The sequence below is a fragment of the Mastigoproctus giganteus genome, chromosome 8, assembly GCF_048544385.1.
Source record: "Mastigoproctus giganteus isolate SK-2022 chromosome 8, ASM4854438v1, whole genome shotgun sequence".
Taxonomy (NCBI): domain Eukaryota; kingdom Metazoa; phylum Arthropoda; class Arachnida; order Uropygi; family Thelyphonidae; genus Mastigoproctus; species Mastigoproctus giganteus.
Window position 1 is genome coordinate 15,254,628 of NC_143582.1, and position 72,089 is coordinate 15,326,716.

The 72,089-nt window shown below is 36.7% G+C and overlaps 1 protein-coding gene across 3 annotated transcripts; it reads left to right on the top strand.

The window, feature by feature from the left end:
* Positions 1 to 9,276: 9,276 nt before the first annotated feature.
* LOC150081288 (uncharacterized) lies at positions 9,277 to 51,957 on the top strand. Of its 3 annotated transcripts, XM_090379605.1 has the most exons (4): positions 9,288 to 9,322; positions 9,455 to 9,514; positions 26,358 to 26,490; positions 50,257 to 51,957. In XM_090379605.1, exon 4 carries the CDS (start codon positions 50,339 to 50,341, stop codon positions 51,671 to 51,673), a length of 1,335 nt encoding a protein of 444 aa, XP_090235731.1. In that variant the 5' UTR covers positions 9,288 to 9,322; positions 9,455 to 9,514; positions 26,358 to 26,490; positions 50,257 to 50,338; the 3' UTR covers positions 51,674 to 51,957. The 3 variants fall into 3 exon arrangements, with proteins under 3 accessions (XP_090235730.1, XP_090235731.1, XP_090235732.1); XM_090379604.1 differs by lacking the exon at positions 26,358 to 26,490 and having other exon boundaries at positions 9,277 to 9,322; XM_090379606.1 differs by lacking the exon at positions 9,288 to 9,322 and having other exon boundaries at positions 26,368 to 26,490.
* Positions 51,958 to 72,089: the final 20,132 nt, after the last annotated feature.

A 72,089-nucleotide genomic window follows, 5' to 3' on the forward strand; every position in this document is an offset into this window, starting at 1 on the left:
TTTTCTTCTTATCACTTCATCCACTAAGCATCATCATTTGAGGTCAGCCCAATGTGAGAGTATTGGTTCGTACTTCCTTTACTGGCATACAGTGTACGCCATACACTAGTCCTCAGACTACAACCATTCTCCTTTTCTAGCATTTACAGTAGTACTGTATTTCTTCACAGCGTACATATGGTGCAGATGTGGGAAACCACAGGTGGCACCTGACCCTAATACTATGCACACTATGCACTACAACCATTCTTTAAAACAAAATATTGCCACCGTTAAACAGTAGTATTTATTGTGACTTTAAATATTAGCATCACCATTGATGCTTCAATCAGTAGTTTCGAACCAGTGGGAAAGTGGAAAATGAGGAATTTCAGACGGATCTTGAAGGATTTTAAGATTGCCTAATATTTTAATGATTAATATACGTTTTACAATCAAGACTTTTAAACTAAGTGAAAAGGTTCCATCGTTTTGTAGTTGTCCAACTAATGCTGTTCATTTTGCCGAGAGCTTGTGCCTCGTTGCTTCCAGGGGTATTCTTATCAAACGAGACTTGAGTTTTGCAAGCTACAGTGTTTGAATGACAGGTTTCCGAACAGTGAACTGATCGAAGTGCTTAGGACCTTGAAAGGTTAGTTGGTTCGATGGAAGTTTAATGGTGAATCGGTAACTGAGACCATAGGGCGCCAGGTTTGACACATTTGGGTGCATTAAATGCAGTGCAAATGAAATTTTATGCTTAGTCAGGTAACACACAAGGAGGCTTAAATTTAAATCGAGAGGGGATAATTGTAAACCAGTTGGCTGAAAATTTTCTTTTAATCAAAAATTGATCGACTCTTAGTAGAAACTCCCATCTAGTATTGTGGAAATTGGAAGTTTATTTTAATTTGGACGGGGGATTAAGTGCATCAGGCCATAATGCGCAGTGTATGTTATGTCTATGAATTGCATGTGTTCTGTAGTCGATTTTCTGTTTGCTGAAACACCCGAGTTTCAGGGGGAAAATGTTATTCTCTATTGAGACTGACTAACTCAGCCATGTTGTGAAAAAGCCCATGGAAATTCCTTAAGTCATTCACAGGATTTTAACTCAGGTCTTTTACAGGCGATGCGTAGAAAACGGTAATTTTACCAACTCTGCTACCCGCAAGGATCCCACTAATTCGACACCATATCATTTGCATATACCTGCATATAAACAGCCATGAAAATTACAAAAAGAGCAGTGATATTGAGCAGTCTTTCCTCGCTCAAAATTTAACTCTAAACTATTTTTCGATACTGCCTTCAATCCCCACTACAGATTTGCGATTGTGTTATATAAATTTAAGTTTATCCCTGTGGTAGGATTAATAAACATTGGGAACAAAATTAGAAGAAATAAAAAAAAAAAATTAAATAAAAAAAGGAGAGGTTTTTCCTCACAGTTATCAATACATTCGTGCATTTTGTCACAGTAAGAACTGAATTTGGGGAGAACAATGTCTACAGAAAGGAGAGACAGGATAGGAAGGGAGGAGGGGTTATGCTATTAGTTAAGAAACACATAAAATCCAAGGAAGTGAAGCCAGTCGACCGCTGTACAGTGCAGTGTCGAGTCAGTTTGGTGTGACATAAGCATTGGGAGATCAAAATTGAGAGTAGGAGTGTGCTATAGGCCTGATGACTCTGATGAGTATAATAAGAAACTGTACAGGGAAAGAGAGGGGGCCAGTAAATCAGAGAGTCTTATAATGGGGGATTTTAATTTCCCAGATATTGACTGGAATTTGGGGGCTGGTCACTCACACACTAGCAAGGCTTTTGTGGATTTATTGGATGATTGTTTTCTACATCAGCATGTTCGGGAGGCAACCAGAGAAAGTAATACTCTTGATTTGATTATCAGTAGTGATTCTTCATGCATTAAGAATCTGCAGATAAATTAACCACTAGGTGGCAGTGATCACAGTGTTCTGAAGTGGGATTTACTCCAAGAGGTAACTACCATTAGGGGTGAAGGGACGGGTTATTGCTTTCGTAAAGGCGACTACGGTGGATTGAGACAGTATTTAAATTCTATACAGTGGGATCAACTGATGATGTTACCAACAGCAAATTCAAAATGGGAAGCATTCAAAGAACTTATCTTGGAAGCTACTAGGCTTTACATACCAACTAAGAAATATTGTTCAAGGTTTAGGCCTAAATGGATGTCAGATAAACTAATGAGGCATAAGGCAGAGAAGAAAAATGCATGGGATACATACAAATTAACACGTGACACAGAAGCCTATGATAGATACAAGTTGATCTGTAACCAAGTTACGAAGGAGGTTAGGCAGGCGAAGGCAGATTACTAGAAATCCTTGGCAAAGGATGCGAAGAAAAACAGCAAAGAGTTCTTTACTTATGTAAACTCTAGAAGGAAGGGGATGAATCATATTGGTCACTTGATATCGATGGGTCAACTGTTGATGATCCTGCTCAGGTAGCTAACAAAGTAAATGAATATTTTGCATCGACATTCACACATGAGGAGTTATTCAGCAAGGGGAATGCCAGAGGTGTATTCAACACTGGCAGTAAGCTAGAGAATCTTGTAATAACTGAGAGTACAGTGGAGGAGAAATTGTTGAAGATAAACACAAGGAAGGCACCTGGGGTGGATGGAATCTATCCAGTTATATTAAAGGAGGCAGCAATGGAAGTAAGCAAACCCTTAGCCATAATTATGAGAGCTTCCTTGGACTCAGGGGAGGTACCCATGGACTGGAGATGTCCAAATGTGACCCCAATTCACAAAGGAGAATCAAAGGCTGACACAAGTAATTATAGACCTGTGAGTTTAACTTCTGTTCCCGGAAAATTAATGGAGGCACTGGTTAAAGAAGCACTGCAGGATCATCTAGACAAGACTTCAGTTATAGCTCAGACACAGCATGGTTTTGTTAAGGGGAAGTCTTGCCTGACCAATTTGATTGGATACTATGATGCAGTCACAGAAGAACTGGATGCAGGGAATAACTTTGATATTATATACTTGGATCTTAGAAAGGCTTTTGATACTGTTGCACATGGAAGACTGCTGCACAAATTGGAGCAGTGTGGCATTGGAGGCAAATTGCTGCTATGGATAAAGGGGTGGTTGAGGGGGAGAAGACAGAGAGTGGTAATCAATGGACACTGCTCATCGTGGACTAATGTTATTAGTGGAGTCCCTCAGGGTCAGTATTGGGTCCTTTATTGTTTTCTCTATTTATACATGATATTGATGATGGTATATCAAGCTTAATGTCCAAGTTAAATTCAAATTGAGGAAAGACAGATGTAGGATAGAGGTGCGGAAATTTGTCTTTAGCCAGCGCGTGGTTGGTTGGTGGAACAGACTTCCATCCCTTGTCGTGGAGGTTGATAGCCTAAATACGTTTAAGGCTCAGCTGGACAGGTCTTTTGAACGAACAGAGGGGTGAAGTGGAAGTGGGTTTTTTTTTTTTTTTTTGGCTGATGCTGCATAAGCTTGCTTTCTTGCATCAAATGCCTCTACTAATGCTAATGCTAATGCTAAGTTTGCAGACGATACGAAGGTTGGTAGGGTTGTCAAGGACACTACTGACACTATGCTGCTGCAACAGGATCTGGAAAGGTTCTGCACATGGGCTGAGAGGTGGCAAATGAAGTTTAGCATTGACAAATGCAAAGTACTACATATGGGAAACAGCAATCCCAGAGCAACGTATCAACTCTGTGGTACTACACTGACAGTGGTAGAGAATGAAAGGGACCTGGGGGTGGTTGTGCAGGCAGATATGAAGTTCTCTGAGCAGTGCAGACGGGCTGCAAGAATAGCTCATGGTGTATTGTCAGTGATATATAGGAATTTTTCTAGCAGGGATAAGGAGGTGATTATTCCCTTGTATAAGGCAATGGTCAGGCCACACCTGGAGTACTGTATACAGGCCTGGAGACCTCATTTCAAGAAGTATGTAGAGCTGCTGGAACGAGTACAGAGAAGGGCATAAGATTAGTGAATGGAACAAAGGGGTGCTCTTACGAAGAAAGGCTTAAGTTTTGCGAATTACAGTGTCTGGAGACTAGGCAGCAGCAAGGTGATCTGATAGAGGTGTACAAAGCCTTGAATGGTTTGAGCATGCTCAATGCTGATGGGATTCTTCCTCTTGCTCAGAATAATCACCTGAGAGGGCATAAATTCAAATTGAGGAAAGACAGATGTAGGATAGATGTGCGGAAATTTGCCTTTAGCCAGCGGGTGGTTTGTAGGTGGAACAGACTTCCATCCCTTGTCGTGGAAGTTGATAGCCTAAATAAGTTTAAGGCTCGGCTGGACAGGTATTTCGAACGAACAGAGGGGTGAAGTGGAAGTGGTTATTTTTTTATTTATTTATTTTACTTTAATTTTTTTGGCTGATGCTGCATAAGCTTGCTTTCTTGCATCAAATGCCTCTACTAATGCTAATGCTTTGTTGTGAAAGTTGACAGCCTAAATAAATTTAAGGCTGAGCTGGACAGGTATTTGGAACGAACGGAGGGGTGAAATGGGAGCGTTATTTTTTATTTATTTATTTATTTATTTTCGGATGATGCTGCATAAGCTTGCTTTCTTCCATCGTATGCCTCTACTAATGCTAATGGTAATTGTTGACAGAATCCCATGGGCTGTTTTAGCAGGTTGTTTGCACTGCTGAAAAAATTTCATGTCACCCTGTACCATTTCCCGTAAATCTTTTTCTTTCTCTGCTTCCTTGATTTGGCACCACTCTTGAGCGTGTACAGAGAAGTGCAACAAGATTGGTGAGGGGAATGAAGGGATCCTCTTACCAAGAAAGGCTAAAGTTCTGCAAATTGCAGTGGTTGGAGACTGGGCACCTGTGCGGTGATCTGATTGAGGTGTATAAGGCCTTCAATGGGTTGAGCACGCTGAATTCTGATGGGATCCTTCCACTTGTTTAGATTACGAACCTAAGGGGCATAAATTCAAATTAAGAAAAGACCGATGTAGAATAATAGATGTGCGTAAATTTGTTTTTAGCCAGCGAGTGGTTAATTGCTGGAACAAACTTCCATCTGTCGTTGTGGAAGTTGATAGCTTGAATAAATTTAAGGAGGAACTGGACAGGCATTTGAGGGAATGGTGTGATTTGTTTTTGGCTAATGCTGCATAAGCTCATACACTTGCTTTCTTGCATCACATGCCACTACTACTCAGATGGTATTATTCTGGGATTACTGCTACCAAGTACAGTACAGTAATTTAAATTCATCAGTGATAAATCTTTTCTGCGATTTTCAGCTCAACTTTCTCGTTTATGTAGAACATGCTGACATAGCAAATTCTAATTTTAACCAATGTGTTCACCTTTGTTTCAAAAGGAAACTTAGATATTAAGGTTGAACTACCTATATGAGTATCATTAATAAATAGTAAAAGAGTAAGAAGCCCAACTGGTATTCCATCTGTCGTCGTGGAAGTTGATAGGTGAAATAAATTTAAGGAGGAACTGGACAGGCATTTGGAGGGAATGGTGTGATTTTTTTTTTTTTTTTGGCTGATGCTGCATAAGCTCATGCACTTGCTTTCTTGCACCACATGCCACTGCTGCTACTACTACTACAATAATTTTCATTAATTAGAATTACTTAATTAATTTAATAAATCAAAAATAATTAAGTTAATGCTAATTAATTCAATTAGAATTAGAATAAATTTTGTATTCCCGCCTCTAAAAGTTCTTTACTTCTAAAATATATATTTCGTTTGTCAGCAACCTGTACAGGATCATGCGTGCAGTTTTGTCATTGATATCCAGAAGGCCAATGTGGTTCATCGGTTGCTTTCTATTATTAACACAAGCAAAGATTTCTTCTCTACTTTTCTTTGTGCTCTTGTCCAAAAAATTTTTCATTTTATGTTTGAATAAAGTCCCTTTGTACCGTTTTGTTTCCTTCATCATTTCTGCACCTCACGTGGTATCTTCGGCATGCTTTTTCCATATCCAGACCACTCCTATAAGAAGCTCTAGGTGAAAACCTGACTGGTCCTTAAATTTTGCACACCAGTGTATTATTAATACATTACCATTTGCCATATAGCACAAGGAAGCCACAGGGTTTTGCTTCACTAGCAAAAATAAAAGTAGATAAGAAAAAAATAATTATACGCTTACCTCATCGCATAGGTAACTATCCAATTGGCCTTTGAATTTCTTCAAAGTGGCAGCCTCAACTACTTGCGAAGGCAACTTGTTGTCGTAATCAACGATTCGGCGGCTAATAGAAAATTTCCTAAAGTATAGTTCAAATCTCTTCCCCTGTAATTTGATTTTAAGGCCCCTAGTTCTTTATTAGAGCGAAATTTCCTCCTTCATTCATTTTACTAACTCCTCTCGGAGCCTTATAATCTCAGTCAGATCTCCTCTAGTGTGCCTAGTTTTCCAAGCTCTGTATCCTACATAAGCGGAGTCTTTCCTGGTGCAATTGCCCTTTTTCCGATCTCACGACGTGAGTTTCCGGTCTTTGAATCCCTTTAAGAATCTCAATGTCATTTTTCAGATGGGTGTCCATACTTGGACACAGTATTCCAAATGCTATCTTACAATTTCTTCATACAGTGGGATTATGATCTCCCTATATCTACAGGATTTTGTTCAATAAATCATTGATAGAACATCGTGAGCTTTCCTGGCCGTCTGTTTATACCGCTCAGACAATTTCCTATTAATAGTGTAAGTGTATAAGTTATTTTGGGTTTGTTATTTCCAAAGGTGTAAGACCTTGCATTTTGCTGCACGAAAATGTAGCTGCCTCGTTTCTGACCAATTTCGAAGTCATCCGGAAGCGTCATTGCATGTCAATGATCATTTACGGCTATACCAATGTTTACGTTGGCTGAAAATGTTTACATCCCGCCTTTTAACCCTTCGTCGATGTTGTTTATGAAAATCGGTTCTCCCTTATGAACCTTAACAAACTCATGGTGGGTGGTCTTCAGAATGCTATTTCTATCTAAATGTTTCTGGATTGCACTATTGATCATTGCCTCTAAGATTTTCTGAACTGCTGAAGTCAGACTAATCGGTCTGCAGTTATCGACTTCACTCTTAGGACTGCCATTAAGTATTGGTGATGCTTCTCCAATCCATAGGATCTCTCTCTCTCCCGAGTGCAATGACGCTCTCATAATTGTATGTATTGAACTTTCATAGTTCAATACATACAATTATGAAAGCGTCATTGAATCTTAATGGTTCAATACGGTCTCCAGCTACCTGCTTCAAAATTCTTGGTACGGTATATGCCATCTACTCCAGAAGCTTTACTTGCCTTTAGGCTCGAAATTTTTTCTAATAAAAGGTAGTAGTAGTATATTAAGGGAGGCATGTGATGCAAGACAGCAAGCGCATGAGCTTAAGTAGCATCAGCCAAAAAAAAAAAAAAAAAAAAAAGAAAAAAAGCCAATTTCATACATCCATTTCCTCTAAAAGTTTGTCCAGTAGTCCCACCTTGAATTTATTTAAGCCCTCAACTTCCACAACAACAACAAGTGGAACTTTGTTCCAGCAAATAACCAGCCGTTGGCTAAAGCCAAATTTCCGCACATAATTTCTACAATTTTCTTTCCTCAATTTGAATCTATGCTCTCTCAGGTTCATAATCTGAGCAAGCGGAAAAATACCATCAGAATTCAGCATTCTCAACCTATTCAAGGCCTTATACACCTCAATCAGATCACCTCGCAGGTGCCTAGTCTCCAGCCGCTGAAATTTTCAGAACTTAAGCCTTTCTTGGTAAGAGGACCCCTTCGTTTCCCTCATTAATCTTGTTGCCCTTCTCTGTACACGCTAAAGCAACTCTACATCCTTCCTAAAATGAATCCTCCAGACTTGTACGCAGTACAAGTCTGGATGATTCTTCTTTCAAGGGTTAGCCTGACCATTGCCTTATACAAAGGGATAATCACATCCTTTTCCCTACTAGCAAAATTCCTGTATATCATTGACAATACCCCATTACCTGCTCTGGAAACCAGTCTACACTGCTCAGAAAACTTCATATCTGACTGCACAATTACTCCCAGGTCTTTTTCATTTTCTACAACCCTAAGTGTAGTACCACACAGTTGGTACTACACTTAGGTTTACATTACATTACATTACACAGTTTACATTACTCTGGGGTTACTTCTACCCATGTTCAGTACTTTGCATTTGTTAATGTTAAACTTGAGTTGCCATTTCTCTGCCCACTTGCCCAAATATTCTAGATCCTGTTGCAGTAGCAGCACACTGCCATTAACAACCCTGCCAACCTTTGTATCCACTGCAAACTTCGACAAGCCTTAAGTACTGCGTACAGGTCTGGAGTCCTCATTTTAGGAAGGATGTAGATTTGCTTGAGTGTGTACAGAGAAGGGCAACAAGATTGGTGAGTGGAATGAACGGATCCTCTTACCAAGAGAGGCTTAAGTTCTGCGAATTGCAGTGGCTGGAGACTAGGTGCCTGCGCGGTGATCTGATTGAGGTGTATAAGGCCTTGAATGGGTTGAGCACGCTGAATTCTGATGGGATCCTTCCACTTGTTCAGATTACGAACCTAAGGGGGCATAAATTCAAATTAAGAAAGGACGGGTGTAGAATAGATGTGTGGAAATTTGCCTTTAGCCAGCGGGTGGTTAATTACTGGCATGAACTTCCATCTGTCGTTGTGGAAGTTGATAAGTTCAATAAATTCAAGGAGGAATTGGACAGGCATTTGGATGGAATGGTGTGATTTTTTTTTTGGCTGATGCTGCGTAAGCCTATACATTTGCTTTCTTGCATCACATGCCACTACTACTACTACTACTACTACTACTACTATTAAGCCTGATATATCTTCATCAGTATCATTGATGAATATACCAAACAATAGTGTGCCCAACACCGATCCCTTGGGGACTCCATTAATAACATTAGTCCACGAAGAGCAGCGTCCATTGATCACCACTCTTTGTCTTCTCCCACTCAACCATCCCTTTATTCATTGTAGCATCTTAGCCTTAATACCACACTGCTCCAATTTGTACAGCAGTCTCCCATGCGCAACAAGTCATCTAAATAAGCTGATACTAAATAAACTCTTAATTTCAGCATGCATAAAATTGTTGATGCCGAATATTATAACTTTTTTTTGTTTTTGATTTGTTTATGTTTCAGTTATATCATTTTATAAATTAATTTAAATTTGTTTTATGCTTTATTAGATTGTGTGGCGCTGAGTGCATGTCAGCAATTACGTTTTATTTCATAAAGTCTGAATCTTTTGTTCGCACATAATCGAAATTGTGAGTTTCGTATCTGATTTTGATTATATGTATGCGTTTAGTATTAATTATCCTTAATATATCAGAAAAATTCATATGCATTTTCGGGTTAAATATTACAGGATATTATTACTTTTCTCGCCTATTTTACAGGATATCAATTCTTGGGCGGGCTGAATCAGCGTTTTGTGGAAGAGACCTTCATTATTGCAGGTATGGAATTTTGAAAGGGGAGAACAAAAAAAAAAAAAAAAAGAGTAATGTTCTTTTTTTTTAGTGTAAATTTTCGTTTTTATATTTATTTCTTTACAGATTGGTACATGTATATGTATCATAATGATTATAATCTCATTCACAGCTAATGGATTTGATTACTACGTCTTTTGTTATTGAAGGTTACTTAATTTCTTGTTAGTAAAAGTACTGGATCATTTTGACCAAATGAACACTGGAAGTTATCTGCGGGGTTTTTGAGTTATTTTTAAATGAAATATTTTAGGATAGTACAGGGTATAAAATTGAATTTCTAACAATTTTGAAGGTGTGGTCATCCGTATTAGTGTTTTTTTTTATTCATTTTTTTTATTATTATTTTTAAGATTAGCCGTGACAGTGAAGCTACGAATGTGAGTGGCTACTTCTAGCCTCCCATTTTTAACGTATTTTATTTATTATTATTATTTTTTGGTTGAAACCTTAACCGTTTGGAAACAAGGTAGCTCATAACTGTTCTGTTGTATATATTCGTAAGGTGCATAATTTCTTCTTGATTGGGGGAAAAAATTATAACACAAGTGATGGTTTAGGCAGTAATTATAACACTGCAGAGAAAGCGATTCGAAAATTGCTATTTTCGGATCGCTGACTGAACGAACTCAACAGTTTTGCAAATCATAGATGATTATTTGTGATTTGGGCAGATTAAACAAAAAGAAAAACCACTTGTATTATTTTAATTGGAGTGGGTGAGAGTAAAATGGCATTTTAAGAATTGTTTTTAACCAAGGATATGTTATCTTCGGATAAACAGAGAGAAGAAAATTGGGGGACATTACTTCCCTTATATCTTGCTGTTCACAAATTGAAAAGTGATATAGCAATATTATGAGGACTTTGAAGCAATAATGTAATGCCCATTGATATTACCTCTCATACAAAAGAATGTTTCTAAAATTGTTTTTATCTTTTATAACAATCAGAATAGTTTAATGAATACAAGCCACAGAACTGTTGATTGCACATGATGAACCAAGCTCAGTATTATTTTATTTATAAATAATTAATCTGGGGCTGGTTGTGGTCCAGTTGTTAGTGTGCGTGGTCACAAGTAAGGTTTCGGGTTTGAGCCCCGAATGCTGCCATGAAATGTGCAACTGCTCATTGTGAACTGTGGTGCTGAAAATCCAGTTGCCCTTAATATATAATTCAATATTTGTGGTCACAATGAAATATGTGAGCTCTTCTGGCTCAAGAATAAATGGATATTTAATTATTTAAATTAATTATAAGGTTCTTTCAAAATAACTGATTTTACCTCTGCTTTTTATTTGAGCATCTAGTCATTTAGTATCACTGGTTGATTCTTTCTGAAATATTGCATCTCACAAATATCATGGCATAGATTTTAAATGGAGGTACTTAAAACTAGAAATAGTTGATTGAAATTTTGTTTAAAAATTTTTTCAAGTGTAGATGGAAGTAATTTTCTTGGCCATTACTGTTCAATTACTCCCCCCATCCATTTGGCTTATCTTTACCAAACTGCAATTGTAATGTGGCTGCCCTTTCCCATATATCTACAACTTTCAATCAATTATACCTTTCCAATGCAGAGAAAATTATAATGAAACAATTTGTTGCTTCAAAGGCAGTTATTCTGTAGTCCTCATACCATGAGAATGAATTAAGTTTACCACCAGACACTTCTGATTTAGAGGTAAAGGGTTTTATGAATTGGGAAGAGAGACAATACAGATGTTAAATTTGCTATTCCATAGTAATACAGTGATATTTAATAAACATAAATAAGACAAAACAACGCTGAAGTGTTTTGCAATGATAACTTCAGATAACTGAATCACTAAAGATAACAGTTTGGTTTTCTTTAAAATAATCAGGGGAAGGCCTGTTAGGGACTATAGTCCACTCCTACATGATCAAAATAATGTGGATTTTTTTTTTTTAACTGCCATGTAATGTTTAAGCTTAATGATTCCCTGGAACACTGCTTTAGTTCTTTCCCCCCCCCCCCTAGAAAATCTTGGAATGCCCCTGTCAGGTATCATACCAGGAATCCTTTCACAACTAAAATAGACTGGGTTTGGTGGTGGTGGCCTTGTTCATTCTCATGCCAGTATGACTAAGTAGTTCAACACTTTAAAATGCTTACTTAGTACTCGTGTGATTGTCTCTGTTTTACAGAAATAAAGGAAAGGATCAAAAAGTAATAGGACTGAAAGTTATTTAAACAAGTATAATATTTACAAATCACGCATTTTATTTTTAAAGAATAACCTAGGCTATTAACACATTTTTTCCATTGCAAAGAAAGCCCCTTCGGTTTGAAGAATTGAAGAATTTTTTTGAAAATTCTTCAATTTAGCTGGCATAACTTCTGCCTCCCAAGAAAATTAGTTCTCTTTTAATGAATGGATTTTGTAACAGCTAATTGTTTGGGAAGGTAGTCAGAAATAAGTTTTCAACAATAAAGAGGAGCATTAGTGTAGAAATAATTAAGTGCCTAGAGATGCAGTAAGAAGGAATGGATCAGATCTGTGACCAAGGAAAAATTTGAAATTTTTTTAAGTGCATAATCTTATTACAAGTTATTTTGAAATTTACTTGTGTATGTCAGATCTCCCATTAAAAACTGGAAACAAAGGAATTGCATAATCTTTTCAATTTTAAAATATTGGATATGATAGTTTGGCAACTACCAATGTTATATTCCAACTTGAGAGGCTGTCTTAAATTCTTCTTTGATGCTAGGCCTGAATGGGCTGAACTTGTCTTACATTTTTAAAATGTGGGACAATTTTGTCATTTATTGTTATGCAAGGCATGCCACACTATCAAAAAGTTGCGAGTTCAACAGCTTTGCAATGATGTGAACATCAACAGTCATTTCTTCAGTCGTAAAAAATAAATACTGTATTTGCACATGCACAACTAATGATATCTACCATAAAGGAAACTTCTGCACAAAATAAATTGTTGTTTCTCTTATTTGATGATTAAATGAACAGATTTAGATCTGGGACTTTTGATTGTGTTTCATATTAGGACCTAACTCAGTTTTAGGAATATATTTCTTAGTGTTGGCAACATGATGCAAGGAAGCAAAGCTTATATAGCACAGCACTGGCCAAACTAAAAAAAAAAAAAAATAAAATAACAGAAGAAAGAAACACTTAATTTCTCCCTTCCTATAAGTTGTACCACTAAAAGAATGAACAGATGGTCACCATCAGATGGAATCTATTTTAGAAGCAAAGGGGTGATTAATTTGGCTTTTAGATTTAATTTTTAAAAAGGTGATAATACAAACGTATAACAAAATAATGTAAAGAATCTACTCCGATTACATTTTGATCTTGGTCTATAATATAAATCTACCTGAATTTGTTTTCTTTTTCTCTACTTCACTAATCTCTCCACTTAAATAGACTACTTATAGTGGTGACCTTGAGTTTGCCCTTGTGGTGGTAGGACTATACACAATAGATGAATGTTTGTTCCAGCAATTGATTACTCCTTGGCTGAGATAAATGTTAATTTCTGCTCATCTATTTTGCAACCATCCTTTTCCCATTTAAATTTATGCATTGTGTGTTTCATCTGAAAAAAGGTAAAGATGCTATTAGCATTTAGTTTCTTTTAACCCTTTTAAAGCCTTGTACACTTCAGTTGGGTCAGTATGCAACTTTTTATAGTGATTGCAATTGGCAGCATCCCAGTCTTAATAAGAATATCTGTTTTTTGTACCCCAACTAATCCTATTACTATTCTATGCACCCATTTCAATAGAGATGTTGTTTCTTAAATAAGTTTTCCAAACCTGTATGCAGTGTTCCAGGTGTGGCCTGTATGTTGCCTTATGCATCTTTGCCCCTGTTGGCAGAGTTCCTGAATGTCACTTGCAGAACCCCATGGACTGTTCTAGCATTTTGTGAATAAGATTTTGTCAGATATTTCACAGTTGACAAAGATGTGTGGCAGTTTTATTTGTCATTCTTGCATCAATTAAGAAATAGTTATTGTGGGCAGATCATTCTTTGGAGAATGTCAAGTAGTTTGTAGAATCCCAGTTTCACTGCAATCTAGTAAGTTTGAATAATTTGATAAGAATCTGTTACATTATTGAATATAATTGTAAAATTTCAATTAAAATAATTCACATTTAATATCATTTTCCTAATTTTAAAGTAATAAGTGTTGAGAATTTATAGCATAACTCATCATATACCCAGTGTTTCTGCACTGAATTGTTAATTTATTTTTTTATTATGTAATTTGAATTTTGTGGGTAGATGAACACAATGGTGTAATATATGCAATGCATGACAGTCTTAAAATTATTAAAATTTTTGAAAAGGTTATGAAAGGCATTTATTAATAAAGTAAAAGCTAACTTTTTGGTGCTGTTTTGCAACAAATGCATTGATAGCAGTGTATTTCTTTCAGAATTTGATTGTAAGTACATTATGTGGTGATTTTATTTGTTTTTTGTTTGTTTTCCTACTTTGCATATTATACAAACAGTGAGTTGTCTACAATCTGAGGTGGTTGCTATAATTATTGTGTTCATTATTTAAATTCTTTTGCTTCGATGGTTTATGGTTTTTATCACCCTCCTGGCCAGCCAGAGGAAGTGAAATAGAGGAGAGCTAGCCAGGTGGGTGGTACTACAAATGCTAAAAATAGCAACATATTGGCAAGGGCACATGATGCAAGAAAGCAAGCTTATATAGCATCAGCCAAAAAAAAAACCACACCCCCTTCTCATTTCACCCATCCACTCGCTCCAAATGTTTGTCTAGTTCTGCCTTGAATCTGTTTAAGCTATCATCTTCTACATCGACAGATGGAAGTTTGTTCCAGCAATCAACCGCCCGCTGGCTAAAGGCAAACTTCCGCACATCTATCCTACAACTGTCTTTGAATTTATGCCCTCTTAGGTGATTCTGAGCTAGAGGAAGAATCCCATCAGCATTGAGCATGCACAAACCATTCAAGATTTTATACACCGCAATGAGATCACCTCGCAGGTGCCTAGTCTCCAGACACTGTAATTTGCAAAACGTAAACCGTTTTGTAAGAGCAGTCCTTTGTTCCATTCACTAATCTTGTTGCCCTTCTCTGTACTCGTTCCAACAGCTCTACATCCTTCTTAAAATGAGGCCTCCAGACCTGTATACAGTACTCTAGGTGTGGCCTGACCATTGCCTTATACAAGGGGATAATCACCTCCTTATCCCTGCTAGAAAAATTCCTGTATAACAGCGGTGGCCAACAAGTCGATCACGATCTACCAGTTGATTGCAGCTTTAGTTTCGGTCGATCACGACAAATTTTAAATATATATAAAAATAGATTAGTCAAAATCTAAATACAGTATTATTGTTATGTGCCCCACTGCATACACTTATTACAAATAAGCGTATGCAGTGGGCTAGGCACGCTAGGTTTGTCTAGTGAAAATGCACGCAGTTGCGTTGTGGAGAGCATAGTGTGTGTCGAATTGTTATTTAGCTCACTTAATATTAATAACTGGACAGTACTTATACTTAATTTAATAACCTTTGGTTTAAAATTAATACAACAAAAAAGAGCAAAACGTATCATTTTCATCATGAGTGGGAACTAAATACTTCTTTTGTAATGATAAAAGAAAAATGTTGTTTGATTTGCAATGCTTCTGTGGCTATACCAAAAAGAAGGAAATTTAGAAATGCACTTCAATGCACTGATTAGTAGTATTTCTGCATAAAAATATCAATTTTTGGCAATGGCTAAGGATTTCAAAGAAGAAAAAAAAATCCGATCATTTGGAAAATATGCAAGATAATTTGCAAAAATATCCTGTTTTTTGAATTTAATACTGAGAAATATGTTTCTGAAATTGAGGAAGTTGTGGATGATTTTGAAACCATATTCAGTGATTTTAAAACAATTGAAGACATTGTTCGATATATTTCTTATCCATTTAATGTCGACTTAGATACAAAACAAATTGCAGGGGAAAAAAAAATCCTGTTTTTGTTCCACATAACTACATGAATCAGTGTTTTTCATATTTGAAACAAACAAAGACAAAGAATCGCTCTACTCTTATGGACTTGCATACAGAAGATTCTTTACGGTTAGCCTTATCAGCCGCCGATAAGGCAGCCGTAGCCGAGTGGTCAGCGCGGGGGTGCATAAGTACACATGCCTTGAGTACTTAGGTTCAAGCTCGTGGCTGCTAAATACGATGTTTTTCTTGTATTCTGTCTTGTGAACTCTTCTGACTATTTGGTTGTCTCAGAGCATAAACAGAAAATTTAATTTATCTTAGTATATCCCCGATTTTGAAAGATTGGCAAATGACATGAAGACACAAACTTCGCATAAATTAAAATTTTAAATAAGTATGAATTTAAAATAAGAATTCTAAATTGTATTTAATTTTAAAATTTATAAACAACATTTTTCAACATGTGTTGAATAACTTTTTTAACCATGTGCAATGAAATTCTTGAGATGGTAGATTGCAGCACATTTTGAAGAAAAAAAGTAGATCATATCACAAATTAAGTTGGCCGCCCCTGCTGTATATCATTGACAAGACACCATGAGCTACTCTTGCAGACTGCCTGCACAGCTCAGAAAACTTCATATCTGCCTGCACAATTACCCCCAGGTCCTTTGCACTCTCTACCACTGTCAATGTAGTACTGCAAAATTGATACGTTACCCTGGGGTTGCTTCCAATATGCAGTACTTTACATTTGTCAATGTTAAACTTCAGTTGTCATCTCTCAGCCCATCTGCTCAACTTTTCTAGAACCTGTTGCAGCAGCGTACTGTCATTAACAACCCTACTGACCTTCTTAATGTCTGCAAACTTGGACATTAAGTCTGATATACCATCATCAATATCATTAATGAATACAGAAAGCAACAGTGGACCCAACACTGAACCCTGGCGGACTCCACTGATAATATTAGTCCACGAAGAGCAGTGTCCATTGATTACCACTGTGTCTTCTTCCTCTCAACCATTCCTTTATCCATAGCAGTAATTTGCCTCCAGTGTCCTACTGCTCTAATTTATGCAGCAGTCTTCCATGCGCAACAGTATCAAAAGCCTTTCTAAGATCCAAGTATGTGATATCAAAATTGTTTGCATCCAGTTCCTTTGTGACTATATCATAGTATCCAATCAAATTGGTCAGGCAAGACTTCCTCTTAACAAACCCATCCTGTGTCCGAGCTATAACTGAAATCTTGTCTAGATGATCCTGCAGTGCTTCTTTAACCAGTGCCTCCATTAATTTCCCTTGAACAGAAGTTAAACTAACAGGTCTGTAATTACCTGTCTCCCCCTTTGATCCTCCTTTGTGGATTGAGGTCACATTTGCACATTTCCAGTCCAAGGAAGTGCTCATAATTATGGCAAAGGGTATGCTTACTTCCTTTGCTGCTTCCTTTAATATAACTGGATAGATTCCATCCACCCCAGGTGCCTTTCTTATGTTTATCTTCAACAATTTCTCCTCCACTTTACTCTCAGTTATTACAAGATTATCTAGCTTACTGCCAGAGTTTAATACACCTCTGACATTTCCCTCCCTGAATAATCTGATGTGTGGATGTAGATGCAAAATGTTCATTTGGTTTGTTAGCTGCCTGAGAGGATCATCAACAGTTGAACCATCAATATCAAGTGGACCAATCTGATTCATCCCCATTCACCTATATAATGGTGAATGATAAGCCAACTAATACAAAAAACATGTTAGGCTGAATCTTGACCTTGAAACATGTTCACTTCTACCCATGTGTGAGATAGTGCTTCCAGTGTGCTGGAATCCTCAATAATTCGTAAATAATGGTTGAAAAGTAGAAGTTTGGAATTCGTGGCTAAAAGCGAACACCTACTTTTGGGCTAAAATAACCTCAACAAAATCAAAGAACAAATAAAACTTGTGTGCAAAGTTTAAACAGAAACTTTCTGTAAATAGCCAAGAGTAGTTAGTTAATTTTATGTGCCTTTACTTCTGCAGTACTCATTAATGGCCTGATCATATGTGTTGTATTACACTATTTGGGTTCCTTTTTTGAACACTTAATGTGTAATGGCACATCACTTTTAGTGTCATTTGATGGTTATATGCATCAGAGGGAGTGAACATGTTAAGCTACTTCTGGCTGGCTGGTGGAGGAGTGGGTAAAAAATCAACCCTTAGCAAACTGAGTTGCTTGGCATCAAGTATGAAGTTTGCTCGTTTTGAGTTCACTGTAGATGTCATACTGTTGCCCCTCTTACTTCTGGCTCTGTTAATTCACCATTAAAATTGATATACTTCTGACATAATTATTCCAAGACATGTAGGCCAGGCAATGTGAGCAACACAAATTATACTATTTTAAAAAAAAAAGTGATAAATCTTGGCATACTTTGTACAAGGGCACTCCTGCTTGTGTAACACCAGTTTTCTCTGTAAATAATTTGCAAACGTGCTGCTAAAAATAGTTGCGTCTTTCTGGCATCCATTAGTTGGCAAAAGATTGCTTTTCTATTTCACTATCCATGGCGAAACTAGTTTAATACATGAAATTAATCAAATCATTTTATTTTTTATTGTTGAACACATTCAATTCCAGAGCTATTTATTATGCAGATCGGGAGGGCTCTGGCATACTTTATGCAATGGTGTGCCTGCACATGGGTTAACCTTGTGATTATTTTGTTTAAATTAAATTCAAGTTTCTCAGTTTACTTGACTTCTGTCAATTTTCTGTATTATTGAAATGAAAATTTGTAGTTTGTTGGCTGTCATTTGCACATCGTTGGTTTTCTGTAGTAACTGCTAATGATTTATCTGTCCTTGCAGAATGTTGTAGATTTTTCAGCACTTCACTTTTGAGTTTTGTGTTAGGTGCATCTGAAGTCTTGTTCTTTGCAGTTCCTACTTATTCTGCTTTTAACAGGCAGTTTTTTCGTAAGAACTCTAAAATCATTTTGTTCACCCTGTTTATATTGAATTCTTGGTGTTTTATGTACTGTTTGTAGGAGGAATTGTTGCACTGATTACTGTAACAATATAAAGACAGATTGAAATCCTGAATATCTGCCGGTTACCCTGAGGATGTAAATGTGCAGTTATTTCTGAAACTCTTAGGACTAATAAATTATTGCTTTTTTTTTTTAACAACAGTGTGATTTTATTCCTTACTAATAATGCTTAGTTGACATACTTTCTCCTCCAGAACTAAATGCCTGCTGATTACAAGCAAAAATGAAGGTAGGTAAAAGGTTGGGAATGATGACTGCTTGTAATCCTTATTTGGTTTTTAAAAAAAATTGCATATTGATTTTTATGAACCTTGTCTGTGTAAGGTAATGTATACAGTATTGTGTTTTAAATTTTGGATTTGACAGGTGGAATTCAGATGTTATCAGTCACTTAATATATTTTGTGAGAAATTATTAGCTGTTAATACATTACCGGTATTATCACAGTTCCCTACAAATATATAGCTGTCAAGCTTGGTGCATTATGGCCATGTTGTCCTTGTGCTGTAAAGCCCCCAAACATACAACAACAAGAACTGTCAAGCTTCTTGTGGCGCTTCCGTGGGCAGGAACAGCAGTGTGTAACACACGCTTCTTGATTAGACCTGGGTTCTAGCCCGTGACCACCAAATACGGAGGATGCGCAAAAGTCAGGGAATGACCACCGCATATCCCCGGAGCAATATGGCCTTAGTTGCTAATGCTCCTGAAAACCAAATAACAACAACAGTTTCTTGTGATAACAGCATGAGATACTAATTGAGCAAAAATGCTTATTTTCTTTTGAAATGTTATGTTTGTTATTTAGTTTTTAGGGGCATTAGCAACTAAGGCCATATTGCTCCGGGAATATGCGGTGGTCATTCCCTGACCTCTCCGCATCCTCCGTATTTGGTGGTGACGGGCTTGAACCCCGGTCTAATCAAGAAGCGTGTGCTACACACTGCTGCTCCTTCCCACCTGGCTACGGAGGTGTGCCTTCTTTTGAAATAATGTTCACATTGGAACAAGAGACGGCATAAAATCTTTTCCAACCTTTCAAATCATGTACAGGTTTTTTAACTCTCCCCCATGCATTTCTCACGGAGTTTTTTGTAATTACAAGCACGAAAGGTTGTTTCCAAATTCTATAGTATTCTTGTACCGTTGTTGGGCTGAGAAGCCAATGAATGCATTTGCATTAGGTCAGCAAGGATGAAAATAATTTTGTTATTTACAAAATGCAATCAGAATTTGGTGTTTTCTGTAGTGCAAATTCACAGTTTCTATAGAAAAATATTATAAAATGATGTCAAATGGGGGGAGGGGGGAGTGTTTTTAATTGATCGCTCTGTCACATAAGGTCCTGTTTTTCATTGAAGATTGCTTATATCAGCAGTTCCCAACCTTTTTTTTTTTTTTTTTTTGTTCTCAAACCCTTTTCAACGTATTGCAAACCACTAAGCCTAATTCTCTAAAATCGTATAATACTGAATTTTTATTATACGGTTTTTATACATTTTTATAAGCAACGTTGTATAATAGAATTATTAAGTACCTATACATGACAGTTGCCTTTGAGAATTAAAAAAAATTTAGTATAGAAAACATTTATTTTACACGGCATTAGTAGAGGTATGTGATGCAAGAAAGCAAGCCTATACAGCATCAGCCAAAAAAAACCCTGCCCATTTCACATCCATTCACTTCAAAAGTTTGTCTTGAATTTATTTAAAACACTTCTTCCTTGAATTTATTTCAGCTATCAACTTCCACAACAACAACAGGCGGGAGCTTGTTCCAGCAATCAACTACCCGCTGGCGAAGGGCAAATTTCAGCCATCTCTTCTACAACTGTCTTTCCTCAATTTCAGTTTATGCCTCCTCGGGTTTGTGATCTGAGCAAGAGGAAGGATCCCATCAGCATTGAGCCTGCTCAATCCATTCAAGGCCTTATACATCTCAATCAGACCACCCTGCAGGTGCCTAGTCTCCAGATGCTGCAATTTGCAGAACTTAAGCCTTCCTTTGTAAGAGCACCCCTTTGTTCCCCTCACCAGTCTTGTTGCCCTTCTCTGTACTCGTTCTAGCAACTCTACATCCTTCCTAAAATGAGGCTTCCAGACCTGTACGGAGTACTCAAGGTGTGGCCTGACCATTGCTTTATACAAGGGGATAACCACCTCTTTGTCTCTGCTAGCAAAATTCCTATATATCAGGAGTGGCCAACTTAATTTGTGATGCGATCTACTTTTTTCCTTCAAAATGTGCCACGATCTACCATCTCAAAAATTTCATTGCACAAGGTGCACAAATCGAGGGATGACTGTATATTTAAAATTCATTATGATCGACTCGTTGGCCACCCCTGCTATATATCATTGACAATGACTTGTCAATGATATATAGCAGGGGTGGCCAATAACTCCATGACTTGCTCTGGCAACCTGTCTGCACTGCTCAGAAAACTTCATATCGGAATGCACCATTACCCCCAGGTCTCTTCCATTCTCCACTACCCTGAGCGTAGCACCACCCAGTTGGTACATTTCTCAGGGGTTACTGCTACCCATATGCAGTACTTTGCATTTGTCACTGTTAAACTTCATTTGCCACTTCTCAGCCCATTGTCCAACTTACCTAGATCCTGATATACTGTATGATAGTACACTAATTACAGTATAAGGAATTGTGGGAGGTCTGATTCTTTTGTTGGCAATTCTTTACTTTATTCCTATATATCCTTTGTTTATTAGTTATAATTTTTATAACCTTTTTACCACAGCCGAATGGTGTAATACATATCAGCACTTTCACACCAATCTCCCCAAGTTAAATCCTATTGTGCATGACCAGAATTAATTACTGTATACATTTCGAACCAAACACCAAAAATTAATATTCAACTATTTTGTAGTTTACAAAAATATACCTATGTAAACTAAGCAGACAGCATTACAGAATTTTTAGTGCGAACCACCGGTTGGGAACTGCTGGCTTACATCAACATTGAGACAGGTACCTGTTGATAATTTTGTTTTTAATCAGCTAAAGTGATTGTGATGTGGTTATTGAGCTATTATTATAATCTATCCACAGAAAAGAAACAATAGATGTACTCAAAACAACTGTGCATGAGTATCACATGTTTACTTGTAAGAGCCCAATTAGACTATAGGATTAATTCTAACAAGGGCAACCAGTTGGATATTGGCTCAATTTGAATGAAAGATTAAGAGTACATCAATGTGGCAAGGCTTTTGCAGTAAGATTGGCTCGATTTGATTTGAATGAAACATTACCTCAGTTTGACAAGGGGTTTTGCAGTAAGGATGGCTCAATTTGAGCCCTCGGCACTTATGCTTATTCTTGTTTTCATGTGTTTTTGTTTACACTCATTGTACCCTTTCCAGGGGTTTTTCTGTAGCCCATTGGTCAGGAGCGGGAGTGCAGTAGCACATGCTCCTTGAGTAGACCGGGGGTTCAAGCCCCTGACTGCTAAATACAGTCGATCTGCCAACCCGCACTGGACCAGCGTGGCAGATTATGCCCCATTTCCTTCAACGTGAATTGTTGAGGAGGCTTCCATCCTGCAGTGGGTTGATAATGGCTGCAGTTTACCTTTTTTTTTTTTTTTTTTTTTTTTACTCTTTCCATGAATAGAGGATAGATGTTTGCATAGTTTGTGAATTTCTAAAGAATAATTAGAGGATTAATTTTTATTATGATACGGTTGTGCTCTTGGAACCATTCCCAGATGATTTGTGCCTTGTGATATTGCACATTATCTGTCTGGAATAACTTCTTAGGCTGGTGGTGTTTTTATTTTTATTTTTTCTCTCTATTTTATCACCATAGGGTATGTTTGAGACCAAAGCAGTCTTTATGTTTTGACATTTACAACAGTTGTTCCTTCTTGAAATCTAAAAAAAAATTTTTAACTTCAATTTTTTATTTGGTAGAAATTCAGGTGGTATTGACTACTTATACATAATTTCAGAACTTGTGGTGTTGTTAAGTCCTTTGTATATTTCAGCTTTGCACATCATATTTTATAATCTGCTTAAACCCATACTTTCAGACTGAACTTTGCAGGTTTCTTTGGCATATACATTCTGACAACCTTTAAGAGGAATGAGCATTTTGTGTGTACTCTAAAGTTGATCTTGGGATGTATATCAGCTTGACTGTATAACATAGTCATTCAAAATTTCAGATACAGCTGCTGCCTTTTTGGTATGCAATCTTTTTCTGCAAGTGTCAGCATTGTAAGTCTTGGCAGTGATGTGATATAATGGAAGATGTATTTAGTTAACCTTAGAGAACAAAGATCCTTGTGATTGGACTGGAAAATGAATTGCATCTACAATAATTTGATAAAAGCTCTTTTCATAAACATCAGTAAATGAATAAATGATGTAGTGATAGGACTTTCGTGCACTGAGTCACACCTCATTAGCTATACCTGCTCTTTCAGTACCAGCATCGTGTGTGCATACTGGTGGTGGCTATTAATCAGCTAAAGTGATTATGTGATGTGGTGGCTATTGAGCTATTATTATAATCTATCCACAGAAAAGAAACAATATAAAGCAAGTGGACAGATGCTTAGGAATCCTGTATAAGTTCAGTTTAGTGTGAGAATGGGCAGATTTAAGCAACTTAAAATGTGGCATGTTAGTTAATGCAAGCATAGCATTTGAGTATCTTGGAAACTGCAACCCCTCTCATTCTTTGACATATGTTTGAGATTAGTCCAATAAACAAATAACATCTAGCCAGTGATGATTCATTGGTCAGAAATGGCTCATTGATGCAAGAGGCCAACAGAGAACCAGTGCAACGCTGGTCAACCAAGAACCAGTGCAACGCTGGTAACTAAAGAGACATTTCAGAGTACAACTTGTCATGGATATTGCAGCCAATGACCTAACCAGATTCCACTCCTTCAGTAGGCGCCTCCGTAGCCAGGTGGGAAGGAGCAGCAGTGCGTAGCACACGCTTCTTGATTAGACCGGGGTTCGAGCCCGTCACCACCAAATACGGAGGATGCGGAAAGGTCAAGGGAATGACCACCGCATATTCCTGGAGCAATATGGCCTTAGTTGCTAATGCTCCTAAAAACCAAAAAACAACAACAACTCCTTCAGTAAAGCACAAGGTCAGATCCTAGGTGTCAATAATTGAGGCTGGTGATGGTGGCAGTGGTGTGCATTGGCCTCTTGATTACCAATAGAGCAATTTACAGCTAACCTGTGGCAATTTAGATGCCACAGGTTAGCTGTAAATTGTTCCTGACCAGGCACTAGCTCTCATGTTTGCTGCAGAATTCTTTGTCACACTTGTTCAATGTATCTGATATATCATCCACCTGAGAAGCATTTTGATCTATTCCCATCTAAAACTCACTATTCATGACGGAAGATAATTCTTTGTCTGTGTTACTTTTTTTTTTTTTTTTATCTGCAAACATTTGAGAAAAATCAAACTCAAACACACTCATGGTTATACAGGGCATCCATAAATTATTGACCACATTATAAACGATTATTAAGTTCAAACTAGAGATGATATTTGAATAATGTTTGTCATTTGAAATAGCCATTCAAAGAGTTTTTTATATAGCTTCATGTAGATGTCACTAGTGTTGAAAGCAGCGTTGAAACTGGACAGTCTATAGTGCTGGAGAATGTTTGCTGTTGGTATACTTGGTCAGATTGAAAATGATGACTTCCTGAACAAAATTTTCTTTAGTGACGAGTCTACCTTCCACCCACCTGTCTGGTAAAGTCAACTGCACAACCTTTAGCAGCACAGTAATTTTGTGATTCTGCAAATGGCACCTCTCCTCATTGGGCTTTGACTGTGTCAATTTCTCACTGAGCATTTTCTAGGTCCATGGATTGGACGTGGAGGACCAGTTCCCTGACCCCTCCTCACTCACCATTTATAACCCCACTTCTTGACTTTTTTCTGAAGTTATGTGAAGGATTGGGTGTATTGTACGCTCCTTGCAAATCTGGATGAGCTTCTCAAGCAAATGACAGATGCAATTGCTTCCATGATGCTTAAAATGCTAGAAAACACTTGGCACAAAATTGTAAACTGTTTGGACATTCTATGTGCCTCAAATAGTGCCTGTGTGGAAACGTTAACTTTTTGAGTTCTTTCCATTAAAAAAACTAATCAGCAAGAGATATTGGCATTGTTCACATTGCCGATATCTGTTGTAGTTACTATTATATAATAATTTTTAATGTAGTCAATAATTTATAGATACCCTGTATTCAAAAGAAAACATTTCATATATAGAATATTAATAGATATTTTATAACTAATTTAAAATTTTATTTTTTAAAAAATAAATTCTATACATAAATTTGTCTTATAACATTAATCTATTTACTATGCATTTGTTATAGCATCCTACTTTTTTGTTAATAACTGTTTCTTTTATCTGCACAAGGAGAACACTGCATTTGTTACTTCCATATTACTCTTCTGCATATGATGGCATCTACTATAGCTTTGAAAATTTTGTATATACAGGGTGAGTCAAAAGTGGCTTCACACTAACTTTTTATTATGTTTACATAGAAGAAACATTGTACTGGAAGAAAATTAGTACAAACCCAAAGTTACAGTGGAAGTAACAGTTGAAACATTTTGATGCTACTTCCCATAGTCATGCATCACACATCCCATTGGTAAACAGCCTCTTGCTAGATGCCAACCTACTAACATTGGTTAGTAGGGGAGACTTACTAACTTGTTAGATCTGGTAAGTGAGCAGCCCACAGAATTTGCCCTGCATACCTACCCATCAACCTAGAAATTGATGATCCAAACAGCTTTATACATCCTTATTGAAGTGAGGGGGTGGGCAACTTTTTTTTTTTTTTTTTTTTTTGCCACTTTAGTACATAACATTAACTTAGGCACTGTCTTTGTGTTCCAAAACCGTGTATTGCATTTTTTACTTCCTCACACTCTTATTTTGTGTGTGCTCACCTTACCTGTGATGTAAAACATGCACTTATCACTGAACACAATGTTTTATATGCTCTTCCATGTTCTGCCACTTTAGTAAACATAGCCATAGAGGATGTCTGATTTTGTCATCATCTGTAAGTTGTATGGTTTTAGATTAGATGCAACACTCAACACTGTTTTATGTGGTACAAGATCTGGGTTTTTTTTTTTTTTTTTTTGGACTGTGGATGAAGCTCCTCACTTACAGTAGGCATGCTAGTCTTACTGCTGTGGTACCCAACATTTAGCAATTACAAACGGCTTGGCAGAGTTTTGCTGAATCTTGTACTAAATTTCTGCTTAACTTGCATAGTAGGCATTTTTTCCATCTGAAAAATGCATTGTGTTTTCTGTACCAGTGCAAGTCACCATTTTTGTTTCCACTACAGTAGTGCCTGCCATAAGTGCTACTAAAGCTATCAGTAACAAATAAACATTAAACTCCCACTTTAACTCTATTTTTACCTATCTCAAGTTATGAAAATGAAACTACTTTTGACTTATTCTGTATGTATATGTGTGTATTTATATATATCAAGTTAAAAAAAAAACAAAGTTTAGTATGGTCAGTAATCTTTTATTTATATATTTAACAGTTTGGAAGACAGCAAAAGATTATGCAGTGTATTTGGGAGTTTTCAAATTCAATTTTAGTACAGCGTTTGGTTAATAGCCCTATGGCTGCAGCAGCACTAATGCTGCTGAAATATTATGTTATTAAAATTTCAGTGTTTCCAGCAGAGTTTAGTGCAATTATTTTAAAAGTTTCTGATAGCTCCATCTTCATCAAGACATGTCGCATAAAAAGGTGAAGTCTCCACGTATTATTGCACAAAATCATTTTGTGAATGGCATAAGATATGAATTCTGAGGTGGCAGAGCTAAATTCACAAGGAAAGTAAGTAAAAAATTTCTTAAAAATAAAATTACCCTTCCCGAATGACAGTATAAGGTCCAATTAGAGAAAGTGAATGGATATACACAAATATTTTGATAATTATCACTCTGCGTGGATGCATAGTTCAACTTGGAAAAGTTTCCATGCCCAGAGCTTTTTAAATACCTGTGTAAGTATGTATAGTGGTGGAAATATAGTGACATTCAGATTAATTATCTGACTCTGCAAGATTCTTATATATGGTATTGTTTGTGAATGTCTTATATGTGTGGGTACAGTGAATGGACATGTTCTTTATATTGTTCAGACTAACATTCTGGCCCTGCAAGGTTACTGTTTGCTCCCAACAAGAAACCTGCTATGGGATTATAAATTTGCTCATTTAGTTTATTACTTGGGGAATTTTTAAGGAATGTCCTAGATGCTCTTGATTTGTACATAGCTGGTTGTAAACCCGTGCATCAGGAATCTGTGTTGTGCATTAAACGATTGGTATCACGTTATCATCTTCCATGTAACGTGTACAGGAAGATATATTTTAAGGGTGTATATGGACTGTGTTCTCAGTCCTTTTCCTCTGAAACTATCATAACTGTTTCTACATTGTGACATATTGTACATATCCAAGTTAATAACTTGTAATTTGTCAAATGCGTCACTTCAAGGTGTAACCACTCAGAGAATTGGAATACGAGACACTTCTAAGACAAGAATAGCGTTCTGAGGCTGACAATTACAATTGCATATATATCATACACCTACATATGCAGCCTATTATAAATCAGTATTATGTGCTGTGACAAATGCTTTTACTGAGCAGCATACCTTGCATTATTTTGAATATGTTGCAGGTGTTTAAATGTTTTAATAAAAACTGTAGCGTGCTTGCTTATGTTTCACTGCTTGGAAACTGGCATTTTGCTTTTATATTAACTTTAGACAAACTAGATGTCTGAGGAATGGCAGCTACCTGTTGTTCTGGGCAGTCTTGAACTGCGTTGTCATACTGCTTATAGTAGACAGCAAATAAATTTTTTTTGATATTTTTTCATCCAAGTTTGACTTTTCCCATTGCCCTATTATTGCTTACTAGTGAATCAATTAGTTTTTATACCTTTTATTTGTGCCATGACATTTCAAATATGTGAAATGATTGTGACCTGCCATGGTATTTATAAACCAAAAATAAATGTCATGTGATAGGGCACATCTAATAATTTTATTAGTATGAACTTTTTTGAAGCTGTGGATAAACCAGAAACAGCCCAGTAGATCCAAATTGGTGGCATAAATGTATGAACATTTGTCATTTTTGAAATGAGTGAGACAAATTGGATAAATGTATTAAAAAAAAAAAAAAAAAAAAAAAAAAAGAGTATGGTGAAAATTGTATGCAAGTTTTTCATGCATTAGTGTACTTTTTGGAGTAAAACATGTGTGTATCCACATTTTCTTCATTCTTCCCCTTTCATTTTGTCTCTTTATTTATACAAAAATCTTTCTTAAATTAAATAATGTTTAATTAACAGGAGTTAGCAAAAAGTCACTTCCCATTAAAAAGATACTTGCATGCAACTCATACTCCTTAACTATTGGGTGTGCATTTATGCACAACATGGAAATAAAAGTGGAACCAATTATTTTATTTTTGGTGACTGTAGACTAACTCAATTTTTGAAACAGCCCAAAAAGTAACTTGTGTCACAATGACCATTACAGGGTCATTGTGACACTAGTTATCTTGTAACAGTATATAGCAGCTATTAATTATACCATGTATTAAAATGCTATTTGAATACAGCAGTAATATAATTGCTTATTAAATCTGTAAGTAGTCAATTTTAAATTAATTGTATACTTATTGAAGCTTTTTAACACCAGATAAGCTGTAATACAGTAACAAAGGTCATTTATGTGCAGTTAGGTTACATAATCGTGTGGTAATTATTATGTTTACTTGAATCATAAGAACTGTAAGTAAAACTGAGCCATATTTCTTTTGGGGAATAGACAAAGCCTGGATCGTGAGATACTGAGAAAGTACTGAAAAGGGCATTGCAATAAACAAATATTTTTGATTCCAGGCTGCAACTAAATATTTCTGGTCTTATCTTTTTAATGAGAGCTTTCTGTAGAAAGTGATAATCATCTACAGGAATTCTAACGTCAATTGACTGATGGTTGTTGATTTATTTTGTACATAAAGCACATTTTAAACTATTGTGTATATCAGCTTTTCCCAAACTGTTCTGCGGAACACTAGTGTTCCATGAAAAATCGTAATTAATAATTAGAAAAATAAAATAAATAAATTTTGCATATTTGAAGTGTACACCGCATTTGTATCATTATAATTTTTGACATTTTTTATTTATTATTATTATTTTTTTTTTTCTGTTATTAATATACTGGCATAGACTAATAATCATATGACCACTGAACTCTTTATTTTGGCGGGTTTTTGCGTAGAGGTAATGACAGAGAAGTAATACGTTATTACTTCTCTGTCATAGAGGTAATACATTATTTTGAATACGTTGCAGGTGTTTGAATGTTTTAATGAAAACTACAAGGTAGTGATCTAATATGCCATTCATATGCGATTTAGCCTAGAGTACACAGGTTGAAGGAGAGAGGGAAGCGAACTGATATCATAACTAAACTCACTTCCTTGTATAAATTATTTTTTGATAATTATCAGTATTTCGAAATATTATTATTGAAATAAATGCCCATAGATTTATGATTGAAAAAAGGAACTTTAAAACGAGAAGCAAGTACGTCTAGTATTGCAACTGTGGTCGATGAAAATGAACACAATATTGTCACACTTCAAAGTGAGGGTGAACAGTCACAGCTTTTTGTTCCCAAAAAATCTGTAGTGAAAAAACAGGAACCAACTAATAAAAGACCAAAATGAAAGTATGATGACAGTTATTTGAATTTCGGCTTTACCTGTGTTGGAAATAGATGCTCCTGATGCACAGTGCATCATATGTAATAAAATATTAGCAAACAGTTATTTGCTAATATTTTATTAATATATAAGTATTCTGTAAATATATTGTGAGATGGAAAAGTGTTCCGTGACTAAAAAAGTTTGGGAAAAGCTGGTGTAGATGATTGTAGTGCTCCTTCAAAGAATCATTTTTAAACTGCTGCAGTTTATTTTATTTTATATTTTCCCTCAATAGTTTTCATACACAATACTGAAAAATATTCTTTGAAAAAAAAATACAGTAAAAGCTTTGTTATCCAAAAATAGATGGATGGTTAAGCTATTCTTGTTATTACCATATCTTCAGATCTTAAAACTGGGACTTGTAGCAGACCACTGAGATCTGCTAAACCAGACAAGGAAGCAACAAGTGCACCAATTTGATTTTAATCACATCATGAACAACAAAAGTACATTATCCAGCATCCACATCACAGTTTGAATAAAGAATAAAGTTTGAATAAAAATAAAATTACACTAATGGCAAACATCTGCATGTAATGTAGACCAGGGCAAACTATGGGCCGCATGCGGTCTGCGAGTTTTAATTGTATTTTCGAAAAAAGGTTTACTTATTTGTATGCCTTTTTGAAAAATAAATTTGTATATGTAATACATTATAGAATTTGTCAACTTGTAAATTGTTTTATCATCTCTCTATTATTCAAATTGAGATAGAATTTGAAATTGTGCTCGAACCGGAGCGAGCCAACGGGCACTTTTATAACGGTATAATTTGCAGTTATAAACTAACTGCGTGAAACTACGGTAACAGACAGCCGGTGATGGCAACAACGGCTTTGCTGCAGTGGCGGAGTAATAGGATAGGACCGCTGACCGGCCACAGTTCCAGTCTGTTTTCTCTGGCGGTCATCCCGCAGTTATTTTTTTTGTGTTGTCTTCGGTTATCATCTTGGTTCCAGTAGCGATTAAAATAATATTTATGCCCTTTTAAAAATGAATAAAAAATGAACAATTCAACAAGAGCATCGTGTCTTCAATGAAGAGTGGAACACAAAATATTTTTTTTGCTAACATAAATAACGAGACTGTTTGTCTCATCTGCCGGGAGAGTTTCTCAGTGTTGAAAGAGTACAATATTAAAAGACATTTTACTACTAAACATTCCGAATATGGTGCCGATTTAACTCCGGAAACAAGAAAGAAAACTGCTGATGGATTGATTCAAAATTTATCTAGACAACAAAATGTGTTTACGCTGCTAACTAAGGAACAAGAAGCTACCGTAGAGGCAAGTTTTGTTATTTCTCATATAATTGCAAAAAGCAACGAGCCTTTTTCTAATGGAGACTATATTATCTCTCTATTATTCAAATTGAGATAGAATTTGAAATTGTGCTCGAACCGGAGCGAGCCAACGGGCACTTTTATAACGGTATAATTTGCAGTTATAAACTAACTGCGTGAAACTACGGTAACAGACAGCCGGTGATGGCAACAGCGGCTTTGCTGCAGTGGCGGAGTAATAGGATAGGACCGCTGACCGGCCACAGTTCCAGTCTGTTTTCTCTGGCGGTCATCCCGCAGTTATTTTTTTTGTGTTGTCTTCGGTTACCATCTTGGTTCCAGTAGCGATTAAAATAATATTTATGCCCTTTTAAAAATGAATAAAAAATGAACAATTCAACAAGAGCATCGTGTCTTCAATGAAGAGTGGAACACAAAATATTTTTTTTGCTAACATAAATAACGAGACTGTTTGTCTCATCTGCCGGGAGAGTTTCTCAGTGTTGAAAGAGTACAATATTAAAAGACATTTTACTACTAAACATTCCGAATATGGTGCCGATTTAACTCCGGAAACAAGAAAGAAAACTGCTGATGGATTGATTCAAAATTTATCTAGACAACAAAATGTGTTTACGCTGCTAACTAAGGAACAAGAAGCTACCGTAGAGGCAAGTTTTGTTATTTCTCATATAATTGCAAAAAGCAACGAGCCTTTTTCTAATGGAGACTATATTATCTCTCTATTATTCAAATTGAGATAGAATTTGAAATTGTGCTCGAACCGGAGCGAGCCAACGGGCACTTTTATAACGGTATAATTTGCAGTTATAAACTAACTGCGTGAAACTACGGTAACAGACAGCCGGTGATGGCAACAGCGGCTTTGCTGCAGTGGCGGAGTAATAGGATAGGACCGCTGACCGGCCACAGTTCCAGTCTGTTTTCTCTGGCGGTCATCCCGCAGTTATTTTTTTTGTGTTGTCTTCGGTTACCATCTTGGTTCCAGTAGCGATTAAAATAATATTTATGCCCTTTTAAAAATGAATAAAAAATGAACAATTCAACAAGAGCATCGTGTCTTCAATGAAGAGTGGAACACAAAATATTTTTTTTGCTAACATAAATAACGAGACTGTTTGTCTCATCTGTCGGGAGAGTTTCTCAGTGTTGAAAGAGTACAATATTAAAAGACATTTTACTACTAAACATTCCGAATATGGTGCCGATTTAACTCCGGAAACAAGAAAGAAAACTGCTGATGGATTGATTCAAAATTTATCTAGACAACAAAATGTGTTTACGCTGCTAACTAAGGAACAAGAAGCTACCGTAGAGGCAAGTTTTGTTATTTCTCATATAATTGCAAAAAGCAACGAGCCTTTTTCTAATGGAGACTATATTAAAGAATGTATGACTGAAGCTTGTGGAATTTTGAGAATATAAGTTTTATCTCGGCGAACCGTAGTAAGAATTGAATGTATCGATACAAATTTGAATGAGCAATTATTATGAGTATTAGAATCCATAACATGGTACTCGATAGCTCTCGGCGAAAGTAATGACCAAAAGAATGCTGCACATTTATTAATTTTCATACGTGGATGTACCTCTAATTTTGAAATTATTGAAGAGCTTCTTTCAATGGAATCTCTTAAAGACCAAACAACGGGAGCTGATATATTTGAAAAATGCTTAAGAAGATATAATTTACAATGGAACAAAATGGTAAGCGTAACAACTGACAGAGCACCAAGTTTGACAGGTAAAAATGTTGGAGCGTTAAAGAAAATTCAGGATAAACTTTGTGAAAATTATCCCGATTTATAATTTAATTATAATTCATTGTATTATACATCAAAAAGTATTGTGTAAAAATGTGTTAAAAGTTGAACATGTCACATCTTGTATTATTAAACTAGTAAATTTAATACGATCAAGGAGCCTGAAACAGACAATTCATTAATTTTCTTCAAGATATTGAATCCGAGTACACAGATATTCCTTATCATAGCCAAATTCGATGGCTTAGCTTAGGAAAAGTTCTTCAGCGAGTACGGGATCTTAAAGATGACATCGTTCTATTTTTAAAACTGAAAAATATTATGGACTTTCCCGAATTAACTGATAATAACTGGATTTGTGAATTTGCGTTTACCCTGAACATCGTGACACATTTAAATACTTTCAACACCGTGTTACAAGGAAAAAATTTATACGCCCATGATATGGTAAAAAGTATTTCAATTAAAGCTCCACTTGTTCCTTCGACATTTATTGATTAACAAGGTAGACCACTTTCCAACAATGAAGTTGCTGAAGATTCCAGAAAGCAAATTTTAAAAAATATTGTGAAATTATGAACGCTTTGAATGATGACTTTTCATGAAGATTTGGCGACTTCCAAAAAATTGAGACAAGTTTGGCAATAAATAGTGCACGACCCATTTTTCAATAGAAATTGATAGTGCACCGAGTGAACTACAGCTTCAGATTATAGATCTGCAGTGTGATACTGATTTAAGGGAATTGCACCATCGTGAGGAAATCTGTAAATTTTACAATACTCTTAATTCGGACAAATTCGACGAACTTAAAGATTTTGCCCAAAAAATGTTGGTTATTTTTGGATCAACCTACATATGTGAACAAACATTTTCCATCATGAATCTGAATCAAAATTCTTTACAATCAAGCATCACCGATGAACATTTACAAATAGTTTTAAGAATCTCATTAAATTCTTGGTTGTTAGAGAATAATTTTTTTATGTTATATTTCTTCTTCATGATAACAAATAATATATATCTAAAAATAGTATTTTACGTGCGGCCCGCCTTTTTGAATTCCTAATGTTGCCCTTAAGCCAAAAAGTTTGCCCGGGCCTGATGTAGACACATCTAAGAGTACATTGAACAAAACACTGGATATTATTTATATCTGTTATTATAATAATACACTCCAAGAACAGACTGGTGTGATGTTCCTTGCTGCTCTTCCATTGATAATTTTCTCTTTCTCTCTCTCTCTCTTTTAATGTAAAGAGCATCAACACATCACAATTGCAGGGTCGTGCAACAAAATTAACTTTTTGCAGCCCAGTCACAGCCCTTTGCGGTGACTGGCCTCTGAGAAAAAAAATTGATTGTGTCTAAATCTGGGCTATAAGGTAGCTTCAAAACAGCCTCATATCCCTGTATTGAAATTTTCAGTCAACATACTTTGCTAGCTGATGCTTGAAATTCTAATTTTTTTGGACATGGAGATATTTTATGGAAAAATTCCTGGAACCATCTCTTGTTTTTCTGACCCTTGATCCACAAAACCCACCGAGCAATGCTGATAAAGAGTTTCATCCTTTATGTATGGCTAATAATTGATAGTTTTGACAGGTCTGATATTTTGGCAATCAGAAACTCAGTAAATGTAAATTGTTTGAATGATATATGATCAAAGATTCTTCCATTGAAAGATTGGATAGCAGCTTATGAACAGTTTTGCAGAAATGCTGCCTTATGCACAGTAACAGGAAACTATTGACTAAGTGGAGAACCTAGTCCTGAGGTTTTAACTTACAGGAAGTAATCTGATGTTATTTTTTTTTCTAAACTTTTTTTGCATATATTGGTTCTAGTTTCCATAAATATAAAATGACACATTTATATTTGGCTGTTATATAATGAAAACATCTGTACAGAATAAAAAAAATGACAATTTGCTGCTATTTTAATGAAAATAATTGCACAAGGTGTTGGGAGAAGTTCATGCATTGTGGACCTATGAGTATATTTATTTTATAAATACTGTATCCCCTTTTTTTTTGTTCTTTGCTATAAGCTAATAAACTACTACTAGCTGCTTAAAAATAAAATAAATAATGATACAAGGCAAAAAAGTTAATATTAAAAGGAGGGTGCATGGATAATCAAATGCACAAGCATATGGGATTCCACTTTATAAGGGCGGGGTTTTTTTGTTATCTACAGTGGCAGTTTTTTATCTACAAAAAAACTGCATCACTTGTGAATTTTGCAATTACTGTGTTTTGCCTGCATTGTGGGTTGCAAAAATGTTCGAAATGCATTTGTTTGGGCAAATGTATTCGCACAGATATATATATCTCTGTGAATGAAATCCAATAAAGAGACTCCGCCTAATTTCTGTAAATATTTTCCCAAAAGGTAAAGTGTGTAATTAATGGGAATACGAGAAATCATGCAAATGACAATCATCACAACCAAACATACATTTTATTGCATTTACATGTACAAACTGAAATGACAAATTAACATAATAGAACTATGTACTGTAAATCAGCAAAATAAGTCCTCACTATTTTGTTGTTCCTCCTCGAGCTGCAATTACAGCCGTGCAACACTCTGGCATAGAGTTAATCAACTTCTGGATATACTGTTGCCCAATTTCATGATACCACACCCGTACAATGCTCTCGTGCAGCTGAATCTTACTTGTTGACTTCTGAGCAATTTTAGACAACATTGTGTACCAGCAATTTTCAGTAGGGTGTGGACTGTTGCTGGGCCAATCCAATACTGTAATGTCAGCATTTCTGAGGTATGGCTGCACCTTAAGGAAGAAAAATGAGGGAAAACATTGGTATATGAATGTTTTAAGCCTTGTGACATAAGAAGACAAACTCATCATTAAATCTAAATAGCATAAAACTTGCCAATTTTGCTGTGTGGCAAGGTACTGAGTCCTGTTGAAAAATGCAGTTTTGAATGTCTGTGTGGTGATCCCTAATAACGGGTTTCAGACACTCCTCCAAGATAGCAGTGCATGTTTCTGCATTCACCGTTCCGTTAAAAAACTTAATTCGCCTCAACCCTTTGCTTGTTATCCCCAGACCATCTGACCAGCGGGGAACTTTACAGGCAGTGTTATGCAGTCAGGATGGTATGCTTCAGATTTTCATCTGACACATCGCTTCCCAACTGAGCCATGCAGGTTTAATTTCGATTCGTCAGAAAAGATGACTGTCCCATTGCTATTTTGTCCATGAAACATGCGTTTTAGCCCAAGCAAGTCGCTTCTTCCTCATTTGTTAGATCAACAAAGGCTTCTTGGGCCGATACACATGCAGACCACATTCTGAAAGCAGTCTCTGGATAGTTCGTGCACTTGTTTCAACACCATCTCAAAGTCCAGTTTTAGATCAGGAGCACTAGCATGTCAATTACAAAGGCATAGCCAAATATCGATCTTGGGAAGGCATAGTCGCTCTCTTACAGCCTGATCCAGGTCTTGTCTTCACATTACCAGTTTTATGCTTTAATTTCAGAACCCGGATGCAGTTAACTGGTGGCAGCCTATTTTCTCAGTGATAGCACGTGTAGAAAGTCCTTCATGGGACAGAGCAACAGCTTAACTTTTTTTTCTTGGTGTCAACTGAACGTATGGAGCCATGCTTACACCTCTGCAAAACAGGATACTAATGAGCGTGTATACCCTTCCAATGCTGTATTTATAGAAATGGCTGATGCAATACCTTGCAATTACTGTCTGATACAATAGAAGTGTTATCTGATGTAATACCTTTGCTTTGTGATAAACAAAATGACTAATCAAACAATATCTTATACATTTCACTACAAGTGTTACTTTTTTTAAGATGCAGTTTATTTGTCCACCATCCACTACTGTTACTTTCTTGAAACAGTAACTTTGTATAAAATGTCTGTTGCACAACTTTATTTTTGATTGTTAAAAAAAAAAAAAAATTTGCTAGTGGTCTAACTACCTCAACCAGTCTACTTCATTGCAAGAAGTATAACTCAGCCTGTTCATAAAAAGTTACTCGAACAAATGTATGGGGTAATAAACAACTCCATTGAGTTTAGATCATTGCTATTGACCCAGTTCAGAATGCACTGAGGAATATAGCTGGATCAGAAGAGGGCCCCCCACCCATGAATTTCATTGCTGCAGTTACCAGATGCCTGAGGTTAAAAAGCAGGATGTTGAAGGCAAAAAGGATTGACAACAAGTATTGAGCATTACATAAATTTTAAAAATTCTTTGTGTTTAATGTTTATTATAGCATTTTGTGTTTATTGTAAACAGACAGGAGTAATTCAATGGTTTTTTTTTTTTTTTTTGTTACCATTAACTTGGTTGCTTTTTGCCTTTTAATTGTAAATTTCTGGTTAGCATACCTTGACGTTCAGAAGTTTGAGTAATTTTCTTTCATTCTTGCAGAAGAATGAAAATAAAAATTCAGTTTATGTTAATTTTATTACACAGTTTAAAAATTACACTTATTTTTAATTTCTACTTAAATGAAAAGAAACTTAGTGAATTGGACAGGCAATCAACGTGGAGGCATCTCTGACTACCCATCCCCACATATTCCATTAGGAATAGGCTCTTGTTGGTTGATATACTTCATAGAAATTTTGGAGTGGGTGGAAGTGATTATTAAAAGAACTTTTGTGCCGGCTTTGGTGAAATGTGTGGAAGGGAGCCATTGATACACTGTAGAAAGTAAAGTGTGACATTATCACTGAATTTTAAAATGCCAAAGAAGAAAAGGCCAGATGCCTGCTGACCCTACATTTGGGAGAGTTCATAGTTAATGTTGTTTCATATGAAATATATTTTTAAATACTTTAAAAAGAACTGAACAGGAATATAAACAAGTATTCACATTTGTGATACTGAATGCATTGTAAGTCTAGTTCCAACATAACAAATGTGTGTACAAGTTTCATTTATACCTAGGGCAGGTATTTTTCTATGACACAGTAAAACAGCAGAAACTGAGCCCTGCTTTCTGTGTATGTCAAACCAGTAAACTCAGCTGGTATTATAATAGAATAAAATCATTTCTCAAATGGATTTTGTCTTCTGATATTGCTAAAGGAAAGCAAGTCCAGTCATATATATTGGTTTTTATTGTTAAAATATTTTAAGTGGTCAAACTAGTTATTAGTTGATTGGTTGAGGTAATCATTGTCTCACTGTACAAAAAAGTTCTGGTTAATACAATGTTTTTGATTTTAGGACAGGATAATGCAGCTTTTACTGTATTTTTTTTTTTTTTTCTTTTCTTTTCTTTTCTTTTTTTGTGTTATGAACTGTTTAATTATAGGTACACTTCCTTTGGGTGCTGACAAAATTAAGGTTGATGGTTCAGTGGTTGATAATCAACTTTGTTTCATAAATCTTTTAAAAATATGAAAATTACAGGATTGTGAATTGTGCCTAATATGTATCTACCAGTCAGCATTATAATTGGTAGTTTGGAAAATACAGGGGAAAAATTCTAAAAAAAAAATCTGACCATGGTTCAAATACACTTGTAATAATGAAGTTATATGGCAGCATGATCTTCCTACATTAGTTTGTTGTTTTTCATTATGCCTGCTTATATAACTCTCAAACGTTTGGTGCCTTTAGTAGAAAACATAATCTCATGCAAGGATTTATATGGAAAGTGATTTCTTGTAAGCCCCTTTGTACCATATTTTGTACATAGTAGTCTTTAGTTCTATACTGTTAACTTAAATGATGTGAAATAATGATACTATTGCTAAGTTGCCTTTAAATCTTACAACTGTATTCATTTGCTTTCATTTCATGGTTTCTGTGGATAACAGTAATTTGTACTCCTTTTTAGTTATTTTACATTGGTTTTAGTTTAAATACATTTTAGATTAGACTAACACAGAATAGAAATGCAGAATATTTCAGCAGATACAGTGTGACCTCATATAATGCGGTGTAACAGGGTATAAAAATGCAGTTTATGATTAAACACAACTTTTTTTTTTTTTAATGTACACTTAGCAGAAGCAAACTCTATACCTCACAGAGCAAACCAGCTACTGCAATGGTTTACAAATTATGGCCACAGAGTTATTGTATTCTTTTCTGCAGTATATTCCTGAGTGGATGATTCAGTTTTTATTAACAATAGTGATTATCCAAGAGTAACTACTCTAAGTGTTTCAGTTTCTCCCATCTTGCCTCAATTACAAATGCAATAAAAATATACATACACCACTCGGAGACACTGACAAAACCAAACATTTTACTCAGAGAGGAACCAGCTACACATTTGTTAGTTGTGATATATTCAGTTACCAATTTTTGTAAATGGTAGCAGACGTCGTTCTTTTCAAGGTTAAATCACATTTAGAATGTCAAACTACTAAATGCATGATGAAAAGTTGCAGGAATTGACAGTTTGTATATTTTTATGAGTTGTTGCTACGTTTATTTGCATATAATATTGTTAAAGAATAATATTGCAGCACTGTAAAATTGGGTAGTAAATGGATGGCCATTGCACAAAACAGGAGCTGGAAATTTCTGGAGAGGCCTTCATCCTGCATTGGACTGAAAATGGCTGATGATGACTGTAAAATTCACTTGTGTTGTTTGTAACCCATTTTGTCTTCTACAGAAAATTATTTCAGAAATACCATAACATGTTCACTGCTGCATTTGTGAGTGTCGTCTATTTGTGCCTTGTGGCTCTGGCATAAGTTGGGAGTGCTTTTTTTAGTGAGCAAATTTCAACTGTAAAGAATCATCAACCCCAAATAGCTCCACCATCTGTTTGTTGCATTTTAAAATCGACAAATACATTTGAATGATATTCAGAATCCTCATCACTTGAATATAATTCTATTTCGGTATCAGATGTCATATTATAAACAGCTGATTCACAGTCATCAGCTTCAATGTACTGTCCATACCTGTTCCTTTTTGGTTCTGATATCCCTGGCTATGGTTCCATTATGACAACCCTTTGTGGCAAAATTTTATTAGTAGATATACTAAGGACTGTTTTATTATTATGTTTACAATCTACCTTTTCCAGACTGATGCAAAAATGACTGATAATAAACTGTCACTCTGGGTGTATACAATCAATCATACCTCAGGCTACTGGTGTGAAGAATGGTGTTGTTTTTTCATCTCACAAAGTCATTTAAAGTTAGGAGTGATTGTAGACAACTGAATTCTCATGTCGGGTGCTACATCCAGTCTGTACGATATTTCGATTTTGTTTAAAAAATAAGTAAAATTCAAAGTAGTCATTACAGAAATTATACATGGATCATTTGGGAACCACTGCTCTAGACAGTGTGATTGACACTCAGCAAAATCCCAGTCATAATGCAATATCCCAGGGTTCATTCAGTGTGCTGATATTTCTCAGTTGTTCATTTCATGTGCTTTTCCTTTTGTAGTGCTCATTTATTTACAACAATTGGGCGGATGCTTATTTGTAATAAGGCACAAAAATTGAAATTTGTTTTGACGCAAGTTTGTGTTCAGACAGTGAATTTTGTTAATCATGTAACTCAGGAAGTACTAGTGGGATGGGGGGCTTTTTTTTTTTTTTTTTGTTCTCACATTTGACCACTCAGCTAGAGTAGCTACTAAATTATATGGCTGACTTGTTCCTTATTTCCTAGTTACATGCTATACTATAAATTGGATTCCTTGTAAACGTCTATGTCGTCAAATATACGTGGTCTCAATTCTAATCTCAACGATATCCATTTCCACTTGCAGTCTAACAAACCCGGTGTACTTTTTCTGACAAAATCTCTGTTATCGGTTGGTTCAACTACTGCTCATCTCAGTTGCCCAAATTATTCGCTGTATGATTCCTTTTGCCTCAAAGGTGTTACTTGGGCATATGTCTGTTCCGATATTGCCTGCCAGAGACTTGGTAATTTGGAATCTCCTCTCTTCGATCTTCTCTGGCTTAAAATCTCTCTATCTCATTGTGTCATTCACATGTTCTCGCTTCGTTCTCCCAACTCCACTAATCACTTGGCAACTTCACTTCCTCTCAATCCACAAGAACTTTGACTTCTACTAGTCCAACTTTCCTAATAGTGAGGTAATTTTCCTTGGTGATTTTTAATGTTCACAACTCCAGCTGGCTTCCATTTTCTAGTCACACTGACCCAACTGGTCAAGATGCTGAGGCTTTTGCAATTACTAATGACCTTGCACAGATTGTTCATTTACTTACAAGAATATTGGACAATCCTAACCATACAGCCAACATGCTTGATCTTTTTCTCACAAACAACCCTTCTAAGTGCACCGTTAAAGTGAGTGGTCCTTTAGGTACTTCAGATCACAACTTGGTAATTGTCTCTTCTCCAGTGGAGCCTTTATCTCGTGGCTATTCCAAACCTCGTGTTGTTTGGCATTACAAGAATGCCAAATGGGATGACCAGCGAGATTTCCTCTTTTCCTTGGTTGGATTACTGTTTCAAAATTTCTGATGTCAACGCTCAGATCATGTCAGTGAACTTATTCTTGTAGGAATGGAATCCTTTATTGCACACTCCACTTTAAAATCTCGTCCTTTATCTAAACCTTGGTTTTCCAATAAATGTGCTAAGGCTGTTCAAGAGAAGAACATTGCATATCGTAATTGGCTTGTTTCCAATTCTTCATTTTCTGCTTACACCAAAGCTCTCAACAATTGTGTAAAGCAGTTATTAATCAGTCCAAACTAGATTTTGAACAGGCTAAGGGTAGAAAACTTGCTTCTTGCCCTAATGGTAGCCGAGCATTCTAGTCTCTTGCCAAAGTTATTGTCTGCAACTTTTGCCCAACTTTGCTCCCACCTCTGTCAAAACCAGATGGTTCTGTTGTCACTTCAGCCAAGGATAAAGCTGACCTGTTAGCATCCCATTTTTCTTCCAACTCATGTATTAATGAACTTGGTAAAACACCTCCTACCATTCCTAACATACTCCATTCAGTGCCTCCTGTGGTCTTCTGCAAAAGGATCTCAGAAGGATTTTGATGAATCTTGATGCCAAGAAAGCTCCAGGTTCTGATGGAATTTTCCATTTGTTCTCAGAACCTGTACTCCTAAACTTACTCCTGTTCTTTACCGCCTTTTTTCACTTTCTTATTCCAAAAGTGGATATGAGCAAATTTCCAAGCAGAAGGAAAATTCTGCTTGGAAATTTGCTCATATCCACCCAGTTCCTAAAAAGGGTGACAAATCCCTCCCATCCAATTATTGTCCCGTTGCAATTACTTCTACTCTTTTTAAAGTAATGGAGAAATCAATTAACCGCCAACTCTTAAACTATGTAGAAACCTTCCGTCTGATCAACGATCGCCAGTATGGATTCCGTCAGTGTCAATCCACTGGTGATATTCTGGCTTATGTTACCCATTTATGGACAAATTCAATGGAAAAGTTTGGTGAAACACAAGCAGTTGCTCTTGACATCTTAAAGGCTTTCGATCATGTTTGGCGTAAAGGTCTTCTAAACAAGCTTCCATCTTATGATTTGCCAACTGTTTTTTGTAATTGTTTATCCAGTTTTCTCTCTGATCGCTCACTGACGGTGATGGTAGACGGCTCTGTCTAACTTCTCCACTAATGCTGGTGTCCCCCAAGGTTGAGTTCTCTCCGCCATACTTTTCCTCTTATTGCATTCCACTTTCCAACTTGAGAAACCTTGTCCTGCTCAATCAGTTTCAACTTCTCGAATATCTGCTAAAAATTCCTTAAATGCCGATCTCCAGGTAATTCTCCAGTGGGGCAAAGACAACTTAGTTGATTTCAACCCTTCTAAAACTCAGTCTTGTCTTATATTTCGGAAAAAGGATTCTTCTGCTCCTATGCTTATCTTTAGTGACACTCCGATTTCTAGGCAAAATGATATATCTCTTTTGGGGATTACCCCGACTTCTAATCTCTCTTGGCACAAGCACATTACAAATATTGCTTCCTCTGCATCTAAAAAACCTGGTTTTCTCTTTCGCTCTCGGCGCTACTTTTCTTCCAAACAGCTGCTCACTCTGTATAAATTGCAAATCCGCCCAGCCATGGAATGTTGTTCCCACATCTGGGGTGGTGCCCCCAAAACCTCTCTCAGGCTTCTTGATTCCATTCAGAAGAGGGCAGTTAGGTTAATTAATGATTCATCTCTAACAGAGTCTCTCCACTCGCTTTCTCATAGACGTACTGTTTCTGCTGCATGCCTTTTCTATTGATACTTCCATGGGCACTGTTCTTCTGAATTGGCTTCTATTATTCCCAATCTCTCTTTGAAAACAGTCCGAACACATGCCATCACCAGCCAACATCTATTTACTGTCCAACTTAACTCACAGAACCAACTTTTCATCTTCCTTGTTTATTCATTCAACTGCTGTTTTCTGAAACAACCTTCATACGTATTTTCTGAAAATTACGGTCTGCAGGAGTTCAAGTCTAATGTCAACAAATATCTTCTTTCGTCTTCTCAACCTCCAACCCAAGTACTATAGGTTCTAATATCTCTTGTTTGTGGTTCAAAAAAAAAAAAAAAAAAAAAAAAATCATCTCTAGTTTAAGGTGCAATATGGTCTGAGTTGCTGATGCACCTAAAAGCCAAAAAACCACTTTTGTTTGGGAACACTAGATCATTATAATTTCCAGTTTTGAATTTTTTTGATGTGAAAACATCTTTGGCAGCATGTACTAAATTTTTCAAACTGAAGTAAAACCCTGTTTGGTAACAAAAATGAGAGACAGAAATGACGTCATTTCCTAAATGATGCTAACTCAATCACTAACGTTGATTCGGTAGATAGTGGGTGTGAGCATAAAACATTACATCGTTCATAACTTTGGTTCTAGGTGTTCGATTTTAAACAGTTTTGAATTTCGTTAAAGATGTTTTTGCATGAAATAAAGCATCTTTCATGCATACAAGGGTACACGGTTTTTTTTTTTTTTTATGTTGAATGCAGTTTTTTATTACTTTAAAGTACAGAATTATTTTTAAAAAATGTGCAAAATAAAATTGTTTATATAAAAACATTTGCTTATTTGGTTGGCTTTAGTCACTGTGCATTTTTTTTTTAAAAAAAAATTGAAAAACTTGTTAGATTTTATTTTCAGCTTGGAAATAAGTAAATGCACTGTTTATAATGTGGTGTTAGAGTTGTCCCCTGACACCTGCACTATATTGAGGTTGCACTGTTATTGAGTTGTTTTATGTGTGCTGTTTTTTTTAACATATGTGTATTTGGCCATGTGATCTTGTTTTCAGTCTTTTTTTTTTTATGACCATATGGACCCTAAGAGTATTTTATAGTTATTGTCTTATTAGCTTGACCTGTTAGTTTAGTGAATATAATACTGTTAAAGTTATTCTGACTTTCAGACTTATGATTAAGGATAGCCCTTAATAGAGAATGTGTTTGAATGGAATGGTTCTAAACTGAGAACCTCAATTGATGTTCCTTTTGTATTTTTGTGATAGGAATGCAGTCAGTCATTTTTTTTAAATTGAACTGCACAAAGTTACTCTCCAGAGTAAGTAAGAACCCTTTTCAGCTATTCGATTACTTGTCAGATTTGGTACTGCTTTTTGTGCTTCAGGGTAGATAGAAATTTTTTCCCTTGATAACAAAGAGGAAGTTGTGCAATCAATATTTTCCATGTAATCAAAGTTTTTTATTTTGACTGCAAGTGTTTCCTCTTGGTTGGTGCAATATGGCCGCTGCAGCCTCTTGGACCATTAAACCTTAATAGCAACAACCATTGCTATTAAGTTGGTAGTGTATGATACTGAGAATCTGAAAAGCTATGAACATTTGTGTGCTGTGATGAATTTGTCACTTGCAGTGCAAATCAGCCTGTGGATACGAGCACAAATTTGCAGTCACTGATAGTAAATCTATCAATCTTACTTATGTAATTCTACTGAATAGTTACATTGGCCATTTATACATTAAATAAAGCTAAAAACGGTTCACTTGAAATGGAGAGGAGGGATAATTATTGCTGGAATATGGAAAACTAAATTATGTGCTCTGACCTAAGCAATCCTTCCCATGCACATGGGGAGAGAAGGATTGCTTTGATCCCCACTTTTTGTGGCTCTTTCACTGTTTGCTTAATTAAAATTTCAAGAAGTGCTGTTGAATAGGGTCAGAATGAACTTGCTAGCAGGTTAAAGATGTTTGGTTGCCCAGATTTTTTTTTCTCACCTGCACTTGCTACTTCTGTTATTATATCATGAGCAAAATATAAATTGAGTGTAATGCATAAGAAAATGTGCAGTTTAAACCAACCAGCCACAGTGAAAATTAAAAAAAAAAAAAAAAAATCCACAAGAAATTGACAACCTCTGTGGCATAGTCAGTAATATTTATGTTACCTGTAAAGTGGGAAGATATATGGATTTGAATGATATATGGAAGAACTTTTTTTTTTGTCTTTAATTAGTCACCCTGATTCACACTGAGGTTTATGAACCTTTATAAAATTCGCAGGCACAAATCTGCACGAGGCATGTTGTAACCTCAGTTTTCACTGCACTAAAAATAAAAATCCAAATCAAGCGGAAATTCTTTTATGGAGAACTTGTTTCGTAACTAAATATGTTGCTTGAATTTGGGGTATCTGCTTACCTGGATTGAGTGTAATGTCCCAACTTTTGTGCCATTCGGCGGTTCTGTGCTTTTTTAAAAATTGATATGTAATTAATACTTTTATCGTTATTATGTTTTGTTTATATATATTTATTGTGAATCATAAACTAGTGTGTGTTTGCACACACACACACACACATGCTATTTTATTTATTTATATAGAATAATGGGCACAACAGGCTTAAATTGTAGTGTAGTTGGCCATTTATATGCAGATGCCAGTTCCTTTGCATTTTATTGTATGATAATAAATGTTCAGTTGTATATGTGTGTACTATCCTATCAAAAGTTATGGAACATCCTCCGATTGCAAGAAATTTTGGCCTGTAAAGGTCATCACTGGTTAGCCTGGAATTCATTTCAAACATGTACACTGAATCTTGAGCACATGGAGAGAGCCACCGGTTTCAAAGGGGAGTGTTGGATGCCATGTGCAAAAAATAACTGTGTACTGTATTGCTCCGTGGTTAACATTCCCACTGTCAATGTCGACCTGGGATGAAGTGGAACCAGGGACTGGTACAAGCAAACAGATTGCTGGTTTGTTTCACCCCCATCCCCTAGAGAATCTGAGTAGATTTCCATGCTTGAGTTTTCACAAGAGCTGCATCCCACAAGCCTTTGGAAGTGACACAAATGCATACCATCGATTGGTATGGAAATTGGTCCTGTGAAGCAAATCACGGCACGTGCTCTTCTAGTCTAATCTGGTGAGACATGTTTTAGGTATGATGGATTGAGACCACTTAATACTTGGATGTGTTGTCTCTATTGTGACATTAGAAGGAAAGATGCCATGGTTTTGGTGTGTTTCTTATGATATGGACTAGAGCCGTGGATCACAGTGTATTGAATTGTGAATGCTGCATTCTACACCGATGCTCTGTGTGCCTTAACAACAGATTTCTACAAGAAGTTAAATCTTCCACGATGCACTGAAGCAGTCATTACTGCCACAAATAGGCCAACACGTTAAATTAATTTCTTTGAATGGGTAAATACCTGTTTTGCTCATACCTAATTTGTGTGTGTGTGTGTGTGTGTGTGTGTGTGTGTGTGTGTGTGTGTGTGTGTGTGTGTGTGTGTGTGTGTGTGTGTGTGTGTGTGTGTGTGTGTGTGTGTGTGTGTGTGTGTGTGTTGTCTACTTTTATTTTTCCACTGAGGGATTTCTTTGTGGAAAATTCTGTTAAATTATTTTTAACATTTCAACAAGCAAGGGATATTGGCTTTTCTTTTCTGATTTTATAATCTAGCAGTCCTGGTTTGAGCTGTGAATTTTGTTTTTTGAATGTGTTATTTACTTGCTGCAAGATATTTTGAAACAGTTATAAAAGTGCTATAGGTGTTTGTCAAACTATGCTTATTGCTCAAGACTGAATGAAATGAGACCTTGTAGCTCTAAGATTAGTTGTAAAAAATTGTAAATGTGATGAGCACATCAAAAAAAATTGATGTGCTCCTATCCTTTTCATTCAGATTCATTGATGTTAAAAATCTCTACAGAATTTTAGTTTACACAGAAATTCAATATTTAGATTTCGGAAGTAAGACGATGCTTCTAAATAGTAGCAAATACTTCACAGTTTTAGCAAATACGGTAAAATCCCATTCATAAGTACCTTTTTTTTTTTTTAATTTCACTGTATTGAAAATACCTTCAGGTCCTTTATGACTTCCCTTATTATTAATAAGTCACATGAACAAAACAGTTCTGAAACAAAATTCAGTAAAGAATTATTTATTTGCAAAGTTACATTTGAGCCTAAAATGTATTGTTTAAAACAAAAGGAAAACCTGATAATTAAATCTAAGATTACACACCACTGTAATGATTGTGATAAAAAGAAAAGCATGATGTGCAATTTTTTCGATTCGTGGGAATCTCCCACGAGTCCAAAGATGCCCTCATAATTAACCTTGATGGTTAAATGCACTCTCCCTCAAAACTACAGTGTATATGCCATCAACTCTGGGAGCCTTACTTGCCTTTATGCTCAAAAGTTTTTCAAATAAACGATCGTCTGTAATTATGGCATGACTAATTTCATATGGCTTAGCCTCTTCTCAGCATAAGGTTCTTTCGTCAGTAAAGACCAGTGCAAAGTATCTGTTCAATTCATCCGCAGCATCAGCTTGGTTATCTAAGACTTTTCCACACCCAGTGCACAAGGGTCTGATCTGATTAGCTTTCTTTGTTATATTCACATACTTGAGAAATTCTTTGTCCCCATTCTTTGCTCTCTTAGCCGACACTTTCTCATATGCAGTCTTGACCTCCCGACCTTATTTGTGGGTGCCTCCGTAGCCAGGTGGGCAGGAGCAGCAGTGTGTAGCACACACTTCATGATTAGACCGGGGTTCGAGCCCTTGACCACCCAATACGGATGATGCGGAAAGGTCAGGAAATGACCACCGCATATCCCCGGAGCAATATGGCCTTAGTTACTAATGCTCCTAAAAACCCAATAACAAACAAACCTTATTTGTGGTACTACAACAGATCACCATGTACCTGTTGTATGCTTTGGTACTCTTCATCCCTCTAACTGCCCCATGCTATCTTTTTCTGTTCTATTTGACCAGCCAGCTCTGTAGTCATCCATTTCAGCATCCTTCTCCTGCAGTATTTTCTTAAAGGTATGTATGTGTTCATGGCATCTGTGATTTTTGCTTTAAAAGTATTTAATAATTCAAATGTATTTGCTATCCCTCGTCAATCCTCCCAATTCACAAATGCCATATAGTGCCTTGAACTGTCAAGTTAAATGTTAAAAGAGACTTATGGTGAATTTGTGCTTCCATATAGTACAGCTTGCAGGTGGGTGATTTAGAATGTTTAAAAATAGATGAGATTCAATCACAAAAATCAGCATTTCTGCAGATCCAGCCATTGCTTTTACCACAGAAACCAAACCTGTTTCTGTAAATGTGAGAGAAGATCATTGTATAAGAGTAAGGCAACTGACAGATGTTGAGAATATCGGTATGAAGCATGCACCATATTCTCTGGGCCATTTGCTTATGACTTGTTTGTACATGCTGGGTTCCAAAGCTACTTGCACCTGAGCAACAGTAAGTTTCCATGGAAGTTTAAGAGTTGCAACAGATGGTTACTGAAGATGGTGAATCTCTGCACAAGGTGATACTTTAGTGACCCTCACATCATGACAATGTGAGACCTCACCTTGTTCATATTGTCATTGAGTAGTTAGCCAACATTGTGAAATGTGGTCTTCTTGCACTCTGTGATTTCCTTCCCCCACCAAAGTTTAATGAAGGAGCTGTGAGGAAACTGTTTCCAGTCAGAAGTTGTAAAGACATTGGAGATAGAATCTTGAATGCATATCAAAGTGACTTCCACCACGCATTTGAAGAATGGCAGAAATGTGGAGTAAGTGCATTTCTTCAAATGGGGACTACTCTGAACCAATATTTTTTACTTTTGTAGTATTTATTTTGTAATTTTATTTATTATTGATTTTAAAGTCAATATTTAAGTAAAATAAACATGAAATTTCTGCTTCTGCACATTAAAGTGAAGCAGGATGTATTCAAACAAATATGGCTATTCTGAAGTCATTTTCAAAGGTATCTGTGACAACGAAATTTTTGCTATGGTGAAATAGTTTATAATAGTTTATCCCCAGGAAGTTATAGTAATGGGATTGTACTGTACTTGCTAAGCACAGTAATTTCAGACTGCTACTTATAGTAAGATAATTTATTTTCCAAGTGTAGTGTATACTATTTTGTAACTTGAATGAGATTCTTATCCATTGGTTACTAGTCTTGCACTTCTAAGATTAGTGCGGATAACATTTTAGTTGTGTAGTTTTATCTAGCTTATTGCTCTGCTATTCTAAGCACATTATATAAACTGCAGAAGCAGAGGTGAATATTTCAAATATACTTTCCTATTATTACAAGGAAAGGTGTGTGTATTTCTATAATAGCCTTAGTCACAGTGCCTTTCCCCTCCTCCAAGCATGCAAGAATTTGGTATAAAATTTAGCTTTGTTGCTATCCATATGTGGATAGTGAGGTTGCCAAATATTTGCACTTGCATTTCCGAGAAAGAGGAAGCTATTTTAGCTTCATTTTTAGGGGCAAAGGGTGAATATCACACACATTAAATTAAGGGTGTGAAATTACTAAGCACCAAACGAAAATCATCTTGTCAAATTCAAACTTAATATTTTTAGTGCCAGTATATGAACCATTACATAGAATACTTCCAGGATGGTCAAAATGATCACAAGCTTTACTCCTGGTTAACAAATGTCTGTTTTTTAGCTGCAGATTCCCTAGTGAAGTTTGCTTATAATTGTTTTTGGGTTCATAGTCACCAATGAAGAATAGAGAATACAAGTTATTTGAATATGAAAAAATTTGAACTTGCATGAGTTCATCATACAGTTATTGAATGATAGTATGGAGAAATAAATCAGTTTCTCTATATAAATATCTGACATTATAGATATTGTAAGCTTACTGCAACAGGAATCTGCTAATCAACTAAATAGTATAATTACTGATGTGAGCCAGTGCTGAAGTGATAGTCAGCTTCTTGGCATTTGTTGATAATGGTTTCCAGTAATCGGTGAACATAAATTTCTGTTTTGAAATTTGATAATGTTTGTGGCCAGTTTGGAAACCTAAATTTAAAACATGTTTCTGTTGAAAATTAAAATGATTAAAAATAAAAATGCATTATCAGTTGATTTGAGCCTGTTTTGGACTTGAGATTTCATGTATTTGTTTCCATCTTGAAAACTCAGTTGCAATTGTCTTTTAGCATAATTATTGAATTGCAGATTTTCTTATTTTCATGGATATCCCCACCACCTCACCATCATTTTTTTCAATGTTTCACGATTTGGAATCATTGCATGCAATAGACAAGGTCCAATCAGCTTTCTTCTGATTTGTTTAGACAGTTTTTTTTTTTTTGCTGTTAACATATTTGTTAAATTAGCTATATACTTGTATAGCTACTTAAGGATGTATGAGTTTTCTTGCCCAATTAAAAGTTATATTATATGGGCTAAAATAACTGACAGTTTCTTTTTCTTTAGAGATTGCAAAAAAAGTAATGATCTTCTGAGTACATCAGTGAAGTTGCAGTAGAAGTTGCTTTACCTTACAATTACAATATCAATGGAGAGTGAAACAGTAACGCAGAGTAATAATGAGGATTTGTCAGCTGCTAATCAGCCTGACAAACAGCTAAGTGAGGATATACCAAGTGAAGAAGCAGAAAAAGTAGAGGAAATGGATGCATCCATTCCAAATGGTGAGGAAGAACATGCACAAGAAACTACACAAGACACTACAGAAGGAGAAGGGGAAGAGAAAAGTGCTGAGCAAAAAGAAGGTGAAGATGATGATGATGATACATCAAAAATAAAGGAAGGTGGCAGTGAAGCAGACACTGGAAATAAATCTCCTGAAAATAAAACAGCCACTGAAAATAAAAGGAGTGAGAATGTTTTGCGTGTTATATCTAATAATAAAAAACTTTTTGTTACTGGATTTCCAAGATCAGTAAGAGTCAATTATCTGAAAGCAGTTTTTAATGAATTCGGAAAGGTTTTACAAGTAAGGTTTGGGAGAAATGTAACCAACCGTCGTTCACCATGGTATGCAGTAATTACAATGGCGAGTAGCAAAGATGCCACATCATGCATTGAAAACCTTCATCACACAGAGCACCATGGGCGCAAGATATCTGTTGACTGGGTGAGAAAAAAGGTAACTACCAATGCAGGTGCTGCTAAGAAATCAGATGATAAAGAAGCAGGTGAGGAAAGTGGAACAACTGAAAATGCTACCAAGGGAGATAAGGATTCACAAGATGCTGATAAGGATAAAGCCACAGGAAATAAAGGAAGGCAACGCTCGAGACGTCAGGGTTACAGACTTAATTCTAGGCAGCAAAGGGGCCCTCGTGGATATGGGGGTCGAATGCGTGGAAGGGGAGGTCTTTTGGGTGACCGCGGCTTTAGAAACTCCAGAAATTCATTTGACAGATCTGTTGGTCCATATGCTGATGATGTGAGAGATCGTTATGCTGATCGAATGAGACCTACTGATATGCGCAGATCATCAGCAGGTTTTTATGATCGCAATGAGCTTGAATACCGTGAGGAGTTGTATTGTCTACAAAGGGAGAGAGAGTGGTTGATATCTGAACAACAAAGACTGGAAACATTGAAAACTCTGAAAATTGAATGTGAAGAGTTCAGAGCAGAAAACATGAGGTTCCAGGAAAAAATTCGATACCAACAAAAAATTAGAAATCAACAGAAAATGAGAAGACCACCTTTTGCAAGACGTCAGCAGAAACCACGACCTCAGCGTCCTCAGCAGCAGCAGCAGCAGCAGCAACAACAACAGCAGTCTCAACAAGGAAATAACATTACTGGTGCAGATCAATTTGCTAAGAAAACTTCAACTGCTGAACCACAATTCTTGTTTACTTGGTTTGATTAAGTTGAAGCAGTGATGTTATATAGTGAACACAAGCAAATTATCTTATGACATGGAATTCATTAGACTTGAATATCTCACATGATTTCAGTTTTGTATTGAATTTGAATTTATGTTGTATTAAGCTGCATTATATGTTCTGTGAATATGACTGTCATTTTTCAGTGTTGCATCAGTGGTTCTGATAATATGCAACTTTGTCTCATTTTATTGTACGTATACGTAGCTTAGTTGGAATTTTACCCACTTCTGATTGCATAATAATAAAATATCCTAAATAGCTAGCATTTGTTTTATGTGCATTAATTCGTTGTTTTAACATGGAAGGTGGTAACACTTAAAACTAATGGAATTTTTATGGCCATAAAATAAATCTCTAATACCCAATCCTAAATTAGAACACCTAATTCAGATTATTGGAAGTCTGCCACCTCTGAACCATTACTTTTTCATTGCCAGTGCTTGATTCTTGTTTGTGGGTTGACTACTATGTGTTGATGGAACTGCTAATTACAGGATTTTTAAATAATGCAATTGCTGAACTTAATTCTCTATAAGCTAATAAGGATGCTAAGTGCTTTGCAAGACAATTTGATAGTATGAAACAGAGCTGTAATGCTCAATACATTCTACGTTGATATCAATATTTGTAAAATAATAAGAGAAATTTACCTCAGTATAATACGTAGAACACTTGCATATGATGCTCTCCAGGGATTAAAACGAAAAAAAATCGAACATTTTATATAACAGTAAAAAATAATTAAAAATTAAATCAACACAAAATTTAAATAGATTAATTAAACGAAAAAAATGCAAAGTGATTTTCCTTCCTGAAGCTGACAACGCTTTTCGAACGTATGTCGTGATCACAGGAATGAAGATTACCGAATAGGGTTGAGCATGAAACTTAAATAGGGATTATTTGTCTTCACGCGTGCACGTAAAATCCCATGAATCGGAGATTAGAAATGGCCGGCAAACATTAACAGAATTCTCATGTAATTTAATTTCGACAGTTTCTGCAATTAATAGTCTGGTATAATTATGTTGGACACAAAGTATTTTGGCCTCATTAAATAAAAGTGTTTTCTGTTAGCCTGCTGAAAGGCTAATTCTGACGCTGTTGAACAAGAAGCACAAACTGGGGCTGCGTGTTGATTAATACGAATCAATCAATTCAGAGGAAAACTCGTAGAACCTTAGTATGACGAGCTGCAATCACTGCAAGAAATGTGTACCGGGTCATTTATTTGTGTTGTGAACAAGAAAAGGACTGAGCAGTACAGTGTGTAGTTTCCGTATTGGCCTGGCCACAATTCTAAATTCAGTATCTTTAAAGAAGCTGTTTGTGCCACTGTTCAACATATGGGAAAGAAATAATAATTTTTTAATATTACGGTTGTGGGTTGAAGTAGTATTTTGTATCCTATCCCTAGCTTGTACCCTAATTCGGTTTATTGTAGCAAGGGGGATAACCCCTGTTTAAGAATCTGCTGGTTAATATTTGTATTTCTGAGCCCAAAGCAAATTCTGTCGTTGAATATTTATAGGCATTTAGAAATTGATTAAAGATAATAGATCTCTTGTAGGAGAACGGATGATAGCTGTTATAATGTAAAAGCATGCCGGTGTTTGTTGGTTTACGATAGATGTTAAATTAGATTTTATTCGAGTCCCAAGTAAGTGTGAAATTTAGAAAATTTAATGACTTTGTATTGGTACCCTCCCTTTCCAATGTTAAATTTGAGTCTAGAGTGAATATTGTTAAACGCATGTAAAATGTCTTGGATAGTACTACTATCAGTAATAACTAGAACATCATCTAAATACCTCCCATAGTATGTGGTATGGGGTAGAAAAGGTATCAAATGTATACGTTCAATTGTTGAGAGATATACCTCCAATATTAAGCCGCTCAAGCTCAATCCCATTGGCAAACTAAAAATTTGTTTGTATACTTTGTCTCGAAAGGTGATATAGTTGGCCTCAACTAAGAGTTTAATTAGGTGAAAAATTTCTTTAATAGGAAGCTTTGTATAATTAATTGGTATAGAATTATTATTTAACATATCCCAAATAATATCTAATGTGAATTCAATGTTTACATTCGTATATAACGAGGTGACGTCTAGTGAGAATAAATTATCAGTATCGTCAAGTCTACAGTCCTTAAGGGCGCCTCCGTAGCCAGGTGGGAAGGAGCAACAGGCGTAGCATACTCTTCTTGATTAGACCGGGGTTTGAGCCCGTCACCACCAAATACGGAGGATGCGGAAAGGTCAGGGAATGACCACCGCATATTCCGGTGCAATATGGCCTTAGTTGCTAATGCTCTTAAAAACCAAACAACAAACAAACACAGTCCTTAAGGTTATTAAATAATGTATCGTAGTCTTTAATCCCAAATTGTATCGCCCGCATAAAGGGTTCTGTAATGCTAATACATGTGTAGCCAGGGATGAAAATGCAGTTTCTGTAGGAAACAATAAGGAAGGATTATGTTCAATTGATTTTTAATTATTTTTTACTGTTATATAACATTTTCGATTTTTTTCGTTTTAATTGCTGGAGAGTATCATATGGAAGTGTTCTACATATTAAATAGAGGTAAACTTCGCTTATTATTTTACAAATAAAAAATTTTGTGAGACAATTTATATTAAAATATTTTAAAGCTGAAAGAAATACTGTATTTGCTGTTCACATCAAAAGTGACTGTCAAAACCATCGGAAGTTGTCTGCTATGTCAGACTGCTGCCATTGATGTTTTGTGTATGGGGCCCCTGAGGAGCAACACACCACATATTTCAAGGTGATTTCATAATCTTCTATAGTATTGCCATCTTTTATCGATGGTTTGAAGCAATTTTATACATTGGTTATAATTTGTGGCATTTAAAATCCTAGATTGCACCTATTAGCCACTGTTTTCTGATTTTGGTTTACAAAAGCTGAAATTTTCTGGAACTCGGATCTGGACGAGTTGATGAAACTGAATTAAGTGATACTATAAATGGATCTTGAAGATGATATATCAAAAAAGTAACAGGTTTTTTTTTTTTTTTTTTTTTTAGGTGATTAGCTTATACATAATCCACTCATTGTTTTCACCATATCTATCCATCCATCTGCACGTAATGACTTGACTCCCAGTGAATAGATGCTGTGAAATTTCATATTTGGGCATTTTCGTAACCCATCCCAGATTTCATTAAAATTGAACCAATAGACATTCAGCAATTAATATTTTAATTTTATTGTTATTATTTTTTATGAAAGTCGTGGGGTTTTTTTTTTTTTTTTTTTTTTTAATGCTAATTTTATTGTTAGGAAAATAAGTCAAGGGCAACTTAACATCTAAAAGCATTTTGTGTACGGAGTTTTCAATTTTGGGAAAATTAAAAAAGAAAATTAAAAAAAAATGAAGAAACTAACTCCTCGGGATGTGCACAGTAGACATGTCACGTTAATCCCAAAAGAGGATCATTTGTAGAAGACTAGAAAAAAGGGTGAAAATTGTAATGTATTTACAGAGTGCAGTTTTGGCTGTTGGACAATTTGTGATGTAAAAGCACTGTCAGTGATAGTGTTATTTTTAAATTAAACAAAAGGAAATAAAGTATAGTGTATACATTGGTGTGACCAAATTTTGGCACCTGTACAAGAGGTTGGTTTTAGGCATATCATCAACTTACGCCATATTGGACCCTCCCCTAGGTTTCCGGTTCTTGGAATCTGGGTGTGTTGTATCAGCCCCTTCCCTTTTCCCCAGATTAGTCCTTTCTATAAGAGTAATGCTATATAATATCGGTGTAAATACACCATAGTTTATCCATAAATTTAACTACATAAGTAGTGTTGTACCTGCCTGCCCACCGATGAGTGAGCCGACATGGTCCGAAATGCGTATGGGTGGTGGTGCCCATTGAGAATAAATAAAATTAGTCTCCTATACTAGAGAAGCGTTGTTTATTCTAAGTAGTGCAATACCCAGTATCTCATTGTAAAGGTAGCCACAATGTGAGATAAAATCAAACTGTGCCATTACACTAATTGTGTAGTTAAATTTATGGGTAAACATGGTGTATTTGTGCTGATATTATATAGTTAATATCACTTACAACATTATGCCTTGTGCATTTTTTTGAGAATGGTGAATAGTTCTCGAGTAATAAAATCAACACACGAATTCTGGGTGGTGGTGAAATTGCTTAAGAAGTGTTATAAGGTGCTACCCAAAACTTAAGAAAAAGTTCATGTACTAGTACTGCTGATTTCCATCTAAATGGTGAGAGTATACAAAGTTATGACATAATTCTCTGGTTTTAGTAATGTGCATGAAGCTGTTTAGTGAAGATACATTTGTGGTGTGCATTTTTCTTTTTTTTTTTTTTTTTTGAGCAATTTGAAAAAAAAATTATCAGTTGTACGATGCATTATGAGCAGCCTTTGATTTTATTAAAAACATTCAGATGGTGTTTCAAGAATTTTTTTATTATTTTTTTTCCCTTCCTCCCACTCCCTGGACCTTGCAAACCTCCCTTCCCCCATAACTTCATGTTTCCAAAGATGAAATTGAAACTCAAAGGAACATGATTTAACAGTATCTTCAAGATCTAGAAAAATATCACTGAACATACCGAAAAACTTTTTCGGTCATACTTCCAATGATAACATAATTGCTGGTTTCTGTCTATTACTTTGAAGGGAATGTGATGCAAAATTAGGTAAGTTAAATCTTTGTTTTTAAGTACATTCTCATAACATTTTGGCTAGCACCTTTTACATATAGTGGAGTTCAAAAGCAAGTGCAACTCCCAGTTTATATTTTATTACATCGTATAAACAGTACATTGCAAGTCTTGGTTATTCGGTGAATAGTGACTCTTAATAATGAATTTGAAACAGTGGACTTCCACTGCTTTTCTGTATTTTGGTTTTAGGTTGTAGAAAGGAAACCAGGTGTTGAATGAAAATTTGAGCATTGCAGTGTGAGTGAGAAGAGAGACTGACATACAGAAATCCTGATCTATCTCTCAACATTCAAGATGTGACATCTTGGAACCTGTCTCCCAAATTTTTATTTTTTATCATATTTTGTTTGAAAGAAGTAAATCCAGGATAATGTTCTTATTTATCTTTTGCAGGAGATTAAAAGAAGGGGGACGTTCGATCCACATTCCTCTAAATCAGGGGTGGCCGACAAGTCGATCATGACGCATTTTAAATATACAGGCATCCCTCGATTTGTGCAATGTAATTTTTGAGATGGTAGATTGTGGCACATTTTGAAGGAAAAAAGTAGATCGCATCACAAATTAAGTAGGCCACTCCTGCTCTAAATCAAGCATATATGACAGTATGGTGAATAGTGTTTTTATACATTGACTAGGGTCTGTTGAATGATATTTTTTTTAAACTACAAATAAACCTCAAAGCTGCAACAAGCAAGTCTTTGTAGTGTGGAAGAAAAAAACAGCTTTTGATTTCAGTTGCTGAAGGATGAAACAGCATAAGTAACGTCAGTTATTATATCATTGTATACACGAATTATCTGTACTGTGATCATTTGTGCAATGAACAGTCGAAAGCCAATTTCATCTAATGCCATATTGTTTCATGTATGTGTGATTGTAGTGTGATTGGAAAGTTTGGGAAATGAATATCTTGAAATTGTGGTGTAGGGAGTTGACATGTTCATTGACTCAGACATGTAATACAAGTGGAAGACCCATTATGGTACATTTAAGATTATCTGCATTCTGAATTAGTATGTGTTGAGTAGCTTTTTTGTTGGTTTTAAAATGAGTGAACTTGTATCAAAATTTTGCTTCATATTAGGTAAAAGTTCAGTAGAAACCCATGAAATGTTGAGAATAGCTTTCTCCAAAAGCTGCTTGTGAAATTTTAATTAAAGGTGGGGGGCATTTTCTGTTGAAGATTATCCTCTGACTGCTCTTCAACTTCAAGGTCCAGTGATACTGTCATGTTCATCTGATGTAGGGTTATCAATTAGCTATCTGCAAAGATGCTAGTAAAACTCGTATTTCTTATGGCATGTGTCAGTAAGTTTTAACACAAGATTTGGGAATAAGATACATTTCAGCCAAATTGATGCCCTGTATCCTTGCTAATCATAATGATCAGCAAGTTTTTACACATCAGAATAGTTGCCAATGCTGCTTCTGATCCATATCTGTTTCTTCCATCATTATCAATGCTGAATCATGGGTGGATGAATTTGATATGGCAAGCAGCATTAAATTTCCCTTTTGTTCAACCACTTACATAAGCTATTTGATCAAGAAGTACAGATGATGTGCCCATGCCTCATGCAAATTGACCCCTGAACACTTGTACAAACACAAACTATTGTATAAGTAAGGCAGCTGATTTTCATGATAGTGTACTAATCTCACTGGAAGCATTTTGTAATGATTACCTTCATATTGCACTGCTCCAATGAAGGATGTATGATCTTTTTTGAAGACTTCTCTGTGGTGTGGAAAGTAGGCCTGTTATGACCAGAACAAACAGCTTGGTGATGAGATCTCTACAGTGCTGTGGTGATGTGCTTGGTGTGTGTGTGTGTGTGTGTTTTTTTTTTTTTTTTTTTTAGCTCCAGGATGCATAAATGCCCAGTATTTTTAATGTAATTGTTAACCCAGCAGTTTTTATCTGCCAGAAATCATAAATGGCATTCATATTCCTCTGCATAATCTGGAGTTGTGAAATTGTGTATCAACTTTACCACTCTTTGGCACATTCAAAGAGTGGCAGAATTAATACCAAACAATTGATCAAACAGTATACCTTAAAAGTACTAAAAATTTAATGTTCCAAAATTACAATAAAAAAGGTAATGAGTTACATACACATGACATGCATTAAGGAAATATTTTTTCTTGTGTGAAAATTTTTGAGTGATAATGTTCTTGAAACAAAATCAGAATCATATCAAATGACTTTGAACATCTAGGAAAAAAGCTGTGGACACTTCAATATAGTCAAAAATCAAAATTTTTCAGCAGGAAGTTCAATAAAATACTGAATAAAAGTTGGATTAATAAAATAAATTGGCGCACTAATTATGTTTGCCCACTGCATCCTACAGACTGGCTGTTGTCATAATTTGATTGGTCTGTTTTATGTAATAACTGACCATTTGTGAAAATTATCTATTAAAAGGGTGGAGCTCATCTGCACATTAAACTCTTGGGACATTGGTGCTGTACTCAATGAAATTTGGGTTGCAAATGGGCATACCAATCCATGAAAAATACTCTCATCTTCCAGTATATCAGTTGAGGCATAGAGTTGATAGTTGCATCCATCAGAACCAACTCTTCGGGCCCTGCAGTATAGGGAAAGGGCTATGGGACAGGATCTCATCTGTCCCATAAAGGCATGCAGTCAAGGTTCTCTTCCTGATTATGTGAAGGTCTGCATCACCATACTAATGCCATGCCATACAAAACTGGCTGTGTTCTTGTGCATACACTACTTGGATTCTCTTTTCATGTTGCACTAGACTCAGACTTTGGTCTGTAATCAGATCCCATCTGCGAACAGGCAGGGAATGGTACTCTGATTTCAGTACCATTCCTTGCCTTTTTTAAGTGCCAACATTCTTGAGCCTATGATACTGAATATTGGAATGCCATAGGTATCACATAAAATTGTTGAACAGGAACCACCGCTCATCTGGAGTGGTTCCCATCCTATCACAAATTTGCAAAGCACAGGAACAGCTAGATCCAATGCAAAAGTACTGCCATGGACAATAAAGAAAATATGTTGGTCTGCAACCTGGCCTGGATGTGTATGGTCTGGGCTCCTTGGAACTGATTGTACATCTTGTCATGTACAACTGACCATTTGTTAGTGGACTGTCCCCACTTTCAAAATATCTGGTTAACCCTTTAAATCAATTGCTAATACAGTCATCAATAAATTTACTGGAGTTGAACCTAATAAAACAGAATTATTTACTTTCCTAAATTATATAGAATTATATAAAATACAGTTATTTCATTTGCCATTAGAAAGACAGTATGGCCCTAGCAGCCTATATGTCATTGAACTCAACAACATTGAAACTGAGTGCAACCTCTGATACTTGGTAACACCAACCCATACCACAACTTGTCATTCTGACTACTGCTTCCAGTCTCCCGATGACTGCACACCAGACCAGTCAAATCGGTCTCAGATAGCATTTTGAGATGCTTCACTGCATGATTGAGTGTTGTCCTTTGCTGTGGTTCTTGAATGAGAAGTGCCTGCAAAGTGGTCAAGTATTTAACAAAAGGGTCGCCCTGAACTGGAATATTAGGCTGTATTTGTTGAACTTTCTGTTCTACAACGCTGAATGGTCAAGTGTGAGTCCAAGAAGGATACATTTAAATGGAACCTTGTTCAAGACTGCTAAATAGGGTTAACCTTGCACGTTGGGAATTTGCTCATTCCTTGTGTAAGCCCATGGCCCTTGGTGTAGCGGCTTTATTGGTCTGCATGGACAAGGCAATCCCAGCTTCAGGCCTCTATACACTGCCACAAAAAGTACATGGCCTGTTTGTGAACTGAGTTGCCAGAGGGGGATAAAATCCTGTAATTCGATATGTACAATGAGGGGCACACGTAATGGTGAGTAGGTCCCCTTTATTCATCTGAACAGCTTGGGTTTGTGCACAGACTTGAGATGGCAAAGGTGTGCCATAAAGATGCCAATCTATATTGACTACTACTACTTCTGAGTTGCCAATTTACATAATCACAAGGGACTACTCTTTCACCTTTAGGAAGCTTATATAGAAATTTTTTTTGTATCGACAATATCACTCCTTTCCTCATTTTGGAAACCTACAAATACTAGCAATAACAGCAGAACGATCTCAGTCCTTGTCTTAGCTTCAAGAAATCAGGTGTGTAACATGAATTTTAGGGCGTTTGTAGGGTTTAGGAGCATCAGTGACTAAGGCTGTATTGCTCTCTGTACGGTCTGTAAATTGTGTGTGGTTGGGTTTAAGTTTGTTGGATGAAAAAGCATGCTACCCTCGCCTGAGACCGACTAACTCAGCCACGGTCCTATAAAAATCCCTCCCGTCATCGATGGAAATCGAAATCTGGCCTTTTCTGCTTGGTGTGGGAAGGATGCTCATTCTACCCGCAAGGGCCTGGCACCTGTTGTCATTTGTAGCACAAAATGCAGTGCATTTGAAGGCACCTCTGTAGCCAGGAGCGGCAGTGCGTAGCACACGCTTCTTAATTGGATGGGTTCGAGCCTGTGACCACCAAATACCGAGGATGCGGAAGATCAGGGAAAGACCACATATCCACTGAGCAATATGGCCTTAGTTGCTAATGCTCCTAAAAATCAAATAACAAACAGTGCATTTGAAACGTGTAAGGTTTGGTTTTTAATCGCTCAAAGCAGAGAAAAGTTTCTTGTCCGATTTATAGTTTGTTTTTCTTGCACTGTTTAAAAACCCAATTAGCGTTTTTAATCCAGCAAACCAACTGCGCAATACATGTTCAGCTGGTTGGGATAGAGAAGAGCAATAGGCAGATTGGGTGTAATTGATGTTAGAGCATTAGCAGGTAGCATATTACAATCAAGAGACAAAACTTTCAAACTCCTCGGAAATCAACTTGTCCCAGTCAAAGCTGCGACAAATGGAATCACACAAGCTGTGATTCCATTACAATAAATGAAAAAAAGTGTTACACCAGTAGTTTGGTATGGACACTAAATCTCAGTGTGAAGAAAACGATGCCCTATACGGTGTACAGGTCGATCTCCATTTTTTTTTTTTTTTTTTTTTTTATCTCGAAAATTCATGCTAGTCCTATATTGTATAAGATGACCCCATTTTTTGGTCTCAATGTAAACTCCATTAAGGACTGCTAACTGCTTTTTTCATCCAATTGTTTCTGCTCTTCCTTTTAGAAGACTGCAAAGAGCGATAATCTTGCAGGAAACCAAATGTGGGGCCACAAAAGCCCACGTACCATTGCACTTATTGAAGATATAAAGTACATGGAATGATTTGATGAGCCCAGCTAATCTTATTGCCTATTTAGCGCTGTTCTATTCACTAGTTTCCCTGAAAACGTCTCGATATGGAAACAAGTTTATTAGAAATTGAGTTCTGAAAATATAATTGGCGAATCCCATGTTTTTGTCTAATAAGACGGAAAAAAAAAAAAATAGGTTTTCTTCTAACGTTGGATTTTAAAAGGAAGAACTGCACATTTGTATAAAGAGACAACAAAACATTATGACCAGTGAGTCGCTATGCAAATCGAAGCCGTGGGTGGGAACACGCCATAAAAAACGCCTGATACTGAACTCTGCTAATCAGTGTTACTCTTGTTCTTCAGATGGGAAAGGTAACGGACTTAAGCGAGTTTGACAAAGGCCAAATGAGTGGGTTAGAGCATATCCGAAGTGGCATGGCTGGTGGGATACGGTCAGCAGTGGTACCTACCGAAAGTGGTCTGAGGAGGGAAAACCCATGAACCACCTGCAAGGTGTTGGACGACTAATTAATCGATGCTCGAGGTGAGCAAAGGCCCTCTTGGATGGTACTTGGCAACAGAAGGGTGACTTGTGCAACTAGCTGATAATTGGAATGCTGGTGACAGGATTAATTTGTCACAGCACAGTACATCGAGCCCTTCTGAAATGTGGCTGTGTAGCTATTCTGAGTGCCCATAGCTAACCACGGTCCACTGGCAACAGCATCTACAATGGACACATGAGCATTGAACCTGGGCCTTGAGTGATTGGAAGGTCATCTGGTCTGATGAACGTTTCCTGTTGCACCATGTGGATGGCCTGGTATGTGTGCATTTACTTGGGGAAGTGATGATGCCTGGATGCACCATGAGACGAAAACAAGCTGGTGGCACTGGTGTCATGCTTTATGCGATGTTCTGCTGGGATGCCTTGGGTCTAGTCATTCATTTGTCCAGCACTCTGACATTTACCACCTACCTAAACATCATGTCCAAAATATTCACAATAATTTCGGCTTTTCAAATCCTAGCAATATTACCCCCCCCCCACGTGAAAGATAATTTTTTTTAAGGTCCTTGCCACTGAAATCTCAGGTAATTAGGTGGCAGCACCTGCCAGAGTAAATAATTATAATGCTGGTATACCTGGTCTGCCTCCACTGGGTTGAGTGGGGGAAACATTGGGCCTCAGCAGGGTTCCAGCGGCTAAATGGCCAGAAGAACAATGGTACATAACAATATAAGTGTACAATATCCATACACTTTTAAATCTCTGGCCTTTCCGGTGAACTGGCACACTTACAATGAAAGCAACGTGGAGATGGGGGAAATCCCTAGTGCTGCTTGACACTAAATACACTACCTGAACATTGCTGATCAGGCACACCCATCTGCCAGTGATACCACTGCCACCGGCTTGCTTTCGTCCCTTGTGCATCCAGGTGCCATCACTTCCCCAGGTAAACGACACAGTCGTCCACATGGTGCAACAGGAAACGATTCAATGGACCGGAAGACCTTTCAATCACTCAAGGTCCAGTTTTGATGCTCGTGTGCCCATTTAGGTGCTGTTGCTGGTGAACCTTGGTTAGCATGGGCACTCGAGCGATCTGAGGCTATGCAGCCCCATTTTTCAGCAGGGTTCGATGTACTGTGTGTTGTGGCACATTAATTACTCCCATCATCAGCATTCCAATTACCGGCGAGTTGTGCCACAGTCGCCCTTCTGTTGCCACGTGCTCTGAGAGAGCCTTCGAACACTGATGAGCCATGGTTGTCCAACACCTCGCTGGCGGATTGTGGTTCCCCCCCTCAGACCACTTTCTGTAGGTACTAACCATGGCTGAGGAGCATTCCATCAGCCGTGCAGTTGCAGTTTTTGATATGCTCTCACCCAGTTGTCTGGCCATTACAATTTGGGTCATTTCTACCCAGTATTGGAAGGATGGTGATCCTACCAACTGCTACTGACAAGGATGGAAAGTAGGTGTACTATATATGTAATAGGTATTGGGATCAAAGCAATCGGTTGCCGTTTTTGTACCAAAGCAACTAAATTTCTGGCGCATAGTGCATTCTGTCTAATTCTCTGTAATGAATTTCGGTTTGCGATAATCCTGGATGAAAAATCGAAGAGTCCAGAAACCTAACTCCACCCCCCTCCACACTGTTTAGATGAAAATTCCAAACACAATGTATCAGAGCTATGGTATAGCACTTAGTATTGTGCACGGCTTGAAAGTTGAGAAGACTGAAGATACTTTTAGATTGAATCAAGATTGTAGTTTTTAGAAAAACTGACATTAGGAACAACCAAGAAACAACTCCCATGTATAATATTGCCATATACAAATCGTCCAGGAAACACATGCAATACAAATTGTATTGCATGTGTTTCCTGGACGAAAAATGCCAGTTTATGGGGTGGGGATGAATCTTGCTCTACTCACACGAGACCGACTAACTCATCCATGGAGTGAAAAAGGCCCATATAAGTTCCTTGCATCATTGCCGGGATGATTCGAACCGGGACCAGGGGGAATATCCACCAGGAGTAGGAAAAATGGCGATTATAACTATCTTCACGGAATAAATGAGGAAGATGAAAAGTTGATTCTGTAGGTGTGAAGTTGGATGTTAACTTGAGGCATGCATTTGCAATAGTTTGGAAGAGGACAGGGATCAGACATGCCAAATTAGAACAGTGCCCATGGAAGTATCTATTAGAGAAAGCATCTAGTAGAAACAAAACGTCTATGAGAAAAAGAATGGGGTGACTTTGCAATAGATGGATCATTAATTAACGTGACTGCTCTCTTTTGAATGGAGTTTATTTTCCACATTGCCATATAGTTAAGTAAAGGGCACTGAAATTTTAAGATTCTGCTAAAAAGGTAAAGAATCTTTTTAAAACATTGCTTTTTTTTTTTTTTTTTTTTTTTAAGCACTGAAAACGTAACTACTGAATAGAAGGAAACTGTCTTCGCTTTTAAAAAAGAAAGGACAATCATATCTAATGGGATTGGTGAATGTATGAATGCAGTTAAGAGATGGTCAATGGCCTTCAATTTACAAGGACAAATTTGTCGGGTGAGAAACAGTTAGTCTGCTAGGAATGCATGATATCTAAAAGAAAGCTTTGTTTTTATTGAAGTCTCTCTCTCTCTCCAACACAAAATTCAGGGCACAAATCACTGTCAGCTCTGCACTAGCTATAAAAGTGGTTGGCTGTTGTAGGGCGTTACATCAGCAACTAAGGACATATTCCACCACTATATATATATAAATTGCTTGGTCGATTTGGTATTTTCGGGACGAAAAACCATGCTACCCCTGTCTGCAATCGGATCATTCAGCCACGTTGTGGATAAGCCCCATAAAAATTCCTCACGTGATTGGCTGGATTTGAACACGGGTTCTTTTCACTAGGTGTGGGGAGGATGGTGATTATACCCAACGTACGAGAACTGGCAAGCTGTTCTATGGTGGACTTTTATTTCTGTACTGCGCAAACAACGTAGCAGTGCCCTTTCAACTGCTCATCCTTTGCGATAGCTTCGGCTGTGACATAACCAGTTCTAAAAGCCTTTCGTGGTTTATTGCAGCATCTTATATGATTCTATGTTCATAGATCAAATATTTCAAAATTCACCTGCATTTTTTTTTTTTTTTTAATATTTTGTTCTTAGTAAGGATTTAAAATATCTGAATTGATTTGTACTGCGTGTAAAACAGACGAATATTGATTGATTAATAAAGAGCTAAAGAGACGCTCTCGTATAAAAACAGTTGTGGTGGGAGGAAAGGAAAGGGAATACCAGGATTCATATACCTCAGACCAAATTTGAAATTAAATATACATTTTATGCTCAAAATATAACGAATAAATACAAAAAATGAATAAATAAGCTCTTTTAAAAATAAATAGTAATAGAAACCGAAACAATTATTTTTCATTAAAGAAACAAAACAATCTGTATTTAGTCCCATGAATAGAGCAGCAACCTGTTACAATACAAATCAGCTAAAAGAACATTCAACTTTGGCGTTTTTCACAATGTTGCTGAGAGTCTGTCTCATGGGATTTTTTTTTCTCCTGGAAACTGTGGTTTCTCTGACAGCAATCAGCAGACCGACTATACTCCATGTCTAAGTTATTCGGTCTCAGGACTAGATAGCAGGCAAATCGACCAGAGAACACACGCAATTTATAGACACAATACACATCGGTAGATGAAGTAACTTCCAAGTGACCCTAATAAATATTTTTAAATCGACCAGAGCATACAAGCAATTTCCGGTAATACGTGTATATACATGGTATTTCAAAAGTGATGGTCAATAATTTAAAGATGAACTGTACAGACTACAATATGCAAAAAAATCCTAATAAACAAGGATCCTTAAGTGAATCGTTTTCGAGATATTGCAGATTTTTAGTTGGGATCCACCACTGACTTGTTTGTTTGGGTTAGGTTATGCTCATTCTCTCCCATTCCCCTCTCTCAATGCTCTGAGACGTAGCAGGCATACTAGTACTTGTCAAAGGACAGTCAACATGGAAAGATGTTACAGCAACGAAGAGGATGCGGACATGCACTTCATGTACGTTTGTATCAAGAAGCATTTCCCCCACCTTTGTGGGGGAAATGCTTGTTTGTATTTTTATGGGGCTGCACGTTTGTATCAAGAAGCATTTCCCCCACCGAAGGCAGCCCAACAGTCGCACATTCATCAGGGTACATCAACGTCTTAGAGAACATGGGTGCTTCGCGCATGGAGTACGAGCAGGTAGGCCCAGAAGCAAAACACCTGATGTTGAAGAAAGGATGTTAGAAAGAATATGTATGTATTTAACTGTCGAAGGGTGGCACACGTACATACATCCATCTCCACCAATTTAGCATATAATACCATGTTCTCGTAATGGCCTGTTAGTGTAAGTGTGTTCTAAAGTGAAACAGGCTACTCTGCCAGCAGGTGATAGTCCATTGGGCAATTACCACCTGGTGCCCATTCTTGGCACAAGGAGTTAAGCCTTGGTCTCTTAACTCTGGCGGTGCATATTGCACCTAGATCCTGCACCCAAATGTGCAAGACTGGTGGGTGCCAGCAGTCCCACTCCTGGGCTGCCCACACCCAAGAGCCATCAAAAGAAATGTTAGAAAGAATAGAACAAAATCCAGGAATTTCGACAAGGAGGGTTGTTCTGCAAGAGCATGTACTGCGCCCTAGCAGTGTGTGGAGAATTTTACATCGCCAATTACTGTGCCCCTACCATATCCAGCGTGTACAAGGTCTTAGCAATACAGACTACCCTCCCAGAGTTCTCCGATAGTCAGTGGCGGATTTAACAGAAAATGTGCATTATCTCGAAAACACTTCATTTGCGGCCCGATGTTCACTGTGATTTTTTTGCTTATTTTAGTTTGTACTTTTCACCTTTAAATTATTGACCATTATTTTCTCATGAACTGGCATTTGTGTGGCACTCTGCTTTTGTTCCTATCTTGTTTTTTTTTTTTTTATTGTAAAGAGCTTTTTAAACCGATGCTGACAGCATATTAATTGAACCAAGGAACAATGGGCCATAGTGCTGTAAACTGATGAATTCTGAATCTTTAAATGGTGTCTCAATTCCCTTTTATCTGGTTCTCGTTATTGGGTGGAAAATTGGATTTTTCTGCTTTGTGCAAGGAAAACAACACATGATATAAGGCGCCAGTAGATTCTTTTTATAAATTGCGTTTACTCTATGACGTTTTCCATCCAAAGAAGAGGGTCAGAAATTATTCATCCCTGTTTTTCCGGAAGAAAAAAAATCCAAATTTTCAGGGAAACACACATTTGGTGGTGGTGGTGTAAGCTAGAATCACACACACACAAATGGTCCAGATTTTCTTTTAGCTAATGCCGCATGTTCAGACCTGGTCTAGTGAACCAGTGCCTTCACCCGGAGGGGGGGGGGGGAGAAGCTTAGCCTATGTGGAATAACTAGCCAGACCTCTCATACATCGATTCAGCAGTGAAAGGCCACATATATATGTGTGCGTTTCAATTGACCTACATAAGAGCTGACCAGAAGGGTCAGCTCCCACTTAGGTCAATTCAATAAAGCATATCGCGTTCTAGGAGAGTTTCTAACTTCTGGAAATGACTTCTATATGCATCATTGAAATTTATGAACACCCAAACTTATTTTCAAAAGCATTTTTATGAAATATCAAGGTAGTTCAAAAGAGGACTCGAGTCCGTAAAGGTTAATAACAAAAATGTAGCAAGAGTGTAATATAGAATATGGTGTTGTCCAAGGATCTCTTTCTCTCACTATTTACTTTTTGTATATTTCATAATGCCTTCTTCCACTGGCTGCAGTCCTATCGGACGTTAACGCTCTGTCTTACACCTTACAATTGTGTACAGACGGCTTCAACTTCTTAAATATCCACCACCACCAGTCCCTTAACTGTTGATCTCCAGGTAATTATTCAATAAGAAAAGAAACTTTTGTCTTCAGTCCCCTGTCAATTAGTCCTGTATTGCAAAAAGTAGGCTGATACTCCCATGCTCATCTTTAATAATACCCTGATTTATAGGCATGGTAATGTATCTTGATAAATTATCTCGATTCCAATCTCTCTTGGTATAAGCATATTACAAATATTTCTTCCTCTGAGTTATATAAAAAAAAAACTTGCCCCTTTTCGATGACGACAGTACGTTCCCTCTAGACAGTTACTGGCAGTGTACAAATCTCAAATCATCTCTACCATGGAATATTGTTGCAACGGCCTTGGTATTCCTCCGAACCTTTCTCTCAAATGCCCATACTTTATATATAAGAGAGAGCATTAGGTTAATAATGATCCTTCTTTCACAAAGACAACTCTCATTGTCGTGCAGATGTTTTTATTAATGCAGTAATTTTTATTGCATGTCTGTTTATAGAAATTCCTCTTTTTTGGTATCTACAATTGCTCCATTGTCTTCCAAAAAATACGAACACGTGTTCTCAATTAGTTATCGTCCTATTTTGTAACTTCCAGAACTAACTTTTACTTCTTTTTTATTTAGCCCGTATACTTCTGTTCTTTTGGGACAACTTTCTTTCATATTTATTTGACGTAAATTACCAGCTACATAATTTAAAGTCAAATTTCAACAATTATCTTCGAGCCTTGCAACCTTCAATTCATACACGATACTATAGATTCTAATATATTTTATGTTTGTGGATATCATAAAAAAGAATCTAAGGTTAAGGTCTCTTAACCAGACATGCGGACATGTGTGAATAAATAAAGGGCGGTTCCTAGAACGTCAGTTCAACTCCCCCTCGTATCGCTGTGAAGAACAGAATCAAATGTAAAGGGCAAGAAATGTGTTGGTGTAGGTTTGTGTGCGTGTTCTGTTGTTCTGTTCTGTTCTGGCCGCTTGGCAACCCATAAGCATCATTCCCCTGGACAGATGATTCTGGGTACTCGTCCACACCACGGGAAGGTGGACCAGTCCATGTAAAGCACGTACTGTCTCAAAAGAGACTCTAACCCACCTGGTGTTGCAGAAGGTAGGCCAGGATCCTCTGGGGAACCCACTCCAGAGGGGGAAATCACCCATGGTGCTGGATAAGGAAAAGAAATGAATAAAAAAGAATTAATAAATCAAGCAGAAGAAAATAAAATATGTATAATAAAAATACGAGATAAAAAATAAATAAAAATTAAAGAAAGAAAGTAGTAGTGCGGCTAAAAAAATAATAAAATGAATAAATAAATAAACTTATACCAGACAAATATTTACATCTGGTTGAGAGTATCAAGGGATTATTAATTAGCTTTTAGTTAATGTTAGATTAAGGTTGTCTGGTGCGAAACACACCAGTTGTGACAATAAAGTTCCCGACTGGTGTTATTCAATGAGTTTGAAAATAAAGGGAAGCGCTATGTTGTAGTTCAACCTACATCCACTACATTACAGTACACAGATTGTCCACTAGGCTGACAGGTTGCAAATAACAACCAGTTTTGTTAGTAGCGTTAATGTTCGTGTCACAATTTTCCATTGGAGCAAAGAACGAATATCAAATATTTTGTTTTAACCTGGTGAAATCTGTGAAATATTAAAAACTATTTATGGTGATGATATGTTAAGTCAGCGTTTCAAACACTGGGGTCCGCAAAACGGACCCTCTGAAACTGGTCAAATTATTCGTTCTATGTATAGCAAATTAATGATAAATAAGGTTATTATTGTCTATTTATGTTAAAGTAAGAATAAAGTACAGTTGTTTTAAACAAAAAACTTTGAATTTTCTTTTCAGAAAACCCAGTGTTCACACACACACACACACACACACACACACACACACACACACACACACACACACATACAGAAATATATACACTGGTGTGCAAAATTTAAGGACCAGTCAGGTTATCACCTATAGCTTCTCATAGGAGTGGCCTGGATATGGGAAAAGCATACCAAAGGAACCTCGTGAGGTACAGAAATGATAAAGGAAACAACAGCGGAATCAAAACGGTACAGAGGGACTTTATTCAAAAATGGCAACATAGCACTGGCTGCCATGATACAGATGCATCACTGCCAAAGATGGAACAAAGGGAAGAGGTGGCCCTCAGTAGGAGATATGGCCACCCCTAATGTCGGTGAAGGCTTTGCACCGCCTGTCCATACTCAGAACAACGTTGTTGATAAGTTTTTGCGGTAACATCATCCATTCCTCTGTCAGCGCCATCTTCAGCTGGTGAACATTTTCTGGTGGGTGTGAACGTATCGCTTGGCGTCTCCCCAGAGTGTCCCGTGTGTTCTATGGGATTTAGATCGACGGAAACGGGCAGGCCAATCCATACAAACAATGTCCTCAATTTCCAAAAGCATATTAACAGCTGCAGTGCGATGGGGTATGGCGTTATCATCCATAAACACGAACTCGGGGCCAATGGCACCTCGGAACAGACGCACATAGGGAAGGATTACCTCAGTATAGTAGCGTGCACTGGTTACAGTACCGGCTTCCAGTATCTGGAGTTGCGTACGTCAATCCTCTCCAGACGAGAACACCTCGACCACCATATCGATCCCTTTCAGTGATGTTTGCGGGGTGATACCGTGTGCCAACCTCTCGCCAGATTAGCTGACGTCCAAAATCGCTGCTGAGACTGAATCTACCCTCATCAGTCTTTACTGATGAGAGTAGATTCAGTAAGTTGGTCCTTAAGTACCTTAAGTAAAAATTTTGTGGTTGTGACCTCTAGAAATAGTGTTGGTCCTTAAGTTTTGCACACCAGTGTATATGGGTCTGCAAACTTTTTTTTGATTTTTGAAAGGTTTCGTAGATTTCAGTAGTTTGGGAACCACTGTGTTAAGTGCTACCTGTGAATTTGAATAGTGTGAGCGGTTCAACCGTAGACTGACGTGAGGATGTTCTCGGTGACCCAAGAAGTGGGCATCCGTTTACTGAAGATAGAGTTACAAAAGTTTGGGAAATTTTAGCACGAGATCATCCTTTGACCATCAGAAGGGAGGCTGATGAACGGGATTGAGTAAGGAGACGGTTCGTTAAATTCTGCATTAAGATTTAGGGAAAGGGAAGGCCTGCGTAAAATTTGTGCCGCACAGCCTCACTGATTAGGTGAAGCAATAAATAGTGTTATGGTGCTATGACATCATACAGATTTGTCAAGACAATCCAAATTCCTCCACTGTATTGCCACTATCCTGCTTTGCTGGATAAGCGTTTCAGTATGCCCAGAGACGAAGCATCAGAGCACGCAGTGGAGTTCAGAATCTACACCATGTCCAAAAAGTTTCGTTTAGAGAAGTCTAGGATGAATATTATGCTGATCATGTTTTTTAGCACACAGGGTGTGATTCAGAAGGAATTTATACCTTAATGGGACGGTTTCAATATATAGAGGTGCATTTCCCTGTGTTCGAGAGAAAATGTCGTTCTTATTGCATGACAATGCACACTTGTTGTGAAAAAATTTCTGAAGAAATATGACAATATAGAGATCAGTTGTCCAACTACTCACCTAATCCAGCATAAAAAAAAAAAAAAAAAACTAAACTATTATATTAGGGTTACCTGGAAAATTACTTTCAAATACCCATGTGTATTGTGGCTGCAAAAACCCCAATATCTAGGGAGAAAACCTTGCTATCTACGCCTGTGAACGACTAACTCAGCCATGGAGTGAAAAAAGCCCATTAAAGTTCCTCGTGTCATCGACGGGATTCGAATCCGGGCCTTTTCCACGCGGTGTGGAGAGGAAATATACCGCTGTGCTATCCGCGCAGACTATCCTTTTTCCACAATATATTCCCCGTTTCCCTGATAATAGAGTCACCGACAACAACTAGTTCCTTTGGG

Coding starts and splice junctions, on each gene's coding strand:
- LOC150081288 (XM_090379604.1), top strand. CDS start 50,339: ATGGAGAGTGAAACAGTAACGCAGAGTAATAATGAGGATTTGTCAGCT.